General features: G+C 36.3%; 2 protein-coding genes, 2 long non-coding RNA genes and 1 other non-coding gene across 5 annotated transcripts in view; 2 read left to right on the plus strand and 3 right to left on the minus strand.

Moving 5' to 3' along the window:
• LOC135154444 (uncharacterized) overlaps positions 1-1,559 on the plus strand; it is a 6,031-nt gene extending 4,472 nt beyond the window's left edge. The window contains exon 2 of the mRNA XM_064100589.1: positions 1-1,559. This exon is cut by the window's left edge and continues 2,960 nt beyond it. The gene's annotated coding sequence lies outside the window, so the exon portion shown is untranslated.
• Positions 1,560-5,224: 3,665 nt separating this feature from the next.
• Positions 5,225-8,651, minus strand: LOC135154445 (uncharacterized). The gene is made up of 3 exons (XR_010293835.1): positions 8,579-8,651; positions 6,658-6,744; positions 5,225-5,436 (listed from the first exon to the last, which is right to left on the minus strand). It is a non-coding gene; the product is annotated as an uncharacterized LOC135154445 (long non-coding RNA).
• An 11,943-nt stretch (positions 8,652-20,594) lies between these two features.
• TRNAY-GUA (transfer RNA tyrosine (anticodon GUA)) lies at positions 20,595-20,680 on the minus strand. Its single transcript is given in 2 exon segments — positions 20,595-20,630; positions 20,644-20,680. It is a non-coding gene; the product is annotated as a tRNA-Tyr (tRNA).
• A 286-nt stretch (positions 20,681-20,966) lies between these two features.
• On the plus strand, positions 20,967-24,806 carry LOC135154446 (uncharacterized). Its single transcript, XR_010293836.1, has 3 exons — positions 20,967-21,181; positions 23,991-24,093; positions 24,640-24,806. It is a non-coding gene; the product is annotated as an uncharacterized LOC135154446 (long non-coding RNA).
• Positions 24,807-64,050: 39,244 nt separating this feature from the next.
• Positions 64,051-72,089, minus strand: part of LOC135154569 (uncharacterized) — an 8,052-nt gene continuing 13 nt past the window's right edge. Inside the window, exons 1-2 of the mRNA XM_064101278.1 lie at positions 69,300-72,089; positions 64,051-68,709 (exon numbers count right to left, since the gene is read on the minus strand). The exon at positions 69,300-72,089 is cut by the window's right edge and continues 13 nt beyond it. Coding sequence (XP_063957348.1) covers positions 67,118-68,709; positions 69,300-69,576 — 1,869 coding nt within the window. The 5' untranslated portion in view covers positions 69,577-72,089 and the 3' untranslated portion in view covers positions 64,051-67,117. The remainder of the gene's footprint in view (positions 68,710-69,299) is intronic.

Below are 72,089 nucleotides of genomic sequence, written 5' to 3' on the forward strand. Positions count from 1 at the left end.
GCATGTCTATATCTGTTTCTCTCACTTCCTTTATTTGACCTCTCCTCCACCACCCCCCCCCCTCTCTCTCTCTCTCTGTCTATACAACCCAGTCACCCAATAGTATGAGAGAAAATTACTTTAAGATTAGACACTTGCCAAGAAATTCAACAGGTAAAGTAATAAATAAATATCTTAATATGAATGCTTGTTTACAAACGGATTGGAAAACATGTTTTGTATCTCTTGTCTAAAACGATATGTTCAATAATATTCGATATTTAAGACATATATTTCATCCTGATGGAACAAGAGTTTGAACTTTACAACGAGAGGAAAATACACTAGCTCGATTACAATCGGATGATATTGTACAAACGTTTCCGCAACTTAGTAAAATCTGGAGTTACCCTTTTATGGGGTTCTCTGAAATAATTAGATAGACAGGTGGGGTGTTTATATTGCTTGTTTATTTATTTATTTGAATTCTAAGAGCATGGAGCTGTGAAAGTATGATATCGATAACCCATGGTTTAAAAATATTAGTTCATTAAGAAAATAAATGTTTACCATGTTTACATGCATGCCATATGTATATTACTATTACAAAAGGCATATGGTTAATTGAGCAATTCCATCTAATATTACGAATTATTTTACTTCAATTTGCCTGGAGCTAACAGGATAAGTGATGTTAAATCAGACATAAATTTTGGAATACCCAATTGTTTACACAAAATGTACAAAATGATACATTCATATCTTTTGGACCAAATCTACCTTACAACAAAATTGGAGTCACATTCGAATACTATCACAATCATGCATAAACATTAGTCTAAATATAAATGATACAACATCACGCCCCTCTATATACTAGAATATAGTGTTAAAGTGAAAACACTCAATGTGAATGGATAGGCATAGTTCTTTGTATTGTTGGTTGGTCTGTTTGCTTTAGAGATGATGGCGCTATTCCATCGACGTGATCGATATCTACAGTGATATACGCCAGGCTACGTGATTTCACCCTCCCCTGTACAGCTCTCATCATTCGATTCTGCTATTTAATTGCACTCTGTGTTATAGATAAATTCACCTGGAAAAGGCGTAGTGCAATACTTAAATGATTCACCGTTTTCTTGTGATAACATTGGTTGCTAGTTTTGACAGGTAGTATACTTGTATTTGCCCTTTTCCCTTCATTGACCAGAGTGACAGTAATTTTGTTGTAATTATGTGCCTTTCGAATTCAAGCGCTCCTTACTTAAATTATATTCTCCATATCTTCGATTGAACACCTGAGTAAAAAAGGCCAAAGTCTAAGAGAAGTCATTTCGAGAAAATCGGAAAAAGATGATATATTTTTTTTTATTTGGGTAATTGAAGCCAAAATAAGTCAGAGAACATCATTAAACAAATATAAGTGTATTTTCTATGAACATTAATATTCACGTTACTTGTGGGCGGGGGCCTTTTGTCTGTTGGACTTGGGTCGTTTATATAATCATATGGACTTGGGCAGTGGCGTACCTAGGATTTTCCACAGGGGGGGGCAAAACCGTCCGCCCAAAAATTTGACAAGCAAAAAAAAAAAAAAAAAAAAAAAAAAAAGGTCTTCGATCACAAATAAAGGATTTCGTTCCAGAAAAAATTTGACAAGCAAAAAAAAAAAAAAAAAAAAAAAAAAAAAAAAGTCTTCAAGCTCGTCAAGGGGCATTAGAGGACTTAAAGCTCGTCAGGGGGGGCAAAAAAGGTTTTTCAAGCCCGTCAGGGGGGGCAAAGATACGTTTTTGCATGGGTTGTGACTCGTCAGGGGGGGCAGAGTGCCCCCCCTGCCCCCCCCCCCTAGGTACGCTAGTGGACTTGGGTCATTCTTATATTCATATACATGGTAGACTTATGTAGTTAGTACAAGAAATGAGAGAGGGCGCTATGATATAAATGTAAGAAAAACCCAAGTCCTAGACTTGGGCTTTTCTTACACTCATACCAGATATTCCTACTTTATTTAAGGCATTACTGAGATGATTTCAGATTTATCATTTAAACACAACATGAGTCATTGTATAAGGAACAATTTCCCATATTAAACTCAATTTCGCAAAAAAATAAATGGACTTGGGCCGTTTTATATTCAAATACTCAATTAAAAAGAAGAAAGAAGTAAATCATGGTATTTGCAAGAATACCTCCATGGAATCTCCAGAAATATATTTGTTTTATTTACATAATTACATATCATACTACAAGGTATGTATATGCATTACTTGTCCAATATATAGCTAGGCCTGAAAATAAATTCATATGACTACAAATTAATGTAAGTAGCCAGCCGGAGGCAGTAGCGTCAATTTAATGTAACGCGTTGACCGGCGGAATCACGTAATTAGTTCTTCGCGCGTTGAAATCAACCAAGTATGTACGTTATTACACGCAAATCACATAACCCGTTGTTTATTTAGGGCGGCTACTGTCGGGTACGCCCAAAAGGCGGCAAACACTCTCTTCCTTTTTAGCATTGACGAGCTTCAAGTGTTTATTCCGATCAAGTTTACTTTTTGGACCGGTGGCAGACAAACTCTTTAATCCCCCTCCCCCCCCCCCCCCAAAAAAAAAAAAAAAAAAATCCCCAAGAATCGGGGGAAGGGAAACTCCCCCTTGAACATTGAGGCGGACACCCACCCCCCGTGATCGCCGCCTACGGCAGGGCGTGTGATAATCAATGTGTTAAGACGTTTTTTATAGGCGTGATACTTCTATGGTTGCTAAAATGATATCATTGAGCTATGTTTTTCCCTTCCTAGATGGCATTCATGGCATCTGTGGTTGGTCCAGCATGTCCATTAATGGATTCGTTGTCTTGATCATCAACATGATCCAACTCATCTTTCTTGGTGTAGACCTTTCTCATTTCTTCCTGAACGACTGGTAATTTATCATCCTGCGTATGGAAATAGAGATACCACATTCCTTTTAAATGGCAAAAGTGACAAAGAGCATTTGACTTCGTTAAGAGGAAGGGGAGTGGCAGAAGTGACCATTTTATTCATGTAATTGCAGGATGTCGTCCCTAAGGTAACTTTATACAACACACACATATTATGTTAATATGGGTATCCTTAAAAGGCGACCGCACACCTTACGATTGGTCTGCGACCCGATTTCAGAATAAAATGTAGTAGAATTTGATGTTAATATTGAGACTTGGAATATCTTACTGTGTAACGTTTTAAATCATTGTACGAATTCCTATGTTCAAATCTGTGACTATACTATCATCCTTCTTAAAAATAAAAGCGAGTTTAATATATAGTCGTAATGACGTCATAGCACACGTACGATTGGCTACGATTTGAAACTAATTTGGCCTTTACTCCAAAATGAAGGCTTGCAATCTTTTGAAATGGTCATATTAGTAGGCCCTATTCTTTCAATTAATTTAAACCTCAAATAAAATTAAATGGTCCATTCACAAAATCGGATCGCGAACAGTCGTAAGGTGTGCGGTGGCCTTAAGAGCTGATTCCATGACTGTGCGTCACGTGATATTCAGAGGAATCAGCTGTAGCAAGCCAACACATCAACCATGCAATAGACAGACTCGAGTTAAAGAGTCAGCGGTGCAGTAGATCCCAATCTCAATGGCGATACCTGCCCACACGCCAACGTGAATATGCAGCCACCACATACAAACACCCCCCCTAACCTTCAAATCCACACAAGATATCAGCGTGAAGTTATACCCTTGTGCAAAAATAGTGCAAATGGAAAAAAAATGAAGAACTGAAGAAAAAATAAATCATACCTCTTCATAGTTAATCTCGTCAATACCACACCGCATGCGCTGTTTGAGACTTCCGGGGAAACAACAGAAGAGGGCGTCTGTCAAGTGATTCTTCAGGCGATTATCAATCAAATCAGGATCTTGGAAACCTTCCGACATGCCAAAGATTAAATTAATGTTAATTCAGTAAAATATCTGAACATGTAGGTTTTGAGTAATCGGAAATTCATTTGCACGTGGTTTACCATGTGGGTGTCGTGGTCTAGTGGTTACGACTCTTGTCTTTAATTGTGTTGGACGTTAGTTCGATTTCCAACCACGGCGTGCGTTCTTCAGCAGGGGCCGCGTAAGCGGGGGAGGGGGGAGGGGCTTCAGCCCCCCACTTTTTTCCAAAACCGTGTACAAAAACGTAGAAATGACCCTATGATTGTGATTTTTGCATGGTCAGCCCCCCCCCACTTTTGGCTCAGCCCCCCCCCCCACTTTGAAAACCGTTCCGCGGCCCCTGTTCAGAAAGAAATTTATCCACATTGTGCTGCAGTCAACCCAGGCGAGGTGAATGAGTATCCGATAGGAAGAAATTCCTTGAATGCTTGATCGCCTGTATGGCGGCTCTGCGACAGCCGTAGTAATCATGGTAATAATGATTATGATACCAAATGTAAAGCGCAGTAGCTTGATATAGTATATGCGCTTAACAAATGGTCCATATTATAATAAATATCTTTATTCTTCTTATTAGTATTGTCTTTATTATTATTATTATTTCATTATTATTTTTACCTGTTAGATAACTGACGATCATTGCTGTGATTATACACACAATGCTTCCGATAAGTCCATAGTAAAGAAATGAAATATGATACAAGTTGGTAATTGCTGGCCTGGAAATAGAGAGAGAGAGGGATTGTCGAAAGAATTATTGTTTATTGAATATTACAAACGCAATGGACTTAAGCATGTACTCCGCCTAAGATAATACATTCATGGAGGGATGAGAGAAGACTTACTTTTAAAGAAAACAAAAGTCCCCAGTCAACATGCTTAAAAGATGCAAAAGGTGCTAAAGCGGGGAATTTCGTCGTTCATTGGACTAGGTTATAGTTTAACTCCCCCCCCCCCCACGTACAAGGATGTGTACACACACACACACAAACAGACAGTTCTCATACCGGAATTTACTAATGCATAACACATACAGTGACACCTGTCTTTAGTGACCACCAGAGGAAAACACAAAATGAGGCCTTTATAGCAAGGTGGCTGCTATAGACAGGTTCGTACACACACAATCTGCCTCCATGGAATCAGTTTTAGTGGTCACTATAGGCAGGTGGCCACTTACACAAGTTTGACTGTACATTAGTGAAAATTGCATTAAAAAACAAATGAGATGCATTAGTCACAACTCCTTTGGAAGACTTAAAAAAAACAGGAGTTAAAACTCGCCGTACTTACAATTCCTCAGAGATGGTTTCCTGGGTTGAGCCTGGGAGTGTTGCCGTAGTCCATTCTGTGGTTGGGATGGTGTAGGTCGTGTATGTGCCATTGGGTACTGGACAACCTTCAACCGATAAAGGCAGTTGCCCCCTTGATGAGGGGTATATGATTGATCCTACCTTGATCCAGACCATGACAATGAAACTGGCTACGAACCCAGCAACAGCCCCCTGGAAATACGTAAAATAAGTAATGGTTCTTCTCTTAGTTCTTTTAAACCTGGTTATCGGTGGAGCATAGGATCAGTCATAATGGTTATAGTCGCGTGCATTTGAGTGTTCGAAAGTCCACACACACATCTTCAACACAGGGAACAGTCGTTTCCATGAACGTAATATTGCAGATATCCGGTTATGTCTTTATAACTGATAATAATCTCACACCAGATTGATAATAGTGTGAAAATTTTTATCCAGTTCCATTAATTTGATGTAAATATTATTACAATTAATTCACTTGTTACGTCTCGCTGTTCATTTGAAAGTGTCAATGTTCACAACTCTTGCTATGGCAAACGGTCTGAAATCACCCATATTTTCGAGACGCTGGCACCTTTGTTTTCCCACTGGAATATCCCTAAGGGTAAAAAAGGTCGAGATTGATTGTCATCTCAATGCTAAATATATTACCTACAGTTTGATGTTTGATACTTTATGACTGGTATAATGGTTACATCTCATTTTTCTCCCAAACTTTGAGATCGAGCAGCCAGAACATGGCATATTTCTGTGTACAACGTCACGTGACTAACGTATTGGGAATTTTAGGCTAGCATCGTCTGCTACGTAAACCAAATTAGCGAACATGACCGAAACTAACCATTATGAAAAAAAAAACACGTGGCCCCTAAAAAATTAAAGGGGGTCAAATAAGATTAAATAACAACTTTAATTACTCGTTCGATCAAAATAAAATATCACTTGACATGCCCACGACCTATGAACAGAGCCTGCTGACATCAGGGGGGGGGGGGTCATGAAAGGTGAAGTTGTCTTCCTCCGACCATAGCGACAGCCAGAGCTTCTGAGCCAATCCAAACTAAGAATTTCACAAAAATTGTCAGCGATGACCTTTTAATCAGTGCTGAAAACTTTCGTTTTTGAAGTACCAGTAAGTTGTTCTCAGCACAACTCTATACAACTTGCAAGCTTTCGATTCTCATCGATCAATGTAAAAATAAACCAAAAAAAAAATAGATCGGATATGGTTGAAATGTTAAGGGGTTACTAACTCTGGAACCGACGACAAAAGCTCCCACCAAAAGTAACTTCACAGCGCATCCTAAAAACAGTTGTCGCTTTAATTTTTTATCACTTTGTATTGGCTAAAACAAGGAAGGGGAATCCCAAGAAAATAATTTATTTCAACAGAAAAATGTAGCTTATACGAACCTTTGAATTACAACGATGTACGAATACAGCTAAGATAAAGACACCTAGGAACCCGCCAGAGATCACCCCGACAACGCTGACGGTAAACTGAAAAAAAAAAAACACAGACACAAACAAATTCCATGCTTATGGCGGGCGTACGACGGATGTAAATACCTGAATTCGAGAAATGTTATGCGGCGGCCGCAATGTCGACGTACGGCGGATTCATTTTTTACAGGCCGTAGGGGTGGCAGAAAAATTATAACGCGGAGTTCTAACATTTCTTTTATATTTCTATGCTTGCCGTAGTAATTAGACCCAGGGGCGGATCCAGCTTTTTATAAAGGGGGGGGGTTGGGGTGGTATGCGAGGGAGCGTAGCGACCGAGTCCAAGCGAGCGGAGCGAGCGAGGGGGGAGGGTGTGGGAGGGGGGTGTCCCCCCTCCCACAGTAGGGAAAATTTTTGAAAATTGTCACTTCGGCGGTGGCCCGTGTCCTAAAAAAAGCTGATGGGGGGGGGGGGGGGGCCAAGGGACTCTGTGACATTTGTTCGCCCAACCCCCCCCCCCCTCCCCCAAAAAGAAATAATAATAATAATAATAATAATAATAATAATAAATGAAATAAATACATAGAAATAGAATAAAATAAAATTACAAGTTTAAAAAAAAAGATAAGATTTTAAAAAATTGTCCCCGGATTTTTTTTTTGGGGGGGGGGTTGCAACCCCCCCAACCCCCCCTCTAGATCCGCTTCTGATGACCAGCCGTAGCCATGGCGTAGAACAGATCACGGTGGCAGTCCGTCGAGCGCACGGTGACCATTCGGCTGCCCAGGGGAGTGTTTCATCAAGATTTTTGTCCGAAAAGTCGTCAGATCTGACAACTTTCCTTGATTCTGATTGGCTGTGAGGAAGTTTTACTATGGTAACTGTCGTATAAAATAAGATTTGTCGGATAAAACGTCTGACAAGTCCTTCATGAAACAGTCCCCTGGACTTGAATGGTGTACTACTTCCCTCCTTGTTTTTATCAATAATAATTCATGGATGAATCAGAGTGAATAGATTCGAATTACCCTAATCAAGTAAAATACATGAATATCATGTTTAGATATTCTCTAACCCATTTGTAGGTGACTGTAAAACAGTACATCCATTTATTTTGTGCATTATAACTCCCTATGAAATCTTTTACTGCAATTTCACAAGAAAATATGGTAAAATAAACTTTAAAAAACCCATAAAAATCTCACTTCACTCTGAGAGTAGTCCACGTCCTGGACGATTTTTATGAAACGCTATCGGACCGTATCCCCGCGCGCACACATAACCAACACACACACGCCCTCCACTGATTCACTTACCCCCAGTGATTTACCTAACCCAGTGATTCACCTTACCCACTTATTCACTTTCCCGACTATTCAGGGTGTGTGTGTGTGTACATGTATGCGTGTTATGGGGATGTAGTGTGTTATGTGTTTGGTAGTCGTATCGTACCAGGTGGACTTCTCTGAGCTGAGAGGAGCTAGAGTGATTTTGAAATTAGATTAGCTCTTTTGCATTAAGAGAGTACGTCGTAAATTTAAAGGTGTGGCCTATTGTATACGGTTTGTTTACTTTATCACGTCACGGTACGCAATTACGTTTTGTGCACATTCGTAACCCCCCACCCTTTAATCAACGAAGTATTGGGTTATATGACCCAACTAATCGGTTAAATTCTACAAGCAAAATAAGAATCACAATCTAACGTTAACCAGATGAATGTAAATTGGCATTGAGAACAGACTAACACCTTCGCACGAGTCGGTATATTAGACACGTTAGATTAGATCACGCATTTGTGTACGAAAGTACTCAAAACGTGATAGCACACCATGATGTGAAAATGTGAGTAGGCCTAAACGTTGCAAGCCTATTAGTACTTTCTCCAAACCTGTAAGATTCCGGACTGCATGAAACGAATACAAAATGAAAACCCAATCGCCAACATGCCGTACACAAGAGCTGTAATACAAAAGAGAAAAAATATGTATTTTAAAACTTTGTGTCTGGCTGTGCAAGAGTATTTAGCCAACAATTATTTAATGAGAAAGTCTTTAAAATCAATGTTTAAATGCCAACATATTTTCCCCTCTAAACGAGGGATTTATTTTAAGGGCTGTTTAATTCCTGGTTAGAATAATATGCACAGTATATCACTAATGAAAAAAATTGGCACGATATTCATAAGGACAAGCAAATTTAATTTCTAATTGAGTTGGAAACTGCATTACCAGTGGTATTCCTTTTTTGCGCCTTTAATATATATCATCTTTATTCGCCAAATAATATACATGTAACATATATGTGACACTTCAAAAAAAAAAAGAGAAAAAAAATTGTACACAATAAATCACAATTAATGAAATATAGGGAGAAAAGAAAGATTAAATTGAAGCTAAGAAATACATAGGAATTCAATCAACTGACCCACTTCTTCCCTTGTTAACGTGTTGCAGATTCTTTCCTGATTTCTTACTGCTATCAGTTCTTTCAGAACATTCACATCCAGTTCTCTACAAGCCGGGACATCACAGTCCTTACTCTTATTACATTTACTGAGAAAATATTGCACCTCATTTAAATTATCACAAAAAGTTGAAAAAGGGTTCCTTTTGGCATATTTCAAAACCATTCTTTTGAATCTCGCTCCAGTCTTCACAATTATGTTATTCAACTTTTGAAATCTATATCTTAAAGCATTCTCAAGAGGTTGACAATCAGACAGTAAAGCTACCAGATCACAATGAGTCATATTATTAATTCTCCAAAATTTTCTCAGAGCCTTCCTCCAACAGGTGCATTTGTTCAATACAGCTTTACTTCTTAATTGCCACAAGCATGCTCCACAGAAACTACAACAATATTGTTTGAATTATAAACACTGCACTGATTATTTAATATGACCAAAATCAGATCTGAGAATATTGAAACTTTTCCAGAATTTAGCAGTAGCTGATGAAACCAAGCTATTCTTGTCAAAAGTTGAAATATGGTGACCTAAGTGAACCCCACTATTGATATTTGACACATTAGTATCATTAATAACAACAGAATATTCCCTTGAATTGTTGTCGCCACCAGTTGGAAAGACAAGAAATTGACTTTTAGATCCATTTAAAGTATTATCAAAATCTGTGGCAAAGTTCTCACATATTTTTATCATGGTTTGTAAGCCTTTCTTTGTTGGTGACATAAGAGGTGATATCATCAGCATATGCTAAGTATCCCGCAAAATAATTACCAATTCTACAACCAATTATTCCCCAAATTGGCCTTTTTTGTATACAAAAATAAAGTTTACCTTTTCTGTTCATTACTTGTTTTCCTTTCTTTCTTTGCGCCCCCTTTTCCCTTTTTGCGCTCCCATGAAACTGGCGGGGCACGTGCCCCTCCCTAGATACGCCACTGCTCCTCACATAAGAAAAGTACTGTTTGTTCATATCACATTCAATAAAAGCGTGTACAACGTTGTCTTTAAACATGACAGTGCGGACAATATTTTTCGTCAGCAATACCCCCCCCCCCCTATTTAAAAAGATTACTTCTAACGGGTACTAGTGAGTTGTATAAAAGTTTATTATTAAACTCTCGTAGTAAGCGAAGCTCACCTATGCATATCAAATTTCTTTTAAACACAGAAACCAGTAAATATCAGTCTGCAATATATTTTCAAACCAGATAAAAAAAGTTTACTACTAATTGCCACCATATTGATATATGTTTAGATCTAGTACATTGAAATAAACTTAGCTTTGTGAAATCATGAAATCTTAGCTAAATACCAATAATTCTGATGATCACGAACACAAAAATGCATATGTGGGACAGTGTATTATTAATATTTTTGTTTAGATTGTTCTTTGGGCCTGATGTTTCCATCATAAAATGATTAAAAGTGGCACATGACCGCCACGTAAAAAAAAAATGATATAATTAAAAGTACAAGCTTTGATATCAAGCTAATTAAAAATGAATTAACACCTAAATATTTATATGTTGGTAGCTAAATGGTATGTGTTAGAGGGAGTGACTTCCACAGCCGAGCCGTCATTGGAATATATGAAGATTGATGAAGAGAAGTATTTGACTTTGGGACAATGACTCTGTAGGGGTGGGCAGCTTGGAAAATACCCGACATTTTATGGAATTCCGTGCCTTTTATTTCTGGGCAATTACATTTATTCTTACAATTAAACACTTCGGTAGTCATTTTATTGGATTCTGTTTGAAGTCATTTTGAGATCGTTACCACAATTTCCATTTATCTTTAACTGATGAAAACAAATATGAATATCCCATTTGCAATGCGGAATATAAATGTATATATACATGTATACATATATACATATGTATTTGTATACATATATAATATCCTCTTTTAGAGTAGTGCATTATGGGAAGTGACAATCGTATGTACTCTACCTAATATCTTGGCTACTCTGGCGTAGTTTCGCTCACTAATATTCGGCCATATTGCTTTCACGCCATCTTCTGCCGTGATAGCTGCTAGTGCATTTACTCCAGACGATAGCGTGCTGCAGAAAGGGATAAGATCGAAATATTAAATGATTCATCTATGATTCATCTTTCTTCAATATTTATTTTTTGTCTTCAAAATTCTGATTTTTGTTATTCCCTTGTTATCATCCTTCTACGGATAACGGGAGTAAAACAAGAACAATCTGAAATTAGACTATTCATTTTTGAAATATAGTTCCATTTTTTGTATACACAAGAAAATGTTTCAACTGGCGCAATTAATGGTCTCCGAAATAGCGCATTTTTTTTCGTGAGACGAAATGGTTGTCAGGTTGCTTCTCCCCTAACCCTCAATCACTAATTGCCCGAGGGTTACAGGACATGGTATTATGAATAACCGTCAAAGAATACCGGTGCTATGAATTTCAAGAGTTTTTAATTTATCATTTCATTCATCTTTTTGCTTTTTCTTTTCCTTTTTTTCCTTTAACTTGTTTTCTTTTCCCTTTTTTACGTTGAATGTAAAGTGCAAAATATCCTTGTCCTTTTATATACTTGTCCATTTTTATGCAAATAAAGAGAATTGAATTGTGTATCAGTTAGCCTACCTCAGAGATGCACTGACAACTGATGCTAGAAATACACCAGGCAATCCGGGAATTTCGGCAAACATCTCCATCACAAAGAGAGGCATTATCTAAAAAAAAAATATATATATATAACGAAATTCGATTCCGGAAAGTAGTTTATGGGGAAAATGAAATTTCAATATAAGAGGTGGCAATGAACCGAGATGCAGATCAGCTCTAAATGATAGGAACTGAACTTAGACCTACGGATAAAGATGTAAACAAGTGTATCCAGCGGGCATTTTATGTAACGATTTTTGTAAGTGTTAAGGAGATCTTACAGCTTTTTCACCAAAGAGAACCTATCTACCCGATAGTTTATATTAAGCATTATATACCTGGTCACGTGACGAGACGACCTTCGATTTCCATGGGTCGCAGTTTACGTAGTAGGCGTACATAACCAATCCAGAGAAGATGCATAGGGAAAGTATTATCCCCTTTAAGAGGACCGCGAGGAACAAGGCCCTACAGACATGAAAAGAAAATTAAAATTATTTCGAAACAAGAAAACAGATGTTGTTTTGTATGTTAACTATTTACTGTTTTGAGCTTATGCCTGGAAATAATTTCAACAATTTGTTTTTCTATTCGGCATTTATATTGCATAAGATTTTAATATACTCATAAAGCCAAATATTTTAGTAAACAATACAATAATACATTGAGCAGTGATTTATTCTTTATTATGATTTTTATTTATTTGTTGCTGTCTTGTAATTTCATATCTTTTTTATTGATTTTTTATTTATCTATCTTTATATTTATTCATTCATCTATTTTGGTGGGGATTTAAAACATTTCTATGCACGGCGTTGGAAGAAAAAAAAAATGCGCTGGAAATACCACTACCTCACACTTACCGTGTTTACATGTGATCGGCTTTTGGTTCAGAACCGCGAGCCGATGCGAATCGGCTTTTGGGTTTATCTTGCACCGCGTTTACACGCTGCATCGGCTCGCGGTTCAGAATCGGCTCGCGTGTCAAAAACCTGAAATGATCCGCGCACCAACAGTATACGTCATAATAAAGACAACGCTGGATCCATGCGCTTACAAGTACGTCATAATGGTAAAGTAAATGAAATGCGCTTGAATTGCCGAGGCAGAATCGGCTTTCTGTTTACACGTAGAAAAAAAGCCGAATATGCATCGGCTAGCGGTTCTGAACCTGCTACTTTGGTGGTGCAAAATTGCCGATTCTGCACCGAGAGCCGATGCAAGTTAATCGCGTTTACACGCAATGAAAAAGCCGATTCTGCATCGGCTCGCAGTTCTGAACCGCGAGCCGATGTAGCGTGTAAATTGTTACCCATACGCCTTGTCTCACCTGCACAATGTTTGGAAGTTACTTACTGTATGGCCCTGGGCTTGGTTCCACAAGCAATAAGGCGTTGAACCTCTATTTGGTTTGGTCTTGCCTCGGTAATGGTACCTCCTATCAACATAGTCCACAGTGTATATAGGATCCTCGGATCGGGGTTCCCCCTAAACAACAGTTAAACGAAAATTTAGAACGGCAGCCTACAGTGCATATCCTATTTTTTAAGCACAATGTTGGCTAAATAAATTAAAACGATCGTTACAATCGCTTGTTCTGGGGAACAAAAGAGACGGTTGCAATTAGAATAATAGACATTTGAAGTTAACCCATCCCACTGCAACAATAATTGGATATATTTATTTTTATTTATTTATTTTATTGAAATATATTTTTTCAGGAAAAACACAAGATCAGTATAAAAACACTGTTTTACATCAGATTCCTAAAGGGTTAAAAAGTTACATCAAAATTCAAAAGTCAAAACTGATATAAGAATACGACCAGCTGCATATAATAAGCTAAAAATATATGAATGACAATGGCAGTTCGTAATAACGCAATTTATTAATATGAATAGATGGTTAATTCAATACAACATATATATTTGTTGCTGAACACTATACATAAATGATTAATATTAAAAGAAATTCACTCAATAATGAATAAACCAAAAATAATGGTTGACAATGATAATGATAGCTATTAGATGATGATAATAGTAATAATGATAATAATTATCAAAATAATATGTTTAATGGCAACAAATAATCATATCAAATTCATGAGAAAATATGTGATTAGATAAACCTATGGCAATAAATAATCGAATTTAAGGGTAAAAAAGGTGGTTGCTTGATTATATCAATTAATAAATGAACGCAATTAATGGATGTACTTACAGAGATAAATGAATGCAAATGATTAAATAAGTCGATCATGTAATAACACAAATTAATATGTTAATCATTTCAAATGGGGAGTTGGTAAATTTGGCCAAAAAAAATATTTACTCTAGAAACTGGATCCGATCGCCCTGTTCAGCAATTTGCCAAACTTTGTCGAGACCGCCGACCACCATGGTCCCTTTGATGATTAGGGCGACGACACCGACGATCATGATGATTCCTTGGAGGGTGTCTGTCCACACGACTGCCTTCAAACCACCCTGTACACATACAGAATGTATATATATATATATATATATATATATATATATATATATATATATATATATATATATATATATATATATATATATATTGTGAAAGAAATGGATGAAGAGAACAATGGTAGGCGTAGCTTAAATCAAGGTTCCCCGGAGCTATCTGCCCTTTTTTGGAAAAAAATTGGTAATGCCGAAAAAAATGTCTCTGCCGGGAATCAAACCCGGGCCCTGTTACACCCACACATGTAATAATCGCCCACAAATGTAATAACGCCCACAAATGTAATAACACTTTACCCATAAATGTAATAATTTCACCCACAAATGTAATAATGCACTTAACCCACAAATGTAATAATTTTTGATCGCCCACAAACATGACAAATGTAATAATGACTTTACCCACATTTTGAAGGGATTTTTGGCGAATCCGTTTTAAACTAACATCCGATAGTAATGCATTCATATAGCACAAAAGTGCAAAGTCTTTTTTTCCAGACCCGGTTAATGCAAAGATTATAATATAAGTCCAAACTAAGATACGATAATGATATTCCAGTGGAATAAAAATAAGAATCGAGCTCAGTCTTTTCTCCAGACCCAATTAGAACTGGTGGAATAAATGTATTTGTTGTTGTTTTAACTTATACGGCGCGTATTGTGAATATATGCGCTAAGAGTAAATTGAGAATCAAGCGTAGTCTTTTCTCCAGACCCGGTTACTTAAAACTAAAAACTAAAACCCTTTACCCACAAATGTAATAATGCACTTTACCCACAAATGTAATAATTTTTGATCGCCCACAAATCTAATAATGACTTTACCCACAAATGTTATAAACTTGAAGGGATTTTTGGCGAATCTGTTCTAAAGTAAAACCCTATAGTAATGTGTTCATATAGCTCAAAGTCACAGTCTTTTTTCTCCAGACCCGGTTATGTAAAACATCGTAACAGTTTAGCGTAGTCTTTCCTCCAGACCCAAATATTTCAAATAACAAATAAAAAATAATAAACAATAATAAAAAAAAGACCCCACGATCTTATTCATTTTGAACAAAATGTAAAAAGAACAAAAACAGACCCTGCAATCTTTTCAACACTGAATAGCGTGTGTGTGTGTGTGTGTGTATTTGAGTTTTGTCAGACGTGTATCAATCAGATATGATTATTTACGTCTGGGACCGACCTTTAACGTCACCATCCGAAAGACGTGACCAGGATTCGAACATCTGCATCAATTTGTAACTTCCCCACGTAGCTTGGATAACAGGCGCACGCCGCAACGCCCAGCATCGAAATATGGTGTAGTCTTTGTTCCAGCCCCGGTTATTTCAAAATAGCAAATCATAAAGAACAATATCAACAAAGACCCCACAATCTCATTGATGTTGAATAACTTGAAAATATAGCGTAGACTTTCTTCAAGACCCAGTTTTTTTTAAATAACAAATCATAAAAAAGATATATAATAATAATAAAACAAAGGCCCCACAATCTATTGATGTTGAATAACTGTTGTCGTTGTTGTTATCTTTGGTTTTGAGGCGCGTACCATTCAGATATGAATATTCACATGGAAATATAGCGTAGTCTTCCCTCCAGACCCACTTATTTCAAAATTACAAATAATTTTAAAGAGTCAACAAGTAACAAAGACCACCACTATCTTATTAATGTTAAATAACATGGAAATATAGCGTAGTCTTTCATCCAGACCCAGATCTTCAAATAACAAATGATGAATAATAATAATAAATAAATAATAAGAAGAAAAACAAACAAAAGAACCACGATCCTATTTATGTTGAATAACATGGAAATATAGCGTAGTCCTTCATCCAGACCCAGTTATAAAAATCATTAAAAACACAACAACAACAACAAAACAAAGACCCTGCAATGTTATCAACATTGAATAACATGGAAATATGGTGTAATCTTTGCTCCAGACCCAGTTATTTCAAAATAGGAAATTATCAGAAACAATAAAAACAAAAAAAAAACAATATTTACAAAGACCCCCCAATATCATTGATGTAGAATAACGTTGTTGTTGTTGTTATTTTGGGTTTTAAGGCGTGTATCATTCAGATATGAATATTTACGCCTATGATTAATTTGTCGTTTGTGGTATGCGTTATCATAAGGTTTTTATAGTTTGGAAGATGCTGGGGTCTAAGTTTAAAGATTAAAGTTTCGCTCAAATTGTATTTTTAAGAGAACTGGGTGTGGGGTAAAGACAACACTCTTAACCCAAGCATTTTAACTGGGTTTAATTTTGAAGATTGGTCTTAGCTTTCATTTTTTGTTCCATATTTATTTATCTTTTAAAAAACCGGGTCTAGACGAAAGACTAAGCATAATACTCGTGTTATTCCACAGGAATAAGAATTTGACAAAGTCTTATGTTTTTAAGATTGTTTGAATTATTTTTCAAATGACTGGCTCTGGAATAATGACAACGCTCTAAACATGTGCTTTTCTACATAGTCTCAATCTGGAGGATTGTTGGTTCTTAGATTCGTTGTTGGGGGTTGGGTTTTATTGTTTTATTTATTCTTGAAATAAATGTGTCAGGAGGAAAGTCTACAATCGATCTTCATGTTATTCCACAGTAATTAGATTATTGGGTATTCGTTTTAGAATATTTGTAAAAACTATTTTATTTTTTTCAAATAATAACCAAGTCTGGATAAAGGATGTTTGCTTTACCCATGCATTATTACAATGTTTTGTAGGGGTCTTAGTATCATTGAAAAAAAAAACTGGGTGTGGGGTAAAGACATATTTTTTTACTGGGTGTAACTTTTGAAGATTGGTCTTAGATTTGAAGTTTTTTTAATTCATTTTGTAAATAACCGGGTCTGGAGGAAAGAGTACGTTTTAAAACTCGTGTTATTCCACAAGAATTAGAATATGATAGGGTCTTACGTTAGAATATTTTTTTTCGTAAGTTTTTTTTTTATGATTAGGTCTGGAATAAAGACAACGCTCTGAACCTCTTTTTAAAACAGGTTCTTAGGTTGAAAGATTGTTTGGTCTTAGATTTGGAATTTTTTAAGTATTACTATTAGCGTTAAAAAAAAATGGGTTTGGCTGAAAGACTATGCTATATGTCCATGTTATCCAGCATTAATACGATTATGGGGTCTTTGTTTTTTTTTTTTTTTGTATTGTTATTTATAATTTTGGAATAACAGGGTTTGGAGGAAAGACTAAGCTCGATTTTCATTTTTATTCCACTGGAATATCGTTATGGTATCTTAGTTTGGACTTATATTATAATTTTTGAAACAACCGGGTTTGGAAAAAAGACTTTAGACTTATATTATAATTTTTGAAACAACTGGGTCTGGAAAAAGGATTTTGCAGTTTTGTACTATATGAACGCAATACTATAGGGTTTTAGTTTTTAGTTTTAAGTAACCGGGTCTGGAGAAAAGACTACGCTTGATTTTCAATTTACTCTTAGCGCATATATACACAGTACGCGCCGTATAAGTTAAAACAACAACAAAGACATTTATTCCACCAGTTTTAATTAACTGGGTCTGGAGACAAGACTAAGCTCGATTCTCATTTTTATTCCACTGGAATATCATTATCGTATCTTACTTTAGACTTATATAATAATTTTTTAAACAACAGGGTCTGTAAAAAAGACTTTGGACTAATATTATAAGTTTTGAATTAACCGGGTCTGGAAAAAAGACTTTTCACTTTTGTGCTATATGAACGCATTACTTTAGGATTTTAGTTTAGAACGGATTCGCCAAAAATCCCTTCAAATTTATTAAATTTGTGGGTAAAGTCATTATTACATTTGTGGGTGAAATTATTACATTTATGGGTAAAGTGTTATTACATTTGTGGGCGTTATTACATTTGTGGGTAAAGTGTTATTACATTTGTGGGCGTTATTACATTTGTGGGTGCAACAGGCCCCCAGCTTTGAACGCCGGTGCCTTAACCACTAGACCACAGAGACGGGTTAGTGGCTAGGGCGACCCCGATCCGACTGATCGTCAGATAAACAGATTTTCGACACTAATACCAATTATAATTTCCTTTGTCGGATGTAGGTGGGTTTTGAACAATGACAAGCCGCCATTGTTATCTTCATCCATTCCTTTCACAAAATATTTAAAGGACAAGTCCACCCCAAGAAAAAGTTTGAATAAAAAGACAAAAATCCAACTAGCATAACACTGAAAATTTCATCAAATTCGGATGTAATATAAGAAAGTTATGACATTTTAAAGTTTCGCTTAATTTCACAAAACAGTTCTATTCACATCCTGGCTGGTATGCAAATGAAGAAAATATGACGTCATCCACTCACTATTTCTTTTGTATTTCATTATACGAAATATGAAATATTCTAATTTTCTCTTCATTGTCAAGTGATGCAACGAATAATTCCTCCCTGAACATGTGGAATTAGATTGTTTAATACTATATGGTCCAGTCAAGTTGGTCCTTATTGTTAAATGTATACAAAATAAAATATTGTACCATTCAAACAATAAAAAACAAAATAAATAGTGAGTGACGGACATCATCGATTGAGTCACCTAGTTGTACATATCACTGTTTTGTGAAAAATAAGCAAAACTTTAAAATGTCATAATTTTCTTATTTTACATCCGATTTTGATGAAATTTTCTGCACTATGCTAGTTTGATTTTTCTTTATTTATTCAAGTCAGCATTTTCCTGGGGTGGACTTGACCTTTAAATAAAAGAGTTGCCAAAGCTGTTATACATGTCTAATTTTACACATTTATATATATATATTATATATATATATATATATATATATATATATATATGATTGGGAATCATTCTTTAAAGCGTAATACCGATCTGTGTAATATAATAAATTTGGGGCGCCATAGTCTAGTTGCTACGATTTTCGTTTTTCAATCAGAGGGACGTGGGTTCGAATCCCAGCCATGGCGTGTTTTCCTTCAGCAAGAAATTCATCCACACTGTGTTGCACTCAACCCAGGTGAGGTGAATTGGTACCCGGCAGGATTAATTCCTTTAATGCATGCTAGAGCTAAACCCGGGGTAATAAAAATAACAGAGATTAAAATCCTATTTGATATAACATGTACCATGTGTTTGACCTTTACTTTTTCACACAACTTTCTCATTTCCCTCTTTTTCAAGAGCATTCAACACATCCTTTTCATGAGAAAAGTTCAGTTTTCATCATGATGATCATATTGATCTCAATAAACATGGTGATTGTATTCGTGAGCATGCAAATCTGAGGCAGATCACCTAATTCGTCCTCATGACGAATAAAAATTATAGTTAATATATATTTTTTTTTGCAACACTCCGCAAATTACTCTTATTTATTTGTGAAATACTCCTGGATGCTTACCACTGATGTATAAAATATACACACTATTCCAGTCGATAGCATACATGTCCACAGATCAAATCCAGTAACTATGGCAACCAAATGAAAAAATAAAATAAAAGGGAAATTAATGGAAATAACACGTTGGATTTTTTTTTTTTTGTGGGGGGGGGGGGTGGAGTCGTGATATGTGCAAACGCCGGGATATGTGCAAACAACGGTATATGTGCAAAATTTTGCCGGGATTTGTACAAACAACGGAATTTGTGCAAACGCCACGCCGGTAAATGTGCAAATCTGTCAAAATTTATCAACGGCATCTGTGCAAACGTGACGACGGGATATGTGCAAATGAACAATTTTCACGGGAAAATTGCAAACCTCCGGAATATGTGCAAATCACTGCATTTATCCATATAAAGGCTATTTCTCATGAAATGTTTCAGTCATAAAAAAAAATTGTTAAAAATGAGAAACATGCCTGCATAAGGGAGAAGCTACAATGACATCGGCAATGAAACGCTTTTCAGAAAGGCGGCGGGGGGGGGGGGCACCAACCTTAAATTGAAGACCCACTATCGTTTGGAATAACATGGATGTAGAGTGTAGTCTTTTAATGCTCCAGACCCGGTCATTTAATCATTTGAAGATCCTTCTGAACTAAGATCCTGTACTAAAGCATGCATAAGGAGCATAGCCATTCAAAAATAATAAAAAAAACTGCAACACCTCACCGTCTACCAAATTAAGACCTTGTAGAAATGAATATAGAATGTAGTCTTTACCCTAGACCTTGTTGTGTCAATAACAAAAAAAAATCAAATACAATACCTCACCGTCTAATTCCTATCGAATAAGTTGTTGTTGCTGTTGTTGTTTTAGCTTATACGGCGCGCGTCATTCATTAGTGAATATTTGCGCCAAAAAAACCACATCCACCGAGCCGGATTCGAACCAGCGACATAAGGTTAATCATCAATCATCTACAGTCCTCCGCTCTACCAACTGAGCTATCGGTGGTTACTAGGTTTAAAGTGTAGTTTTTGCTCCAGACCGGGTGATTAAAAAAATTCTAAACTATTTAAGCCCCGCCATCTTCCACTACTAAGACTCTGTTATGAAGAACGTGTATATAACGTATTCTCAATTCTCCAGACCCGTTTATTTAAACAAATTTTCAAGACCCCACAGTCTCATTCCTGTGAAAAAGATGGATATAAAGCGTTGTGTTTTCTCCAGACCTTTGATTAAAAAACCTTCAGAATTAAGACCCAAGACTAATGGGGCGTTGCAAGAAATTTACGTTGCAATTGATTGCAAATCGACTGCAACTTTGCAGCCGATTCCGATCGACTGCAACTAGCAATCAATCGCCAATTTGCGTTGCAAGAAAAAGGCTTGCGATTGAACGCAAGTTGCAGCTGATCTGCAGACGATTTGCAGCTGTAAACAGGGTCTGCAGCACAAGACTAGCCGAAAAAGCAAAATAATGGCTTGCAACAATCCTGTTTGTGGAAGAGAGTAAGTAGAAAATATTCATTTTTCAGACAATTCTTTCTCCATTATGTATGTTTTTAGAGAATTTATATATTTTAGACCTATGCCAGTGAAAAAAAATTATTTTGAAAAAAGTGAAACTGTATCTTTATCGCCGGTCGAAATTTCACCTTCAACAAATTTTCTACCGTACAATTTCAATCCCAGTCCCACACTTGACTTTTTGTGTCGGTAATGCACGGTTGTATCAACAACACGGCAGGTCATTGCCGGTGCAGTGCTGTTAAAAATCACCCAGAAGCAAGTAAATGTGTAGGCTCTAATTATGTATGAAACATCGAAAATGACCTTCAAAGATTATTTTTGTGCCTATTTGAAATGATTTTTTAAGTTATATCGGTTTCAACGGAGAATAGCCATCCAGTAAATAGAAATTAAAGACTTCCATTACAATTTACAGTCTAGACATTTCCACAAAAAAAAAATCCTCTCCATTTGTCTCTCTTTTTTTATGAGTCTGTCTAACGTTACCTCGAGCGAAGTTCGTGCAGGCCCTACTTCACTTCACTACCGCTACACTACGCTCCACCTACCCGAACTTCGAGACTGAACTCTATCTGATATTCCGAGTGACAAAGGTGGGATTTTATGGGGGGGGGGGGGAATATAAAATTCATGCAACATCACGATCTTTAAAAACAATTCAAACTAATATTCTTACTTTACACCAAGTTTCACTTTTTCATGCTTCTATCAGTCTCAAAATTGGTGATTTAGAGCCAACATGAAGTTCCTCACACAAATAAATAATTTGCTGCCGTATCGCGCGTGCATGCAATGTTTTGAAATCGGCAGTGAATTATTTATACGTGTGAGGAACTTCATGTTGGCTCTAAATCACCCATTTTTAGACTGATAGAAGCATGGAAAAGAAGTGAAACTTGGTGTAAAGTAAGAATATTAAATATTAGTATTAAGCGTAGTGTAGCGGTAGTGAAGTGGAGTGGAGTGGAGCCTGCACGAACTTCGCTCAAGGTAGTCTACCGTTAACCTCCCTTTTTATGACTTTCCTTGGCTGGCCTGGGATAAAGTGAAAATTTTGCTGTTTCGACTTTGGTCTTTGGAGGATTAAAAAAAAAAATATTTATTATTATTATTATTTTTTTATTTGGGGGGGGGGGGGGGGGGTTCTCCAGACTTCGTATATCTCGCCAGACAAGAAAAAAAAAAAAAAAGGTATAGGGGGTCTACATGTGTTGGGCTACTTTTCAGAATCTATTGGCCACATCTGCCACATTCTTGGGAAAGTTTTAACATTGAATAGGATGTTGCCTGCCCAGGGCCCTTTTAAATTTCTTACGGGCAGATTGCACAAGAGGTTCTTTGCAAGGACAGTCTATTTGTGTCGTTGATTTGTAATGATGTGCCGTCACATTTTTAATATCCATCTCATATAAATATAAAAAGATATACATGTAAATACATTTTATTTTTTAGATTCAATATGTAGATCTACTATGCCGGGGGGGGAGGTACTTAGATTTGGTTTGGACAAAGGTGTGTGGCTGAAAGTTTGAAACCCGTACCCATATTTACAGGTCATTTTGGCTAAAAAGGTACCCATTATTAGGTATTCATTATAGGGGCGGATCCAGGATTTCGTATAAGGGGGGGGGGGCACATTTTCGCCTGGAAAAACTTGACAAGCAAAAAAAAAAGAAAAAAAAGGTTATCACCCAAACTGTAAGGTCATTTTGTATTTGCACCTAAGACATTGGAGTAGAATATGGACCCATGTTTAAGGACATTATCTAAAAATTGGGCCATGCTTAGGGATTTTCCAGCATAAAACCATACGCCATGTTTAGGGATTTCTTCAAAAAAGGCGACCCATTCCTGCGGCATATCCCCATATGCCTTATCTCGTGAGTACCCCCTCCCCCCCCCCCCCGGGCTACTATGTAGCTGACTCTTGATTTTTATGCAAGCACATGAGGTGCTAAATAGATGACATACTTTTTTTCACTTTAAATTGTTTAATAGATGATTACAATGCTCTTCCAGGTGCTTTCAGTTTAAGGGTGTCTCATATGGTGCATCAGTATTAATATTGTATGCATAATCATGATTTTTTACATCCTTTTACATCAAGCACAATACTCGGGGGGGGGGGCATATGGTCCCCCTTGACATTTTTCAGAATAAATCTGCCACTCAAAATTTTATTACCGCACCGCTGACTGACGTTTTACTTTCGAGTCTCACACAACTTTTGGTACTAAATTTGCCATTCCCAGGTACAGGGTCAGGAAATTTTGCAACATTATGTTTGTTTAAGTACATGTCAGACAAAAACATGATTACATGTAAAAAGTCAATATTCATAACTGGGTAATTTGTTTTTTATTGACAATAGTAATTTAATGTCACTGATGAACTTTGTCTTGAAAATAACAATAAAAAGAAAAAATTAAGAAGTTAAGAAAAAAAAAAAACAAACACATGAATTGAAAGGAATTTATTTTGATACCAGATTTTTTAAAGTAAAGTTGTTAGGATTGCTCTAGAAAGGAATATGTACACCAAAGTTTGGCATTCTATTACGAGCTTTTTTTAGTAAATTAAAGCAAAAGGTATGATTTCATAATTTTTCTAATTGCGCCGCCCATGGCTGAGGAACCATAGTGCCCCTCCCCAGGCCAGAAGTGACTTTAATCAAAACACCCTTGGACTACTATAATGATTAACACACTGGCAACTGAGCTTAACTTGTATATTAATTTCATGAATATGTTTTATCTCTTTGCTTTTTGCTTTTAATTGCTTACTACAGTTATGACAAAGAAGTCTGGAACCTCAGAACCACCATAACTGTGTCTGCTACAATGTGTGTTCTTGCAACCAGCTGATTGATTCATTTTATCAACTCTTGAATGGTATAGGTTACATGTAAACTGTATTATTATTAATAATTCACCATGATGCGGATGGGGGTGAAATATGTACACATTGACCCAAGGATAATGCAAAATGAAAAAGGCTAACACAAATCTCTATCTTGACTGGACTTCTCAGCAATGGAGACATCCCATTGATGGTGGGGGGGGGGGGAGGGGAGGGGGTGGCTATGCTCATCCAAGGTGTACTGTATGAAAGTGTGTATTTTGCTTTCATTGATTTAATTTATTGCATATTTTAATTTCCATGATTCTTTTATTTGGGGAAAAACAATCAGTTCACACTTTTTTAGATTACATCATGGCAAATTGCCAATTACTATGGTCTCAGGAGTAAGCCACTATCCCTCTATCATATCATCATTTGGGTGCAAACAACGCCCTTACCAGCAGACATAGGGGCATTTCTGCACAAAAATTGTTTGCTAAGGGCGTTCTTGCACTGAAAGGACAAAATTTGAACTAACCCAAGCTATGTATAGTTATGGGCTTGCATTATTTCCCATATTATTTTTTTATGAACAGGTTGATTATCAGAACTGAATTCAGAGCTGATCCTGTCTGTAGTAACATCATTATAAGAGTGGACTACAGAATGAGGGCGTTGCTTGTTTAAAAACTTCACTCCATGGAGCTCTCCAAATTCATCGCAAATTAGACTGCTTCTGGAAACCAGATTTGTTCGTTCAAGCAGAGATGCTTGTGGCTTTCCTGACTGGACTTCCATGGATTCTTCATGCCAACCTTAAGAACTGTGGTCTTCTGCATGATACACATCAATTTCAAACAAGACATTCTGTGGTGAAACACTTGATGCAGATGATATGAAATTTTATTACTGAATCTCAGAAGTGATTCCTTGGGAGCAAGAAATAATGAAAAATAAAAATAAAAGGTCCATCAATAATGAATGTCTTGAGCAGTGTTCTTTTTTTTGTGCACAGATCAATGGATCTTTTCAACTCCAAGCAGGGATGTAGTCAATGCTGACCTCGAGGCAACATTTTGCTGACCTTGGTCCGAGTCACTGTACAGAATCTATGGGAAGTTCTCTCAAGCTGCCTCATGACTCCGGAAGAATCAGCCTCGACCTCATCCCTGTATGCAAGTGTGATATATATCTACGATGCAATCTCATGATTAAAGAGAGAGAAACAAGAGAGGTTCAGATTTTGAAGTGTAGCAATCTCCTGAAATGTATGTTTTATTTGAAAAACTTAATTGGGCATGTTATTCATTATGATATGTATGAATGAAAGCATTTAAGCAATTTAGTGCTCTTGCAAAACATATTCTGAGTTGTATTTACTGCAAACGCTCAGAAATATTGATAAGCATTTGCCAGTGCATGAAGTGTTTTAATAAAGAGTGGCTTTTGTGCCTATGGAGAGTCATTATTTCCTCAACATTTCTTCATACAAATAATTTCAGAAATCACAATTTGAATATTCCATGACCTCTGATAACAAGAGCAGAATATTTTTGGTGATTGACACACTTTAAAATGATATTAGGAGAGAATGTACTGAAATTGTGTGAAAATAATGGCATAATTGCTGAAGAGGCCTATAAAGATTGAAAATAACATTATTTCAAGTTTTTCTTGAAAAAAACCCATGGAAAATTGAAAATGGCATAATTTACACAAGTTTTCAAAACAAAATACAAAAAAAAAAAAATTGCAGAATGTTTAGTACACAAGCCTATGGACAATCAATTGAACGTAAATCGAACGCAAATTTTGCGCATCCTCCAAAATCTTACATAAGTTACGTTCGATTTGCAATCAATTGCAAAGCTTGCGCTTGATCTAAGTTCAATTGATCAAACACAACTTCTTCTTGCAACAGGATTGAACGTAACTTGCGTTCAATTGCAGATTTGCGTTTAATCGGAGGACTTACGCTCAATTTTGGGAGTTGCGTTCGATTTGCGTTCAATCGCAAGTTTCTTGCAACACCCCATAAGACTCCGTTATAAAGCAAGGGTACATATCGTAGTCTTTACTCCAGACCCGTTTAAAAAAATTATGTTATAATCTTAGAAAATAAGACCCTGTAAGAAAGCATGGATATAAGAGCACAGTCTTTACCCCAGACGCTGTTATTAAAAATATTAGGAGATCTTCAATTTGACGACCCCACCGTCTCATATCTGTGGGAAAAAATGGATATAGAGTATAGTCTTTACTCCAAACCTGGTGATTAAAAAAAAACTTAAATAGTAAGACCCCATCATCTTCCAAACTAATAGTCTATAAGTATAACAAAGCACGGGTACCTATAGCATAGCCTTTACTCCATATCCATTTATTAAAAAAACTACACTGTACACCCACTGTATAATTACGCTGTATACCCATGTGCTACATTACAGGTTCTTAGTATTGAAGATGACGGGATTGAAGTTTCGAAGATTCTTGATTTTTTTTTTCAAATGACTGGGTCTGGAGAAAATGATAACTCTATATCCATATGCTTGATGACATGGCAATGGTTTAGAAGATGGTGAGGTTTAAATTGTAAAGTTTATTTCTCTTTTTAACCACCGGGTTTTGAGTAAAGACTAGGCTTAGCTAGTCCAGGTATAGCGTTAATCCTGTTGTTTGGAAGAATATATGGCCAAGACTGAGTATTATAGAGTAGACTAATAACCTTCATCTTGTAGGGTAAGGTCGCATTGGGTCTGGAAAAGGAGACTACCAGCATGGGTCGGCAGAGCAAAATTGATAGGGGAGGGGAGGGCACAGCGAAAAAGGGCACTTCCTCTTTTGAAAAGGGCACTTGAAACAAAAAAACTTTTTTAAAAACAAAATAGCATAATGTACCCAAGTAGGGTAATGAGTAAAATGATTGAGTGGGGCAAACATGGCGTGTGGGGCAAAAATTCTTTAAAGCTGCGAGCGAGCGAGCAAAATTTTGAAACTTTTAATGCAAAAAAAAACATTTTTGATAGATTTTGACATAGAGAACACTATCATATTTCACCACTTTTCTTTCCTTTTCTTCTTTTCTTTTTCTTGGTATTGAAAAATTTTGGGGTCCATGGAACGAGGTCCATTTATTAAGGGGGCAAGTGCCCCCCCCCCCCCTCTCCCTCTGCTCAGATGCCCCTGCATAAAAGAAAGGACGCTAATTGCAAATACATATACCTTATATTAGCAAATTGGACATTTGAACAAACCAGAAGAGAAGGGGCATTTATCAGAATATTCATATGGGGCACTTGATCAAAGGTGAAAATGTACACACTACAAAATAAGAATTTCACTCTAAAAAGGGGCAACTTAACCCTATCTAGGTCGGGGTATTTTTGGAATTCATATGGCCGGGGGAGGGGGGCCTCCCAGGCCCCCCCCCCCCCCTTGAGATCTCGGCCGTCGACCGCGCAATCGCACCGAAAATTGGCACGCATGTTGTCTGGGATATAATCTACAAAATTGTATAGTAATTTCTTTCATGCAAATTGTTATTACGTAATTATGCTAATTTATGCGTAATTAGTATGCAAAATCATACTTTTTCCACTAACTCCGTAAATAAAGCTCAAAATGTTCTAATTTTTGGCATAGAAACCCTTTGTGATGTTCTTAGCAAGTGTACATGAAAAAATTGTGATATCAGATCAATTTCTTATGTATGATATTGTTTTTGCAATTTCTTATATGTATTTCTTTGTTTTTTGGACCTTTTGTTTTTCATTGTTTTTTCAATGAAATTCGTTGGGGACTCTTCTAAGATCATAAACAGCATAAAATACATACATTTAGGCGTGCAAAACTAAAAATAATCATACATTTATGATTTTTGGTTGAAAACACAATTTACATTGACTTTGTACACGAAATCACGTTTTTGAGCACTTACGTAACATTGCGTAACTTCGGAACCGCGTACCCGGGTGACGCAAAATCGGTCTCAAAAGGTGCGGAAGACTTGAAAGTAAAAAGTCAGCGAGCAGCGCGGTCAAAAAATTTTGCGCGACGAAAATATCGCGCGACTCTTTGAGGGGGGAGGGGGGCCTCCGAGCCCCCCCCCCCCCCCGGCCTAGATAGGGTTAAAGGGGCGAGAGGAACATTTTTAAAGGATTTTTATTATTTAAATATGCACTTTTAGAAGGGATAAGAACACGAAATAAGGAAAACGGGCAATGACAGGGCATGAAAAGAGCGGTTTTAAGGAATGGAAACTTATCTGATACGAGATAGGGCACTTATATTTATAAAAAGATAAAGGGGCACACTTTAACACATAAAACAGGTCCTTCTAAGATGAAAGGGGCAAAGTTATTGGGTTATAGTTGTTGTAAAATCGAGGTGTATGAATTGCAACCTAAAAATATTTCATTTAGAGAGTAAAGTGCATCGCATTTGTGGGTATATAGTTCAAAATTAATGCCTCTTGTTGGTAAAGTGCGCTAGTATGACATGATTGTGTGGGAAAATATTTTTATATACGTTAGTGGGTACAGTTTTTTTACACATGTGGCTGATATTACACAAGCTTGCGTCACTTTGGGTGTGTTTAAAGAGATAGGAAACAATGTCTTGTTTGAATGTTCATAGATTCATAAAAAAGTAATATCAAATGGCATAGTAATCAAGACATTTTGGGTTTATAATTAAATTTTAAAGAAATTCGACAACTTCTGATGAAATCTGGAAATGAAATCAACAGATAAAGTTCAATGTGTGTATCAGTGGAAATAATGCTTGCCTCTCCCACCCCCTTTAATAATTGCCCCATGCAGTGTTCGAAACAGTACTAAATGTCCCTTTAAGGTGACACGACATATACTGCTGCGAAAATTGCGACAATTAATATCTCAGAAGGCATAGGATTAGTGTTAGGATTGTGATAGAGTTTTTGTTTCAGAATATTGTCATGATTACGATTAGGGTGTATTTAGTTTTTGAGGTTAGCTTTTATGTTTCGCTTAATGTTTAGAATTTCCATCGGAGCAATTGTCGCCAGAGCAAATGTCCACTAAGCCTGGTGCCCCCCCCCCCCCCCTCCACTGCCTCTCTAAAAAGCGTTTCATTACCGATGACACTAGCTGTAGCTTCTCCCTTATGCAGGCATGTTTCTCATTTTAACAGTAATGTTATGAAACATTTCATGATAAATGGATAAAAACAGTAATTTGCACATACCCCGGAGGTTTGCACTTTTCCCGTGAAAATTGTTCATTTGCACATATCCCGTCGTCACGTTTGAACAGATGCCGTTGATAAATTTTGACAGATTTGCACATTTCCCGGCGTGGCGTTTGCACAAATTCCGTTGTTTGCACAAATCCCGGCAAAATTTTGCACATATACCGTCGTTTGCACATATCACGGCGTTTGCACATATCACGGCTCCACAGGGGGCTAATTATTATTTGCTATATATTTTTCCCCTTTTTACATTGAAACTAAAATGTTTTGAGGGGGTAATTATTTATTTAGCTAGATGTTTGGCAACATATACATTGCGCCATCCAAATAATTGCATTAGTAAATTGGGTCTTAATCACACGACTATACTACAAACATTAATGCATTATGGGTAAGGCACCTGGCAAGTTTTCAGGAGTTGATTATTGTTTATTTTGAGTAGTGATGTACAAGGCCTTCAGTTGGAATTTGCTTTAAATTGAGAGGTGTGCAGTTTAAGACATAAGCCCACCAAGAAATGAAGAAGACATACCTGCATTCAACGCTATTGCAGGTGTGTAGACCACAGATCCCAAATAGAACAGCTGTACCGTGACAAGTATGGTAAGGCGAAAATCAAAATGAGCGTATGATTACACAATAGTATTGATGATCTTACCAACAAAGTGAAATATAAAGAGGGAAATTGAAAAATAATAACTCTTCACTACTACTACTACTACTACTACTACTACTACTACTACTACTAATAATAATAATAATAATAACGATAATGATAACAATAATGATAATAGCAAAAAAATGATAATAATAATAATAATAATAGCAAAAATAATGATAGTAATGATAAAACAATAATAATTACAGTATAAACAATAGTGATTATAATAGTAATAATAATGAAAATAATAATACTGACAGTAATATTAACAATGGTGATGATAATAGTGGCAAATTGTTGAGCGCACACTGATCGCCAGAGATCCCGATGGGTGCTAGTTCCAATGGCGTATGCTGGGGAAACGTGCCACCTCCCGCTGTGGCAGAGGAGTTCCGACACTAGCAAACACAACAAAATTTGTATCAATTTTTCTGTTTTCAACAGCTGATTTTCCAAACTTTAGTTTCATCCCCCTATAAAGATGGGTCTCCCCTCACCATACTACTTTAGATACACCTCGGCATGATGTGCACCTCTCCATGCTCAAACAAGCCTACGCCCTTGAACCCAGGAACGATGTTCTCTCGTTCACATACCTTCCGAAAACAATTAATGTGTAAAACATAAATATGTTACACTTCGTCAGCAAACCCAAGCAAAAGGCGAACTAAGAAAAAAAAATAATACAAAAAAATAGCATAAAGCATTTCTTACCCGTATTCTGCACTTTTCACATTTTTAAAGGCATGAACCTTGTATTAATGTAGCTATTGCTTTCCAAATTATTGACCCATAATCATTGTTTCTATATGCTTTGCATGTTCGATGATGTTGTAAATATTTATTGTAGCCTAAATTAATTGTAAATATCATGTGTAAACTCATACACCTAGAGCTGGTCGATATAGAAGATAAAATTGTACGTTATCTTATCTCATAAACGAGCTTCAGATATAGAACAAAGTCATATAATTTTCAAAAATTGGGCTTGCAACGTTTACTCACGTCACGACGCGCTACCACGTTCGATTACCTTCATAAAAACGCGTCGTCTATTGCACAGGAGGAAGGGTCTACACTTTGATATTTTGCACGCCGGTTAATCACGAAATATATAGCTTGTTAGTAAAAGACTATCACGACGCCACTCACCAAAATACACCCGCAGAAAGCTCGCAATGTATGTTGGCAACCAAACATGCAACTTTGGCCTATGTCATCATCCTTTAAATAAACTTTCATAATTTTATTCTTATTTCACATACTGGTAACCTATGAAGCAGTTCAATCTCAGATCATAATGTGCCTTGCATGTGTTGGTAACTGTTTATGGTTTACAGAATCGAATCCGAAAAGAACCTGTGCAGGGCGGTCGGTCGGATACAGCGCCGAGGGTGTTGGACTGTTCTCAATGACAATAAACTTGTATTGTGCTAACGAAACGTGATGTTTACGTGAGGATGATGCATATCCTAACGCTTCGTAGATTAGAGGGATTTTAAAAAACAAATTTACGCAGCGAGCTGCGGCGTGATTACGTGAGTAAACGTTGAAAGCCTAACGTGTGAGGCTTGGGACGTGCGAACAATCTTCGCCGGGCTGATGCTATACGGTCTGTGCTACTCTACTGCCAATCAAGGTTAACTAAACTTTTATGAAGTGTACACATACCGTAAAAGATGAAAAAGCTATGTTTGTTATCAGTCGTAAGGCTTTGTTGAAACGCATTTCAAAAAACTGTGAGAAAGAAAGATATTAACATGAATAATTGTTTCTTTTACTACCTTTATTTTCTGAGGGAAATATAAAATAAACGTACAACCATAACACTGCATTTGTCTTGTCAATTAAGACAATTTAGATTGAGAAGAACCTAAATTAAAACCATTTACAAAAAAAGTCTTTGAAAATACCAGTTTCTTAATTGTAAGCGCTCTATGAATAGGGACTGACGATAAAGTATTTTTCTCCTCTCATTTTCGTCTTTGTATCGGTATTATTTTATTTATTTTTTTTTTTTTTTTTGGGGGGGTGGGTTCTTCACTTTCTTCTTCTTCGTCGTCGTTATCATCTTCTTCTTCTCCTCCTTTTTCATCATCTTTTTTTTTTCTTCTTCTTCTCCTCCTCCTCCTTTTTCTTCTTTCAATCTCCCCCCCCCCCTCCTCTCCGTCACTATACAATTTCAACACCATAAGAAAGATAACAATTTATCGATCGTGTCGATGGTTGCTCACCTCATAAATACTAATGACGTTTATTCTAAGGAAAGTAGGCAGGAAAAGGCGACAAAACAAGACATCTCCTAGGGCATCTGTCACCATTATCCAGGAAAACATAGTCCCGTATACATAGATCTCACCAGGCATTGATATTACAGCTATTGCAGATATATAGCTCACCGCCAGGGACATCGCAACAGGGAAAATACCCATTTTTCGATTACCCACTAGGAATTCGTCGGCCGTCTTTTGCTTGCCGCCGGAGCAAGCGGAGTACACACCGATAGACGCGGAAACAAAAAGCATCGCGCCGAAGACGACGTAGTCCCACATGCTGAAATAGCGGGGGCCTGAATCGAGTCCTTGTTGGTCCATGATGATGACTGTGGATGTAATGATTAAAATGAGCTATGGGAATGTTTCTTTAAACAAACTTAGGCAGTTCTAAACATTAATGATAATACTATAAATTGCATGTCTGAATAAATTGTCACTGTTTTACCCTCCTTTGGATGACTGAGAGAAAAGGGGAAATATAGTTAAAAAGTGTGGCCAAATATGAGTGTGAAACGGGCCTTATTTTCTTGTTGGCATTCATGCCCAAAATATCATAAGCCATAGTCAAGGGTTATAATGATTAAGCTGTTCCATTGCGTTTCTGGTATACTTTCGACCATATTTGGACATGATAACTATAATATGCAAAGCTTCCATTGGCATAGTAGCATTACATTTACTTCAGAGAGTTTGATTCTTTTCTATTGAAAAAAAGTGTGGAAAAACTAGAAAAATGCTGTTAACAATCACGCATTGAAAATACATCATTTTTTGCAATATCCGCAGCATAATCACATATCATAATGAGTTACATCGGAATCAGAACAATATAATTGAGCCAACATCTAAGCCAAGACCCCCCCCCCCAACTCTTGCCTCTGAGATAGTAAAAACGGCAGGAAATATAGCAGGAGCAAATGTCTTGTCGCACCAGAAAGTCCAATACTGCACCTTTCTTTCGCTCTTTACACCCGAAATTACCCATTGCTGCTATGGTCGCATCCTCTTTTTCACTATCTTAGTTGGATTTTGCTTTTCGTTAATGATGCAAATTTGTAATTCTCTTAAAAGATACAACGATGAATGCACCCCAAAATGGTGTAGTGAAGTTTTAGCTATGGATGTACAACGACCCCACTGTATAACAGTGGAAGGGTGTCAATCTAACCTTTATTTATTTAATAGTACACAGGCCCTTTTATATTTTAAGTCTAAACTGATGTGGGTTAATTATGGCTAAAACACAATGAAACGCATTTCTAATTAGGTCTGTTGACCTGGATATCACAAGCATACTGAAAAAGAAACACAAAAAATAAGACCGAAGATGCATTTCTTTTTTCATTCTAAAACATGAAAATTAATGATCCTCTTTCAGTTTAAAACAATGATTAAGACTAACCTGAAATTAGAGGGGAAATTCAAGACAAAAAAAGATTAGAAATCATTATGTATTTTTCTCTGTAGGCGTATCCCGCCACAAGCCTAAGCTTTTAGGGTATACGCCTTCTTCTTTAAACCCAACATATACAGTGCGTCCCACAAAAAACAAAACCGAGATTTATCGATGATTTATCATAACTTAATCATAAATACAATAGACAAATGACCTACCATTTTAAAGCTCAGAATCTCTTCTTTCATTTGAAATTAGTTATATTATTTCTCATTCACGCATAAGTGAGTAAAAACAATTTGAAGAGGGGATACCAAAAAGTCATTTGGCGAGCTGTATCTGGGTTTCAAATAGAAAACCACATTTTTTAAAAGTTCAATATCTGCTCTTTAATTTGATACCTCAATTACAGAAAATGGTAAAAAAATAACAAAGTTCTGGTTATTTGAAATAAGGCTTGAATTTCAATAATTTCATAAAATGAAGAGGTTTTACAGGCTAGCGTTCAAACTCACTCGACGCTCCGTTTTGTTTACGATCAGCCATGCATTAAGTCTTTTGTTAACCATGCGATAGCTTCTGTGGGAAACCGGTGAAAAAACGTTATTTAATAAAATTATGGAAATACAAGCATTGTTTCGAGGGACCATAACTTTTTTACTTCTTGACCATTTTTTGTGATTAAGGTATCAAATAAAAGAACAGATATTGAACTTCTTAGGCATGTGATTTTCTTTTTGAAATTCAGATACCCCCCGCCAAATGAGTTTTTGGTATCCTTTCTTCAAATTGTTTTTGAATGAATGAGGAATAATCTTCGTGATATCAGCTGAAAGAGGAGATTCTGAGCTTTAAAATGGTAGGTCATTTGTCTATTGTATTTGTGATTAAGTTATGATAAATCATCGTTTAATCTCGGTTTCGTTTTTTCTGGGACGCACTGTATATATACTGTATATTTTTTTCATAACAAATTGATTTTTGTAGCTTTTATTGATGCTTACGAAAAATGTAATGAAATGGAAGAAAATAAATGTTTATTTGAAATGAATTGAATTCAATTGAATTCAATATACATATATATATATATATATATATATATATATATATATATATATATACATATATATATATATATCACAGCGCATTATGTCACTGTGGAAACGAATAGAAGATACGCATCAACGCAAATCAAATCGAATCTTCTTACTCTTTTATAAAAACAACTGAAGATAAGTATTCTCAATTTGATGTTCTTCTTACCTTATTGCGGTTGTCGTTGCATAGAGAGTGATGGATTTATTATGCATCCAAATCCACTGTGTCGAGGGTTTTTTAAGGACTTATTCATGTTATTGTTATCATATACCACGTGACCGCTTACGTGATATGATAACACGTTTGTCCCATATGTATCATAGCATCTGCAAAGTGATCAAAAATTTGATATAAAAAATTATACTATGTATACATAAACTTAAGTTCAACCTTCTTATATTTGCATTCATGGGGCGTGGATGATATAAACATAACATAAAACGTGTTTATGATGTATTACTTTGTAATTTCGATACATAATTACAATAGATAGTTTTTGCAAATCCAACCCTAGCACGCAGCAAATGCACTGACAATCTAAGTCAAATCACAATGAAAAGGTTGGAGGTCTTTGTCAAACATTTAAGAATCGGAACAACAATTTCGTCCTACGTTTCCGAGCTGACAAAAAAAACGCAATGCCGTTTGTCCAAAGTCACGGACGAAACCGTTGTATCAATTCACAAACCTTCGACAAAGACATCATTGTCATGAATGGCATTTTATATCACATTCTCTATGTTTCAGAAGGTGTCCTACTTAGTATTTACGAGAATGTCCTAATGTATTATACTGTAGAAGCCTACGTTGCAAACTCAGAGCCCTGAGAACGATTGTTTTTTTTACTGGGGGTGCTGATGTAATTTTGACAAGCAAAAAAAAGGAGGTTTTACTGCAAAATATAAGTCATTTTCCTTTCATTTATCCAATTTGAACACCTGCCATATTTGAGTGGGTACTGCCAGTGGAGAATAATACGAAGGAAATCTTGGGGGTGCTTCATCTCCCCAGCACCCCCGCTTCCCAGGGTCATGCGCAAAGCCTTGGTCTGGCTTTACTGTATGGCAAACAAAATTAATGCGAGGAAGCAACGAGAGTGACAGATCATGACAAAATTCTCCTTCTGGTACCTGGTGTGGTTAAGTCTTATTTACCGTATGAAAATTACAAAACAAAATGAAAGTGTACAAAAGTGGATGATTGCTACAAAATGTGAACATAATGCCTATTCTTAAAGCCCCCATCACACTTATTCCGAATCAAGCAGAATTGGCCTGAATGAAAGGACTATTGTTTGACCACCAGTTGGTCATTTCAATCTACTTCGAACACCGTTCGAAAATATCCCTCGAATGTTTTGAACATGACCAAAACCTTCAGGACGGCCAAAAGAAATGACAAAAAATATTTCGAATGAACTCAGAATGCAGTCAGGATATTTAAAATGCCCCTAGAATGTCCAAGAACGTAGCACGAATTATCAATCTGACTCCATTGCGGTTCATTTTGACTAGTGTATGATGATACACCTGGTCAATTTACTGAATTTCAACTCCAGTTTGGTAAATTCATAAGTTCCTCCCAAAAATGTCTAGATTTTTTGAATATTTTTGCTTTCCAGCTTCTGCTTGATTCCTGCTGATTCCGAATAAGTGTGATGGGGGCTAAAACAAAAACAATACTGAACGATGACGCTTCTCTGCGCCATTGATTTCATGGTTCTGTTCTTCCTATAGAGGTTCTTTCAATATAACAGAATAAATAACATACGGATACAATTCTCAATTTTAAATAAACCTGACAATGGTGCCGTGACCTGGAGACCTTGCTGTACAGTCCTATAGACGAAACCGACTCCAGAAAAAGGCCTTGGGAAGCAGGGTTACAGGGGGTGCTGAAGCACCAGAATTTCCTTTGGGATGCTGCGTGCATTATTTTTCATAGGCAGCATCCCCGAGTATTCTGGAAGATGTGTCGAATTTGGAAAGGGTAATCAAAATGAAGTTCACTTTGCAGTGAAACTTCTTTTTTTTTTTTGGGGGGGGGGGGTTGATATTACTCTGAACCGATTTGACCTCAATTTTGTAGTGAGAACCCTTTTCCCCCAATTTCTTTATGAACCAATTTGAAATCCATGTAGTAGTAAGAAACCTTTTTTTATTCTTTTTTTTCTACAGCATCCCGAGTTAAAATATTATTCCCAGCATGGGTGTCGATCACGGGGGGGATGGGGGGGATATATCCCCCCCCCAATATTTCAAGTGGGGGGGATGGCCTGTATTATCATCCCCAGTGAGCAGAAGGATGCCACTGCCAGACTTGAGAGGTGTGTCCGAGATGTAATTAATTGGTCAACTGATAATGGACTGAAACTTAATTGTAATAAAACTGCAGTGCTTCATCTCACTAGTAAATTTAGAAATAGTAGACAGATAGAAGGAATAGAACTTGATAATACCTATGTTAAATGTGTAGAAACTGTAAGAAATCTTGGTGTACAACTGGATAGAAAACTTAGTATGAAAGCTCAAATAAACAATGTATGTAAAACTAGTTCATTTGCCTTGTATAACATTGGGAAAATTCGCAAGTTTTTAACAACAGAAGCCACAAAGAAATTGGTTCACGCTCTTGTAATATCACGCATTGATTTTTGTAATAGCATTTTGTATCGCCTCCCTGATAATCAAATTCATAAACTTCAAAGGATCCAAAACTCGGCAGCGAGACTCATAACAAGAACGAGGCGCAGCGAACACATAACACCCATACTACAAGAATTACACTGGCTTCCTGTAAAATCCCGTATTGAATACAAGATATTACTCCTAACATACCAATGCTTACAAGGTCAATCGTCATTCTATCTCAAAGAACTCATTGAACTGTATGTACCCCAAAGAAAATTAAGGTCAAACAACAAATCTCTCCTTGTAGTTCCCAAAATTAACACTCAATTCTACGGCGCTCGTTCATTTAAAATGTCCTCTGCTGAACTTTGGAATAAATTACCTGATATTGTTAAACAAGCTAATACTGTAGAATCCTTTAAGTCCCTTTTGAAGACATTCCTTTTTGTAAAATAAGATATACATGTACCTATTAATTGATATTATATATTTGCTCCTCTGTGAACAGGCTTTTTTTTCTTCTCCATTCTTTCTATTCTTCTTTCTAAAGCGCATAGAGACATGATTTTATCGTCGTTATATGCGCTATATAAGCAATGTTTTATTATTATTATTATTATTATTATCCCCCCAATAATTTAGGGTAGAAAAATTATAATAATGATGATGAAAAAATGAAAAGTTTGATCATGATGATTATAGTGATGATTATAGTATGCCATCAATCAGTTTGTTTCCCTCGCAATTTGTGTATATTGTTATTAAATGAAAACATTCTTTTTCAGGACTATTAAACAGATGGGTGGAAGTTCAAGATGAAAAAGAATGAAATGTTTATGTATATGATATTTTTTAACACATGACATAAAAGGACCCCAACGAAAAACAACTTTTGTTGATAGGGTGTTCCATCCCTCCAGTGGTGAATGAATTAATTTTAATAAATCAATGATTTCAAAAGGGTGGAAAAACAAACGGGAGTAAAAGGGTGGCAAGATAAATCGTCTAAGGAATGACCATATAGCTATTAGAGTAATAGCCCCACCAATGAAAATATTTGGGGGGAACATATCGTTTTGCCCCCCTCCCAATAATTCTGCATGTGCAACTAAAAATAAAATAAGATTGTAATGCTACACTGAAACCAGCAAGCGAGATTAAGATACCAACTCGATTTTGATCTAAAATCGTGCTCAAAATGTCTGCTTTTCAGATCGGAATATAAAAATTTTCAGCTCGCGCTTCGCGCTCGCATCATTTCTTTACCAAAACCCCATACTTTTCATGATTAAATAGGTGAATAGAATGTCTCGTTTTCAGTTCTATACCTCAAAAGAACTCCCGCTTCGATTTGCAATAATCTTTTGTTGGATATATATCTTGTTCTTTATTAAAAGCGTCCATTAAATTGTCTTTTTGTCCAGATCGAAATATTAAAATTTTCAGCTGACGCTTTGCGCTCGCATCTATTGTTCTTCTAGATACCCATCTTAATCATTGGTACCAAAAGTGCTTAGAATATCAAGCTTTCACGTCAGAATATAAAGAAATTTTAGCTCGCTCTCTAGTGAGATACATGTATCTATGCTCCTCATGAGTTACTACAAGCAAACCTAAACAGGTACATTTTTCCTGTTTTCATGTCATACTAAAAATTTTCAGCTCGCGCTTTGCGCTCGCATTGTTGGTGAGGTTGAGATATGTGTCTCTTTCTCATGATTCATATATATATATATATAAAATATAGGCCTATGTGTGGGGGTGTAGGGGTGTGTGGGTGAGTTTGTTCGTTTTATATGATCGAGCGTCTTTGGAACGTTGATTCATGATTTTGCCCCCCCCCCCCAATCTGAAAAATGGATCGATGCCCCTGTGTATACATCATGCTCAATCAACAGATCACTATGTACATGTTCCAGATAATTTTTGTCATTTTTTCTTTCGTATGAGTTTAGAATAGGCTTACTTGTAACACAAATTGAATTAAAAAAAAAATTATATAAGTACAGTACACTACAACAATGAAGGAATTTCCAAGAACACCATGCATATCAATCACTCGAAAATGTCCTAACTTGTGATTTTAGTGGGGGTAATGTTGAAAGATCCCCATCCACAAGAACTTTTGGGTCATCATCCCCCCCAACCAAGAATACTGATCGACACCCATGATTCCCAGGGCCTTGCTTCAGACCGACCGAAATTCTTTACGTAACATTTCCAAAGAGGAGACATTGGTCGGTGTCGGTTTGGAGTCCGTGTTGTCAATATTGGGATTGTTTGTAACATTTTTATTAGTATCTTCTTTTAGTTTCAGGGTATCAATGAAGCGTGATGTAGTTAGTCTGGTGTAATGCACTGAATTTAAGGGGGTCTGAATGTAGTATAGAGCCTACAAAGCATTGCGAAAAGAAGCTCATCTCGCTGTCGCTAGAACTGAAACAGAAAAATTGTATTTGAGCTGTGCTTGTCTGGCGTCTACTTGCTGATTAAAGTTTTAATCAGGGTCTGCGCTCGCAGACTATTAAGCGCAAGTGATCGTGTAAACATTATTGTTATTTATTACCATTTGATTGGTGATACTTTCAACAAAGAATTTGAAAGTAGTAAACATAAATAAAACCATACATCTGGTCATTGAACAAGCTATGCGTATCATCATGACAGCTATTAATTTTATCTTTACACTTTGATTAGTATTTGATATGTAATCTTGCAATTTATTGCCCTCAACGATGACATCCAAATCAACCCATGACAAACCTTGTTCCTAATAAAATGCATACATATATATATGTACATGTAAGTCTTTGAAGAAAGTCTGTTGCCAGGGGTGCTTGGGACAGCCTCCGCTTTCCTTCTTCCATCAGGTTACCAGGATATTGCATTTTTAAGAACATAATAATTCTTGAGACATGTAATGCAAATCTCCTCCTCCTCTCTGTTAGTCTGGCTAAGAGGTTTAGTATCTAACTGCATATAGTTTTATTACTGTCATTTTCAATATTTGTGATTTTCAGGCAGGGAAATAAATAAAGAAATTAAAGAGGGAAGTAAGGAAATGGAGGAGAAGGAGAAGAAGAACAAGAAGAAGAAGGAGGAGAAGAAGAACAAGAACAAGAAGAAGAGGGAGGAGGAGAAGGAAGGATGGAAGGAAATGAAGAAAGAAGGAAAGAAAGAAAGGATAGATGAAAAAAAAATAAAGAAAGAAAGAAAGAAAGAAAGAAAGAAAGAAAGAAAGAAAGAAAGAAAGAAAGAAAGAAAGAAAGAAAGAAAGAAAGAAAGAAAGAAAGAAAGAAAGAAAGAAAGAAAGAAAGAAAGAAAGAAAGAAAGAAAGAAAGAAAGAAAGAAAGAAAGAAAGAAAAAAGAAACGGACAAGAAAGTAGGTCTAGATTCTATAAATATCTTATTCATTAAAGATAAAGATATGTCACGTTTAACTCATTTTGCCCCACCCTTCTCAAGATATCTTCTTTGCTACCCTGGTGATCCTTTATTGTGGTAAATGATATATTGGAGATGGTTTAGCACGTAAGAAAGGATCTCCACGTAAGAAAGGATCTCCACGCAAGCGTCCGTATCGTGGGTGAAGAACAATAGAAAACAAGAGTAAACATCGGGCAAGTCTCTTCCGTCTATTCATGATATTTTCCTCAATTTTTTGATGAATTCTTGTCTAGAAATAAAATCCATGGCGTAGAAATGTCGGAAATGAAGTTGTATCCCATGTACATGATTTAGGGCTAATCTTTTAGAAAGAAAGTAGAAATCTCGGGGGCGAAAGTTTCAGGTTTTTTGGTGGTACACGCAAAAGTATAGGAAGGAAGACCTGGCTTCGTATGAGAGTAACCTTACGTTAGTAAATGATTTTTACTCTCTAGAAGCCTCCTGGCTAGGGAGCTCCAGGCCGGAGCTCCCTTGGTTAGCTCAGCTCTGGAGAAGCGATGCATGACAAAGCCGCCAAAGTAGTCAGACTTTCAACCACAATTGTGCAAAATTCAAGAAAATTTTATTCTTTATTTATACCTTAGTTTGATATGATTTTTTTAGTATAAATTAAAGTAACTCAACTGCACAAACAGCATCACTTAATAATGGGCATGTTGCCTTTGAGGCTGTGTTGTTATTGCCTTGTTGGGTAAATTTAGTGAATGGGAAAACACTTCCTATAAACTGTGTCTAGTCATTGTTAATTGTTTGTAGATCCTGTCTATAATAATAGTGTTCGCATTTTTTTTTTTCAAAATTTATTTATTCAGATCCAACTGGAGAAATGTTGGAACTAGATCTAGCCTCGGCTCGAGGACGAGGACTCTGTGATGATATTTTTAAAATTTTGAGTTGACAGTGTCTTATCATTATGGAGCCGGAGCACGCGCTAGGCTAGGGCAGGCCTGCGTAGGGTTGTGTCAGTGTGTGTCGAAGAAGTTGGTAAAATTGTCAATGATGAATGATGGAATCCCCTTCAATATCCACATCACTGCCAATTGGTTAGAATACACTGAATGGAATTAATTTAAATTGTATACCTTTTTACCACCTAAACTAAAGCATATAAAAGGAATAACAAATATTATGTAGGGCCTAAATATAATAAAAACATGAAAAATTAGAGGTTTCTTACCAGACCGATCTAGTGACTAGTGGCCATTGCAAAATTTTGCCATCCCTTGCTCACCCTGCGTAATACATAGGCTTGACTCAGTTTGTTTATATGATGTAGCTACAATACGATGATCTACGTTATGAAGCGCCATTCTATAAAACAATTCATTGAATTAATTATTTTAGCAAATGATATTATGAATTTACATTTTGGTTGGAAATACTATCATTTAATCTAGCAGATTTGAGAGATGTTGAATTATGTCCATTATATTAAAAAAAAAGTAATTTCATGTAGATCTACAGGTCTGTACTTTTTTTATTTCCGCAGTAAATTTTCGAATGGATGAAAACATCTTACAACATGTGCAGGCTGTCCTGAAGAATGAAGGAGGATTGTTAGAGAGGTATGTTTATTTTTTTCTATATGGACTATTGTCTATTTTCTTTTTTTTTTCTTTGTCACCATCTAAAAAAAATAATCATAAAATTGGTTTCATGATAAAGAAGCATGTATTTTGATCAATTTCAAACTTGGTTGACGTACACATCTGACAGTTACTGAACTAATCTTAATTCTGTGTCACATGATCAATGGTCATAGAGTACTAGACCAAAGGCTTCAGTCTCTGTATTTTGGTTGTTCCGCTGAACTGCGTAAAGGATTATAGTGAAATGTCAGAAATTGTTAAGGAAATCCCCAGAAACGACGGTTATTCCTGTCTAATAGAGTACATGCCTAAATGTCAAAAATTTTGTAGATCCAGTTGATCAATTTAAATTTATGAGAATGACAATGTGATTAGGTTGGCAAAATAAGGAATTCATAAGTCAACTGACCAAATATGCAGATTTCTCAAAAGGTAGGCCAATAAATTTCGACAATATGCAGTAAAGGTAGTTAATACATAGTTGTTGTTTATTCAATGTTGTTTAAATATTTTCTTTTGCTTCTTACTCTATTCTAACTCACTAGGAATATGCCAACCAGAACTGCAATTAGGAGTCATTGACAGGAGGAACCTTTGTGACTTGTACGAGGATGAAGCTTTCAAGCACCACACGCTACCTTATCAACATGCTTGAAGATGATCTGAGCCTGAGGAGGGACAAAGGGCCTAGTGATCGACTACCTTTGTATCTGCAAATATCGACAATTCTGCGTTTGTATGCGGTAAGTATTTCTTTTATAAGAAAGTTATGACATAAACATCTCAAGACAAGCCTAGTGTATGCAAATATTAGTGATGTTGCTGTAAAAAGAACTCAATGTAAAAAGTGATAATAAATTTTGGCAACTGCCTGTTTTTAATTCACAATGAACTGAGCCTATGATTATTATTTTATATTTTTGAAAAAAATAGAAAATACAATCAGAAATGTAAATTCGAACTAAGAGTTTTGTCATCCATTGTCGACAGATTCTTCCAAAATCCATACTTTACATTTAGGTTGTATAATTATCTTGGTTATTTTAAAAAAGTATTGTATCTGCTTTGCTCAATGTATGTTTGTCACACAATTGTTTATGGGGTTGGGAAAAGTTTAGCCTTAAGACCAGTAAAGTAATGTTAAACTGAGTTCTATGATATTTAAAGGATTCCATATGGGATCAAAAATGATTTTTTTTTAATCTTTAAATGTAAAGACAATGAAATAGTTATTTCTTGTTTTCTCTTTGTCATCTGAAAAAATAAAATCACAGAGTAATGTGCAACTTCTGGCAATAAATCTTCATTTACAGGATAATTTCAGGGAATACATGGTGATGAGACATCAGCTGTTGAGTGATCAAAGATGTTTCGCAAGCCATAGCAAGAAGAAAGGTTTTGTGAGAACTTCAACAACCAGAGGAGATTGAGGCTACCCAACAACAACTGTATGGCCCAGTGGATTAGTCTCCTGGACCTTGAAACAGAGGGTCGTGGGTTCGAATCCCAGCCATGGCGTAATTTCCTTCAACAAGAAACTGATCCACACGGTGCTGCACTCAACCTAGGTGAGGTAAAAGGGCACCGGTGGGAAGTAATTCCTCAAGAAGCTATGAACGCCTAGCTTAGCCGGGTAATATAGGAGCGCCTTGAGCACCCAATAAGGTGGATATGTGCGCAATATAAATACCCTATATTATTATTTTGAGTACCAGTACTACAGGAATTCAATAGTCATAGGTGTGATCGATGGGACCCATGTCTATATAAGATAATAAGAATTCCTGGAGGAACACAAGCTTTGTACTTTTTTGAAGGGCAAGTCCACCCCAACAAAGAGTTTCTTTGATATAATAGAGAAAAGTCCAATGAGCATAACACTGAAACTTTCATTAAAATTTGATAAAATGAGAAAGTTCTGACATTTTGAAGTTTTGCTTATAAGTTATTTTCACAAAACATCTGTGCACATCCTGGTCATTATGCAAATGAGCGACCAAGTGACGTTCGCCATTCACCGTTTCTTTTGAAATATATCATTAAATATGATTTTTTTTTCGCCTCATAATGTGTAATACAGGTGTACCGGTATGCTTTGATTTCTCCCTGAAATTTGTGTAAAAAGCCATTGTGGCAACCTGAACTCAATTCAATGAAGACTTATAATTGTGAATTCTGTAAAAATTCAAGTTTTATAATATATTTCATATCTTGATATGCAAAAGAAAGACTGTGACATAGACTTAATTGCATATCACCTGTTTTGTGCATATAAGTGATTTGTGTGAATCTTTGATATGTCATTACTTATTTTACATCATATTTTGATGTTGTCAGTGTCATGCATGTTTTATTTTTATCTATCCATTCAAATAAACTTTTTGTTGTACAGTGGATTTGCTCTAGAACAGGTATTTTTGTATGTACATGTAAGAATTTCATTATTTATTTGTGTCTTTTCTTTTAACGCTTTTTTACTGGGGGTTGAAGCAACTTCCCTTGAGATCTTGGCCAATGATCACGTAAACGCCTTGAAAATTGGTATGATAATAGTGGGGGATGTAATGTGCAATGAAATATGGTTATTTTTTCCGAAATTGTCAGATCTTTTATATGAATTATGCTAATTTATGTGTAAATTATACTTTTATACCATAATATTGCTATAAAATGCTAACAATCAAATATATAAAAAAAAAACCTAGTTTGAAAATGAATTTCTTTTGTATTGTATTGTTTTATGAATTTCCTATGTATATCTTTGTTTTTCAACCTTTTGGTTTTCTTTATTAAGAAGATGAGAAAACTCAACATTGACCTTTTACACAAAATCCCATTTTGGAGCAATTTTGGGTCTGACATGCACTTATGTAATGTTGAGTAATTTTCCAACCGCATACCAGGCATCGTAAATTTGGTCTCAAAAGATGTGCAAGACTTCAAAATAAAATGTTGGCGAGCGGCACGGTCGTATAATTTATCACAGTGGAATGGTCGTGGAAAATGTCGAGGGGGGGTTGATTCAACCCCCCCCCCCCGCGGTTTTAGGGTTGAAATAGCACATGATTTTTGAGAATTTCACATGAATACAAAGGAAATTATCTAATCTATTTCTTTTTTAAGTATTTGAAATTAACTTTTATCAGATTTAGTTTCTTTCACAGACTACATGTATCTTCAATGATTTTTAAATTTAAACAGTTTGTTAAAAAAAAACACTATCTAATCACGAAGCATTAAATGTAAATTCCTCATTTACTTTTTCATGTAAAATATTCTCACATATTTCAAATTGTATTTTTCAAATGTTTAGAACTTTGATAGCTCCCAGAAAGTTTATTGCATGCTCCAAAATATGCATATGTGTCCATGAGGATGATGAGGTCAAGGGTCATCAATTTAGATTGCTCTAATTTCTTTGTTTTTGCATTAGTTGTGTTCACATTTTGCACAGATAACCATTGGGTATTAAATACCACATGTACATGTATGTCCAAGAGGATGATAAGGTCAAAAGATCATATTGCATAGTTTATTGATCGTGATATCAGGCGAGACACGTGGTTCACCATGTTTTTTTGTTGAAATGTATTATTTTCATGTGTCCACAGGGCAACAGCCTATCTGAGCCTTATGAATAGAGCTCGACTCGGGCAACTGGGATAACACTAGCTTGGCCTGGCACATGCACATTTAGGGGGCATGAATGAAACAAAAGGGCAATTGATGTATTTTCTTGGAAAAAATATAATTTCAATTGACCCCCCAAGGATAACCTGATGGCCTAGTTGAGGAAACCAGGCAGCCTAACGAGTAGAGCTTGACTCGGTCAACCAGAAAAACACCAGCTAATAATGAACACTAATGATTATTCATATAGGCCATTATTGTATTGTAATACAAGAATGTGGTAAGACATCAAAACCTGGAATAAGTATTTATTTATTTCACAAATATTTGTAATTTTACAATATGTTATAAAATGCCAATTGAGTATTAGATTTTCAGTGTGTTATATTTTTATGTAATTTCCTGATGTGATTTTCCAAGGTACCAGGTGACTTCATGCAAATTAAAGATATACAGAAAAGATACAAGAGTAGTCTTAATTCCCTTTTCCTGATTTGGACGAAATAATCATGAAGATGATCAAGATGACTTTGGTGGTGATGAGGATTTTAATGGTGTTGTTGCTGCTGATGGTGTGATGATGAAGTTAGTGGTGACGAGTGGTGGTGGTGATGATGGTAATGGTCATACATGTGATGGTAATGGTGATGTTGGTGGTGATGATTGGTTGGTGATGATGATGAGGTTGGTGATGACGATAAGATGATAGCAATGGTGATGTTAGTGTTGATGGTAATGATGTTGACGATAGTAATGATCATCCCCCTTTCATCTCCATCCGCCTTTTATCTCCAGCACTCTTATCTATATATATCCCTCTCATCGACATCCCTCCTCTGATCATCTCCCTTCCTCCTCACCATCTCCATCCCTCCTCTCACCATCTCCATCACTCTATCCTCTCATCTCCATCCTCCGATCCCCTCCATCCCTCATCTCCACCCCCGTCTCAATCACCCTCATCACCTCCATCCCTCCCATTATCTCCATCACCATCTCTTTCCTCTCAACATTTCCATCCCTCTCAGCATCTCCATTTTTCTTATCTCCATTTGTCTCAGGAAAATGCCTATACACAAGATAGAATTCAACAGTCAAAATATTTCTTTTGAAATATAATATCCCTTAGTAAAGTGGGTTTTATTATTTACCATATAAATTTGATTAATTACATAGTAAACACTGTATACTTAACCGAATTTGCATTTTTGAAAGTGAAAGTGAATTTTTTCATGCACACTTTCAGTGGATATGAAAATCTTAAGTAAAATTGAATTATTAAAAATTCCAGGGGGGGGGGCAACTGCTGCGTACCAAGCCGGCCCCATGTATATTTTCCCTTAATACTCAAACAGCCACGTAATAAGCATATAACTCATTCTAAGGCTAAGCTGTACACCAGGGGAAAAAAATATAAAAAAGCAATATATTATTCATTAAGCTGCAAGAAAAGTTAAAGAAAATAAATCAGGGGAAAACAAAGAATTGAAAGGGGCAAAATTAGATCAATTTATCCATGTTATTTTAAATTCTGTAAAAGAATGCTAAGTCCCCTATTTTTTTATTTTATTGATCGCTTCCTAATTCGGCCCGGCATGGCCACACCATATTTCGGGGGCCGGGGCGAAAACGCCCCCCCCCCCCCTGCAGCCTCGGCATGCGTACGTTATTAAATATTAGTACTACATTTCATCATCATCATAGGAAGAAGGCGGTGGCCTGTAATTCCCGGTCACTCCATCTATGGTTTTAGTCTGGTGAATTTATTACTGTACGCATGCTGAGGAGTGGGGATTTAATTTTAGCCTGAATCGAACATCCACAAGTCAAAGAAATTGAAGCCTATTATTACTTAAACTAAGCTATACACCATTGAAAATAAATATACATAAACAAATTCATTTATTTAAAAATTTAGAAGGGCAGAGCCTACGATGTCAAATTAAGCTTCACTCAGCTCAGCTCGGCTCTTTACACGCCCACTTCCGTTGAAGATATTCGGGGCGGAAGCGCCCCGGCAGCTACGGGGGCCGAGCTACGCAGTATTGCGATGAAAAGCACCGAATCGTTCATCCGATTTTCGCTACTCACGATCAGAGAGAAAAGATGACAAACCTCAACAATCGTGCATCTACAGTGAATGTTACTCTCTCTAAGAAGAAATTGAGTTAAGGGAATACAAGAAAGTCTATCTTCTGCGACAAAAGTGAAGAAAATGAATTATGATCACAAAATTAAGTCAGTTCTTGAGCCGGGGCCGAGTCAAGTACCAATACGGTACAGCAGCTAAATAAACGCGGGCCGGCAACATGGGAATCGCGAGATAGCTAGAAGCGCATACAATTACACTTTTTTTTATATTTCACCGAAAAGTTGTAGTAAGTGAAGAATCAGACCATATTACCAGTGCTATTTGTTGAATGCGCGATCAATTAAAAAAAAAGTTACTCTAATTCCATGCCCTTGTGTATACATTTGAACTTTTACTGGCAAAAAAACACATATAGCTGAGGTGGAAAAAACAGGTTTAAGAAAGGGTGGGGGAAACAATGGAGAACTGCAATATTGTCATTTAACCGCGCGCAGCGCGGAAGCAAAATTCATATATAAATTTAGAGCAAGAGTGAAGGAGTTTCTCTTTTGAGAAAAAAAAATAAAGAATAAAAAGAAAAAACCCACAAAGCTACCCTTCTTCCCTTTCCTCCCTTCGCTTTTTCTTTTCTCCTCTCTTTTTTTTTCTTTTTGGGGACGTTTTTTTTTTTTTTTTTTTTTTTTTTTTGGGGGGGGGCAACCGCCCCCACCGCCCCCACCGCCCCCCCCCCTGGCTACGCGCCTGCCTAAACGGAGATCGATCTATGGTCTGTATTAGCTTAAGGTGGTTCTCCCTGATAAACTAAAATCAAATCCCTATTAAACCCTATCGTAACTAGGAAAGCACTCATAAAAATGTTAATATATGAGTGCATAAAGCATATGAAGTAAAATATTCCTGTTACAAAAGAGAACTTCCTGTGTATTTGCAATAGACTGATATTTCCAACACTTGTATAAAATATGGCATTCACCTGACTGGGATGTAAGTAATATTCCTAACACATGTACAAACCATAACCGGGGTCGAAATATTTCCAACACATGAACTATCTTTAACCGTAAAAAGACTGGGCCATTTCGAAGCCTAAGAAGACAGAGGGGGTAGGGGGGGGGGGCTGATTCAGCCCCCCCCCCCCATATGATCTCGGCCGTCAATCACGCTATCGCAACGAAAATTGGCACGCACGTTACCCATGGCATAATCTACAAAATTATGAGATCAACTTCTGAGAAAAATCTCATTGCTAATTAATTGTGCTAATGTATGCGTAAAATCAACAGTTTGCTCTAATTAACTAAATAATGACCCTAAAATGCTAAATATTGTTTCACAGACTCGTTATATGAATCTGATCACATTTATTGTAAAAAATCAACATCACATTTATTTTCGTATATATTTTATTATTATTCTAAATTTAAATGTATTTCTTAGTTTTTCGACTTTTTGTTTTTTATTGTTACCATAGACAATATGAAATTAATTGATTTAAGCAGTGAAAGGAAATATAATGATACATTCATGAATTTCGGCTCAAAACACTATTTGCATTGGATTTGTACACACATTCATGTTTTCGAGCAATTTTGTGTCTGCATGCACTGAGAAAATGTTGCGTAATTTTGGAACCGCGCATCCGGGGGTTGCAATTTTGGTGTCAAAAGTTGCACGAGACTTGAAAGTAAAAAAAATCAGCGAACGACGCGGTCAAAAAATTTTGCGCGGCAGATTTATCACAAAAAATGTCAAGGAGGGACCCCAGTTTTATTAGGGCTAAGTCAGAACATGTGTCTAATCAAAGGAATTAAATTTCTTCCCAGCATTCATTTGGCGCACAATCTGTTTTGGTTTATTTTTTTTTATTCCGTCTTTCAAATCGGAAGAGACCAATTCTTTTGTACTGCAATATAATTCCTAGATATTTTATGTACAAATACAAAGAATAATTGATTTTAAAATTGATATAATGATTTTGTGGTTATAACAATGATTGGGACGAAATAGATGAAAATGATGTATAAAACAAGAAATCAGAAAAACTACAGAGAATTTTCATTTCGAAGATGCTTTTATTTCAAGTAAATTTGTTCAATATAGTACAACTACAAAAAGTAAGTTGCCCACAATACACATTCAAAGTAACAAGTAAAACGTCCCGTTTTCAACGGCCAGGCAATATCAGCACATTCAGTAAAAAGGGTATAACAATTTCATGGGAAGGGTAGAAGCTTCACATTTTCATTACGATACAACATTTGAGACATCATTTAGTTTAGGGAATAAACATTATAGAATATTTATTTAGGGTACTGTAAGATGGGCAAATTAAGAGGGAAATTCTGGGGAAGTCTGTGCTCGAGCATGATGTCTAACTGCTAATAACAGTGACCCCAACACATTTTCTCGTGTTTTCTGACACCCCTGGCCTTTCATACAAATAACCATCATTTCATCTAATAAGAGTTTAGAGCCTAGTAGATTCTCCATTACTCCATGGATACTAAGACTGATCTGATGGTCCGTGATCCTATTTTGAGTTCTCTTTGCTCATATCATAAACTTCTAGGATTCTTTCTCGTATATTCTGACACTCCTCGCCTTCCATACAAATAACCATCATGACATCTAACAGTTCAGATCCTAGGAGATACTCCATGGATACTATGACTGATCCAATTGTCCATGATCTTATCATAAATTATCTTTGTTTGTACCATAAATAATTATAATTCTTTATCCCATATTTTTTCACTGGTTGCCATTAAAAACTCTCTGAATTTATCTACTCCATTGGCCGATCATGGAAAATATATATATGAATGTATACTAATTTCAACTGTCCCCAACCCCTCGATTCCTACGCTCCCTCTGGCGTAAATTATTGTTTCACTCCTATTGCAGGAGAGGGGGGGGGGGGATTAGGAATATTGTTATATCGAAAACTTGCAAACAGTGTACCGGACATGTAAAAACATAGCAGACGACGTTTGCAGACCTCGCGATCATCGTATGACTAGTGGTGCAAAATGTTCCATTGCGGCTTTATGGGGGAAATAGCATTACGGAGGGATAAAATGTATAAACAAATAATGTTTCAGCGTAGTTTTTTGTGTCAATTTCATAAATTATCGTTGTTTGAACATTTAAAACGTCATTATAAAGTAAAAGGAATAAGCAAAACTTAATTTCCAGACTTACCTATGCAGTGGTAAGCTAGGATGCACCCCTCGTATACATAATTGACCCGTCACAATATCCAGAGACATATCCAACTTTCACAGAATAAAATTGATTTTTGTTGGCAAAAATAATGGTATCTGATATATTCATATCCATAGTTCGGACTGACAAGGTATATATATTTATATATTCCTAATAAAATGTTCAGCACTGCAATGGAAAGAGCTAGAAAACCGCTGTGACTCGAACAACACACCGACGAACACAAAAGCTCTGTCCAGCCCTATATGTTAAATGAACGTCGAGTGTAGGTTTGCTCTTCAGACATCACTATCACAAAGAAAATATCCTCTGATTTGATGATAAAAGTGCCCTATTTCCTTATTAACTAATCTCCATGGCTTATTCATGAGTATTTGCCTTACAATGTGCCCTTTATTATGATCTGGGCGAAAATTCTTGATATTATCACCTACCGATGTGACGACGGATGTAATCCACCCGGGTACTATAAAAATGTCCCCCTAACCATTATTCCAATACATATTCCTGACTATGGATGGTTTTGAGTGACTTTAATGTAATATTTCCCACCAACTGAATGTAAAAAAAATTATGGTCATATGATAGAAGAAGTTGTTAACATTCATTTTAGGGGGGCGGAAATTCTATCTGAATCAAAGATTGTCCTTGATACACATATGTTTGTGAAAAAAAGGGTATGATGCAAGGGAATTATGCGTGTTATAAGGGTGTGCGCGTGCAGCGAGGACCTTCTGTCCGCTAGTTTTCCATATGGCGGCCATCATTTCGACCTGAAGAGCATGCCGTCATGAATTCACGCCCGTGAAAAGAGATTAAAAGGTTTCCTACATACGTATATTCAGTGGTTAGGTATGATACTTAAACATTTATATTTATTTGTTTTAACTACCGCCCTCATCTTATCAGTTGAGAAAATATAGACACTGAATCGCGCGAGCAAGTATTAATTTGTTAATTAATCACATATACATTTACCTCAGGTGCCAATAAAAAGAAGAAAAAAAGTTGGTATGATAGCATCTATTTGCTGGACTATCACCTTTTATTGGCAGAACTAATTGAAAAAACTTAATTTTCAATGTTATCATGGTATTTGAAATTCCGGCAACAGTTGCTTACATCATGAACATAACAATTATTTATTAAATTGGGGGCCTGCTTTCTACCGCCCACCCCCTTCCCGACAGTGGCAAACCTAGGGGGGGAGTGAGATCCACCCCCCTCCCCCCCCCCCAAAAAAAAAAAAAAAAAAAAAAAAATAGAGAGAAGGGGGATCAAAGTACAACATTCCCTTCCCTGCTGCCGAGGGTAGGTCAATCAGAGGAGGATCCAAGAGGGGAGGGGGTTCCTAGCTCAAATTGGCCAGACCAACTGGTCAAATCACCGTCTTAAAGGGGAATCCAACCCAAATGGAACCTTTTTTTTTATAAGGAAAAGAAAAATCAGGCAAGTTGATAGGCGAAAGTTTGAACAATATTGGACAAACAACTAGAAATTTATGAATTTTTAAAATGAATATTGGTTATCACTTTACCCATGAAGACTTCAAATTGGCCGCATATGGAATCATACTGATGTAAGGCAAGGACTGCTCTTCCATGTACTTCAATACATATTTGATTTAATTTGATACAAATTGATATAATGATTTTGTGGTTATAACAATGATTGGGACGAAATAGATGAAAATGATGTATAAAACAAGAAATCAGAAAAACTACAGAGAATTTTCATTTCGAAGATGCTTTTATTTCAAGTAAATTTGTTCAATATAGTACAACTACAAAAAGTAAGTTGCCCACAATACACATTCAAAGTAACAAGTAAAACGTCCCGTTTTCAACGGCCAGGCAATATCAGCACATTCAGTAAAAAGGGTATAACAATTTCATGGGAAGGGTAGAAGCTTCACATTTTCATTACGATACAACATTTGAGACATCATTTAGTTTAGGGAATAAACATTATAGAATATATAATGAAGACTTCAAATTGGCCGCATATGGAATCATACTGATGTAAGGCAAGGACTGCTCTTCCATGTACTTCAATACATATTATGGCTAAAATTGCATTTTCCCCCAAAGTTTTATATCAAATTATATTTTTCTTTCATGAGGACATAAAACAATACACTACATGTACCTGGGTTATATTTAGATTACTGCCCTAGGGGAATGGGTACTTAGGAGAAACCCACAAATCCCTGATTATTAGGTACATGGCCTATGGGAAAGTTGTCTATGCCCCTCGTCATAATTTGCTTATTAAATTTGAAATGTACATAGTGATCTCAATTTTTAAGCAGTTATTGCTTGTCCGATATTTTTTTCAAACTTTCACCAGTCTGTTTAATTTATTTTTCTCCTTCCCAACACAACATTTTATGGCCAAGGGTGGATTCCCCTTTACTAGTAAAAAAAAAAAAAAAAAAAAAAAAAAAACAGTCAAGCCCCCCCCCCCCTCCTCCCTCCCATTCCCTTTTCTCTCTCCTCCATTCTCTCGTGTACACAAATACACAATCATGACCATCTTGATGTCCTGTTGTTTGTGTTAATCTTTCTCCCTTTCTTTCCTTTCTCTCCTTCTTCTACTTTTTCTTCTACTTCTTCTCCCCCTTTGTCGTCTTATTCTTCTTCTCCTCCTCCTACTTCATCGTCTTCTCTATGTTCAACTCCTCCTCCTCCTTCTTCTTCGTTTCCATCTCTTTCTTTTAATATCAACTTTCTTCTCCTTATTGCCATCTTTCTTTATTTTTTTTCATCTTTATTCCATTCGTCGACCATAGCTTAACTGAAGTTCAAACTGAATGACTTGCTGATTAAAAAATTGAAGCTACATATAAATCTTTGTTGTATTTTTTTTATTGTTAGATGCTGAGGATGCTATGGGATGAACATTTCATACATTATAGCAATTTGTAAATCTTCTACACCAGAATGAGTTACTTGTTAAACTATGCTACGAAAAAAAATCTACGATCGATCCAGGTTCGTTAATAATCAGTGATAATAGGGACACTGTCAATGAATGGGCATGCATGCCGATATAATAATAGTCTAATAACATATCCGTTTTTTTGTTTGACATTTAATTTCGTTTATGCTGACAAAATTTCTTGATTATAAAAATACATGATTATTTGTGCATTAAAAATCACCCTCCTTATCACCACGATGATGACCTCAAAATACATCCTGCAAAGATTCCGATTAATTGATAACATTTTATTTGGTGTTAATATTAGTGTGTATTCGTGTGTATTCATATGATTGACAAACTTATCTCGATAAGTAAATGTACTTAATTACCATAATCAGTGTAATAACGTTCCCTTTCTACTTACACATGACTATTTTCTGCTCGCAAGTTAAAATCATTTCGTCATGATTAAAGTTCATACATCCCCTAACTTTTTTCTATTCAACAGCAAGTGTTAGTAATATACAACAAAACATAATGAAAATATATTTTATTAATCACAAAACGTATACTTTCTACTCATTTTGCAATATACGCTTAAAATTATATGCCATTACATCATAATAATTTTTTACATTAAGTCATAATAGAAATGTGCACTATTTACATGAGTTTTTCTAGTTTTATGAAGCGAATTGTAATCAGCTGTATAAAAGCAAACAACAAATATTGAGCAAAAAAAAAAAAACAATATCGGATTGTCAAGAGTTTCATTTGACAGTTCGCATAGTAACATCGCTTCTCAGGCAATCACAAACAAGAAAAGTCGTTAGATCTGACACATCGCCGAAAGAAAATGTTGATATATAGCACTTTCTCCCGTTCCATTTTTTATGTTTTTAGGAACAAATTTCGAATAACCTATGTGAATCCCTTATGATCAGAAGAAAACAATCGTTTTCATCTTTAGAAAATTCACTTTAGCTAATGCCTCTGGCATAGTCTTCCTGTTTACACACTAAACACAATTTAAAATGGAAACGAAATAAACAAATGAATTGAATTGAATTAAATATTATATCAACATGAAACCTCGAGCAAAAGCTACATTATGTGCAGTTATTTGACACATTTTCTAGTTCTGTCTGATATATATTCTTGTTATATTTATTTACAGCACATTACGATCAACCAGTATCGGATGTTTTTATTTTTATGTTTATAATGAAATTAATTTGACTTGATTTCATGATGTTGATAAACATCACTGAACGTAGTAGGCGCAAACACATTATTACAGTACGTCAATACAAATAATTAAAAAATTATAAAAATAAAAATGTTTCAACTCCATATGATACTTTAGATTCACGTAGCCAATGTGTAAGATGAATAACCCGATCAATGTTAGGAGAATAACATCGAATGAAATTGAATGAAATGTCGTTTAGTAAATTATCGGGTTAAGTTCAGACAAGTAAATTATTAACACGTTCAATGCTGAATTCAGCCATTCTAAAAGACTTTCTGCAATAACCATCTGGTTAAAGTAAGAAATTCGTGAACACATTTGTATTTATTTTGTTCAGGTTACGAGTAAACTATTCATTTTGGATCGGAAGACATTCACTACAGACCTAAATCGAGACGGATGAATATTAGCAACAACTTCCTATATGGATTGATACAACATTACACACCATGACCATGTGTATATGAATGAAGTCACGTACATACTAGCTAGAAGGATGTAAATTTTAAATGGAAGCAAAAGTGAAAACAAATCTCTGGTCTTTATTTCTCTTAAAAATCCGATTTCATTCCTTTGAAAGTCTAGATGATTTACAAGATAAATTTCTTCTTGTAAATAAGAAGTTTGTCTTTATCACATCCTACAATGTTACCAGAAGGAGTAACGAGACAAGGGCTGATGTAGCGAGGGCTATCTGATTTCACGTATTCCACGATCCTCCTTGCCTGGATTATACCATCACGTGACACCTGGTCAACTGCGTAGGTCTTACGCGCTCTATCCCGGTGCGTGACATAGAGTGTGTCTGTCAGTTTGTCAACTCGACACTCGGACCAGTCCCACTCATCACAATGTATGACAGCCTTCTCTTCTCCTGATCGTGAGATGACAGTGTATTTATTATCATCTGTACTCACAACGATATCACCTGATGACAAGGCTTGTATCTCACCCACCACCTTCTTACCCTGCATCGTAATAGTGTTTACTCTCTTACCATTAGCAGGATTGATGACGTAGATATTAGACTGAGCTAACTGAGCAGCGATGATCATCCCATCCCTGTCAACATCAACACACACACTCTCCTCTCCAATCATCGGTTTGCTGATGTCTCTAATCACCTTCCATTGTCTGTCATAGAGAGTCACGATTCCATAAAACGTGGAACTCTCGTCATGATACCTCTGAATACCACATACTATTCTGTTACTGTCTATCGGCGCACATGATGCAATGCACGTGTTACTATTTCCAACCATTACTTTATTTGTATCATGAGTACTGATGTTTGCAACATACCAGTCATTGCTATCTTCGTCTTGCACACATATCTCATTATCACTGACCAAATCACACACAGATTGGGGATTAACAACCAATGAACCAATTTCGATTGACTTGGCAAGTTCCCATTCACCGACATATCCACCAATTCTACCATAGTATTCTCCACCTACTTCCCCCTCTACAAACTTCACTCTCTATTCGGTCAAGACAGTCGCTAACATCTTGATGAACATTAAAACTTAAATTTTCATCAATAGATGCAAGTACTTGAGGAGCTTCATTCACCAATGCTTCATCATGTTGGTTTATACGTGTGATGGTTGATTCAATATCCTTCATTGCATGCTGAATCTTACTATTAAGATCGCTTATCTTCTCGGAAACTATTTTGCTGATTTTATCTGTGTCTGATAAGCATGATGACAATTTTGTTGTTTTGTCTTGTAAAAATGTCCGTTCCAATTCCATCTTGACATTATGATGTTCAATCTGTTTTTGTCGCATTTCATTTATACCTTGTATTTTCTTATCTGCCTCCTCGTTTATATCACGAATACATTTCTTATGTTCCAGTGTTATTAAATTTAACTGTAATTGTGTACCTTCCAATGCGTATTTTATACTATCTTTAATCGTTTCAAGATGCTTACTTGATGAATTTGAAACGGCATCTATCTTGCGTCTTTGTTTTGTGTCCTCTAACATGACCCGTTTCTCCTTCAGCTTCTTCCTTATCTCATCTAGCTCAGGTTGTTTGTGGTCGTTGCCTTCGGTAGTGTTCGGGCTATTAGAAGACATTTTGACATTGCGTTGCTCCCCTGTTACATCTGTTTCAGGTTGGGACACAGAGCAACCTATATCGTAAATAATGATTAAAAATTTTTCAATTATGAATGGTTAAGTTTTTGTAGTGTTATATTTGATGATAATGATAATAATGACCCTTTTACCCATACTGGGCTGCACTCAACCCAGGTGAGGTAAGTGGGTACCAACAGGAAGTAATTCCTCAAAAAGCTGACAGCACCGAAATCGTTGGACTAGCTTAGCAGAGTGTAGGAGGAGAGCTTGAGCACCTAATAAGGTTGATACGCGCTCTATACCATGTATACAGTGCGTCCCAGGAAAAAAACTGGAATTCATTTTAATTTTTGCCATCATCATTATATATTTTCTTCTTGAGATGAACATCATTAAAAAGATACGCTATCCCTCTTTCATTTTAAAGCTCATATCAACGTTATAGTGCTAGCTTGACTGAGTTAGAACAAAGTGGTGCTAGCAAATTTCATTATGCACGAGCAAATTACGAATTGAGATGACCTTTGCTGGCTTTTACTGCTATGTAATTGGAAAAATAAAAGTTCTCATCGTTTATATTAATCTTTCATCTTTCATATGAGACCCTGTGCATGAAATATGATCGACGCATTGTCGAAAAGAAGATGCATGAAAACATGTTTGATTTTTACCATTTCATCAATTAGGAAAACGAGCATTTTCAACAAGCGACAGACAACGCAACGGGCTACGGGTAAATGCACGGTGAATGTGATTTTATTGCTAGCTTGAAAGTGATGTTTGAATTCTTTTTGTAAAACTTGTAAAAATATGCTTCATATGACAAGACGAGTTAGGGTGGTGTGGAATATTGGAAAGGGGGGCGGGGGAAGGGGTGACTCACTTAAAGGAAACCAAGAAAATTAGTTACTCCCCTTCAATTGTAAAAAGTGATGTACCCCTTTTCTGCTGCGCCCCACCCCGTTCAAACATATTCTGCCGCCCATGTGATGTGGAGCAACGAATGAGACGAATGAGAAAAGTTTGAGATAAAACTTATCGTAATTATTACAATTGTAACATTGAATTATCGTAACCATATACTCCAGTCCGCAACAATAACAGGGGCCGCGGAACGGTTTTCAAGGGGGGGGGGGGGGTAGGGCTGAGTGGCTGACCATGCAACAAATCACAATCATATGGTCATTTTTACGTTTTTTGTGCACTTATTATTGAAATAGATAGCAGTTAAAACCAGCAAAAACTCACTCAAAAATCATAATTTTGTCGTGCCAATGGAAATGTGGTACCACGACGTTTCGGTTTACTGACGGATGGACTATTGTCACTTGGTCTAATCATCAGATGGGCTAACAACATTCGGGTTAAACCAACTTAGTCATATTCTCTTTTGGTCTAATGACCCCTTGGTCTAATAGCCAATTAGTCTAATGACCACGCGGTCTATTAGCCACTTGGTCTAATGACCATTTGGTCTAATAGCCAATTGGTCTAATGACCACTTGGTCGAATAGCCGCTTGGTCTCTTGCCCAGTTGGGCTAATCGTCACTTGGTCTAATACTAGTTGGTCTAATCCTCACTTGGTCCATTATTCATTTGGTCTATATCGCAGTTAGTCTAATGTGCAGTTGGTCTAATCCTCACTTGGTCCATTATTCAGTTGGTCTAGTTTCCATTTCGGCCAATTTCCACTTGGTCTAATTTCCAGATAGTCTAACATTAATTTCGTCTACATGCCATTTGGTCTAATTTGTAAAGTCTGCATGGTGACTTGTTTTCATTTTTTTTGTGTGAAATTTTTAAAGTTACTTTCCGCGCGCCGGCTTCGAATCTTCACACGCGCGCCCCTCGAAATTGGAGTACAGTTAGAGTGACGTATATTTCGTCCTCAGCTGGATTTTGAAAATATGGGGATTTTCGAAAGCCTGTGGGGACGAAAAAAATATGGGGATTAAACAAACTTTGGGAATTTTTTTTGGTCTGTTTCAGGGGATTTTTGAAGGTTTTGGTGAAAAACAATCAAATTTGCTATTTTTCTGTAAAATAACGCTAATATAGCGGTGGACAAAAAATATGATATTTATTTATCCTCCTCTATGTATACGATCTACTGTAGATAGTTAACGCTGGCTTAACCCAATCATGGTTCCCAACTTTTCAAGCAAACAAAAATCCCTGATTTTTCTCTGATGAAGTTTAAAAATTCCCGAATTATTTAAACCCAATTCCAGTTTATCATGTCTTCTAAATTGTTGCAGTGAAATACAGGTATTATTATTTTTTTAATTATGCATCTATAATGTACCAGTAGGCCTATTGTAGTAAGAGAGGCTACACGAAAAAAAAAACATAACATGTCATTCAATGAATGCTGTTTTAATATACAACAAAATATAACAGAGTCTGAATGACTATCGTGCTTTCGACTTTTGGGCCGATCAAAATTACCTGATTTTGCCCTCAAATGAGGCATTTTCCCCGGATTGAGGCAATATCTGATTGTAGGAACGTTTAAAAAATCATAAATTTCCTTGATTTCCCTGATGGGGTGGGAACCTTGCCAATCCATTTTAAGGAGGAGGCGAAGAAGAAGAACACAAAACAGAATGAGAAGATACATAAGATAAAATACTACTGATAAAGGTGTGCAAGCGTAGACTATACTGTGTTATTACACGTCAGAATGAAGTGGCTGCTACCAAAATGGTCGCAGTGATGTTGTTGCATATAACCCGATAGACCTGTATAGTGTTATCAAACTTTATTTAACTGGTCTGTTATTTGCCTCCAAACTAACTATTGAAATAACTAAACAAAATATTCATAACGAAATTACATAAACTAATGGCTTTGCAGTTTTGGAATCCCCCAAACTGCATAACTAGGCCATCAAGTTCAAGTATCGTCCATAATGATGCATCACAATTATTTAAAAGAGGCATAAACATGTTTACCAAATACGTATCCACACAATCAATTACATCATTTTTGTTCCTTTCTTCATAATAGTTTTATTCTGATGAAACCCCGCCATTTGACCATTATAAGCTACAAGGTCCCCAACTTATTGTTCTGTAAATGTGCATGCGGCGATGTAATGATTATGAGTATGATTTAATTTTCATCATCATCTTATAATCGATATACAGGCCTAATTATAAGATTTATTTGATTAGAATAATTCATTTGATGAGCGACAATCTCATCATCGATAGTCCTTCACGGTGAGGTTTTGCGCCCACCATGCAGCCCTACTAGGCAAAGAGCATTAGGTTTAACATGGAAATTTCTGGTAACAAGCTGATTTTTTTTAGGATAGGTCCTGCAATGTGTCTAGAATAACATACTAAAAGTCCCCATAAATCCTCCGTGGGGGTTTTCCGCAATCCAAGATGGCGTCCAAAATGGCCGCCATCCACAGAAAATGCGCATAACTCACTCATTATTCACACTAGACATTACATTTCAGTGCATATTTCATGGTTAAAAGAGGTAAAAAATATATAGTGATATAGGTTAGAGTGGAAATAAGCATACCAGGGTACCTAAAAATCCAATATGGCGTCCAAAATGGCTGCCAAAGCCTAAAAATCCACTATTTATCTATTACTTACTATAACGTCTTTAATTTGGTCTCTATTTAATGGTTTTAAGTAATGGTTTTTCAAGTAATAAATTAGGACAAGTTACAAGGACAGTCAGTGGTCAAGTATGTCTGAAAATGCAAGATGGCTTCCAAAAATGGAGTCCAAAATTGCCGTTTTTACTTGCAAATGGATTTGAGTTTGGTGTCTAAACCATGGTTAGAAAGGTAAAATAATACATTTAAAAACGCTAAAAGGCCATTCAGTGGTCCAGTTTGTCCAAAAATCCAAGATGGCTTCCAAAAATGGACTCTAAATTGACTGCTGTTACTAAAAAATTGGCATACTTCATTAAAAAATCCACCTGAGATATATAATATTGGTGTCTAAACCATGGTTTGAAAAGTCAAATAATACATTTGGACAAGTTAAAGGGACATTCAGCGGTCAGGTATGTCCCAAAATCAAAGATGGCTTCCAAAAACGGAGTGTAAGTTGACTGCTGTTACTGATTTTTTTTTAAATTGCTGTATATTTGCTACGGATGGTTAAGTGCAGTGCATACATGTAGATTGTTTAGAGTAACACCCATATGTTACCACAATGTGCCACAAAATATACCTTTTATAGGGAAAATAAATCTATCAAATCACCTGTGACATTTAGTCTTCAATAAGAGTTATATAAATATCTAATCATCCAACATTATATTACATCCATATTAACTATAAATTCGTTCGAATTTACAATCTCGATTTACAATTTCGCGATGTTTAGGCCCCTACAGTCAATGAAAACTTTTGCACTGTTACTTTACAATTACATGTATTACCAATTCTCACCTTAGCTTTAAACAATATTAAAACGTCTCTATTAGGTCAGTATACCTGGCAACTGGGCGCGCTTCGAGCGCTCACTAAGTGACTCAAATTTTTTGCTGGTGCCCCCCCCCCCCCCCCCCCCACTGGCAGCAATGATCATCCCATCACTGTCAACATAAACATACACACTACTAACATGAGTAATCCGGAAACCAGTCATTGGTATGCTGATGTTTCTAATCACCTGTCATTGTCTGTCATAGAGATAGATGCATCCATTCAACATGCGTCTCTTACCACATACTATTACATTACTGTCTATGGGCGCATACGATGTAATCAACTTACCTCCGCCAATGAGTTTCTCTTTGTGTTGAGTATTGATGTTTGTAACTTACCTGTCTTTGTTACGTACGTCTTGCACACATATCTATGAGGCGCCGATTGTACCAATATTATATAGAACAATTATTTGTTATATAATCATTATTTATTGAATAATAACTATTATTTATATATAATTTACATTTTATTTGTAAATAATTACTATTATATAAAATAACATTTCTAATTATTTATATATAATTCCAAGTAATACTTCATTATTTGTAAATAATAATAGTTCGACATTCCATTATTTATAAATAATGATTATTTGTCTTTCATTATTTATAAATAATGATTATTTGATTTTCATTATTTATAAATGATGATTATTTGTTTTTCATTATTTATGAATAATGATTATTTGATTTTCATTATTTATAAATAAACAAGATTTTTACACTTTTTCTTCTTACTTGAAGGAAAGAGTTCATCAGCCAGTCGAATTTGACCAGCTTTCTTCAGAGCAGTCTTCAGACCTTCTCTCTCTTTAGCAATTTTCTGACCTTTACGCCATTCCTGGAGCATTTGAAGAGTTCCATCCCAAGTAATGATATGTGTTTTGTGATTAGTTGCTTTATAACTCTTTTCTCCAGACCCGGTTATTTAAAAAAAATGAATTAAAAAAACTTCAACAGTTCAAATCTAAGACCAATCTTCAAAAGTTACACCCTTACTGGGTGTAAAAATATGTATTTACTCCGCACCCAGGCCATTTTTTTTAAAATAATACTAAGACCCCTACAAAACATTGTAATAACGCATGGGTAAAGCAAACATCCTTTCTCCAGACTTGGTTATTATTTGAAAAAAAAGATAGTTTTTACAAATATTGCTTTGTTTAAAGGGAGTCGGTATTTAGCTTATTGAAGTTATCAAATGAAGGTAATGTAGACTTCCCACGGCTTCTAATTTTAAATGATTTAATGTCTGAAACCACATCTTCATCAAGTGCTTCAATGTGAGTGTAATACAGGATTGAGGGAGCGCCATCTTTCGACGTAGAATGAATAAGAATAAGAAAGCAGTTTCCCAAAAGAGAGAAATTAAATAAATTTTCCGTCCATCTAGCTTGTAACTGTGCTGATATTGTCTGGTTATACACAAAGCGTAAGGGCGTTTAGATCTACCCCCCCCCCTCTCCCTCTCTTTCTACTTCTTTTACTCTTGCTTGCTATCTCCATCCTCTTTCTCTCTTATCCCCATGTTTCCATCTCCTTAATCTAATCTTTCCTGGCAAGCCTAGTTATGTCTTCTTTAACTTAATTTTCACGAAACCAGTTCAATATACGGAGTTCAAATTCATCTGTTTTTTCACTTTTGTTATGAATTCCCATGATTGACAGGCTTTGTGATATATTTCACTTTACAATGATTATTAGATTACTTTGTTTTGAGAACAGAAAACAATGCTATACCCGTCTATTATATCATTCTTTATCACCATTTTCTCTCGATATCATTTTAATACTTCCTCTCCCCCTCTATCTCTCTCTCTCCCTTTATCTTAAGTTCTATTTCTCTTTCTCCGCCTTTAATCTCGTTGTCTCTCTTTATCCTTTCTTTCTTTCTCTATCTTTCTCTTTTCTCTACTTCCCCTTCGTCTGTCAACATCATTTTATTACTTTCGACCATTCATGCATGTCCTATATACTCATTTCCAGATCAAAAAAATTAACTGAATATACAGCTTTTTATTAATCAACACTTTTTTTTCAAATTTACTTCATTTATGCTGACAAAATTACTTGATTACAAAATTACATGATTATTTGTGCATTAAAGACACCCTCCTCATCAACATGATGATGACACCCTGCAAAGTTTCCGATCAATTTACAATCTTAGATATTTTATTCAGAACGGTTGATAGTTGGGTTTTTAGATCAGTAATGTGCATACAACTGGTTGTGGATTGGCTAACCTTTCTCGAAATGTACTAAATTACCATAATCTATATAGTAAAGATATTTACTTTCTATTTCTACATGACTATTTTCATCTCACAAGTAGGTTAAAATAATTTCGTCTTGATTAAAGTCTACACATCCCAAAACATTGGCGTTTTTAACTTTTCAAAAGTGCCAGTAATTCACAACAAAGTATAATGAACATATTTATAATAAAAACTAAACGTATACTCCCCACTCATATTGTAATATACACTTGAAAATAACAGATCATGATCATAGTAAATCATCACATTGTATCATAATAGAAATGTTCATTATGTACATTAATTTTCCTAGTTTATAGAGCGAATTGTAATCAGCTGTATAAGAGCAATAATATTGAGCATATCAAACAAAGATTGGATTTTCAGGTGTTTCGATGGATAGTTAACATAGTAACAACGCTTCTCAGCCAATCAAAATCAATAATAGTCGTAAGATCTGACTAATTGTCAGGAGAAATTTATTTATAGAACTCTCTCCCGCTCTCTCTTTGGGAGCGAATTTTTAATAAGCAATGATATAGATAATAACAAGCTATTGAATTGATACTTTAAATAAAACATAAACCCTTTATCATTACAATTTTAATTATTATTATTGATCATTACAAATTTGATTATTGTAAGAATACATTCGGTAGGATTCCTTTGTATAAATGACACATTTCTACATTAACACAACACACCTTAGACAATACAAATTTATAAACAACGCATTGGAGCAACATATGCCATATACAGTACAAACTGTTTACAAACTTGACGCAGTATTAAATGATAATGAAAAAAAAATTAATTGAATATTATACAGCCTCCTTAATATGAAACCACGAACATAAGCTATGATATGTACAGTTGTTTGTCAAATTATCTTACTCTGTGTGTTACACAGCAAATATATTCCTGTTTTATTTATTTACAGCATGGTACGTTCGACTACCAGATGTTTATATGTCCATGTGGAAGTTACTGAACGTAGCGGGCGTCAATACATCATTACAGTCGTTAACAAAAAAAACAACTAAAAAATCTGTCAACAATCCAAAGGCTTGCTACTTGAGATTCCATAGCCAGGTAGTAAGTGTAATATGATATAATAGATTAAACATGTGGTACAAGAAATCTTAATTAATCTTTGTTGAAAATATAAAGCCGATATATGAGGATAAAGTAAACGGTGTAGAGACGAAAGTAAATGAACTGATTGAAATAAGCGATATGATGTAATACTTTTATGAATATATTAAATATGGAGTGTGCTGAGTCATTTTGAGATGGACGTCAGATGTTTCTACAGAGTGAGAATATTCAATTGGTGTAAAGAGAATTATGGGGGAACCATATTCATTTCTGTCTATCTTCATCATATCCATTGTGATATGTATGTTGACTGAACAAGGATTCTATTACACAAAATGAGTTTTTCTCTTATTTTCTGTTAACATTCATGAGAGGGATTACGTACACTAAAAAATTTAATGATAATAATAATAGTTCGCTTTTATATAGCTCTTAATACATCTGAACGACGTGTCAAAGCGCTTTGCATATCATTACCCCAGTGGATGTTTCATGAAAGTTTTCAGCACGGATTAATTTGTAAGCACTGACAATTTCAGTGAGATCCTTGGTTTTGATTGGCTCAGAGGCTCAGGTTCTGACTGCTGCTATGGTAATTGTCGAAAAAGACAACTTGTCAATGCTGACAAGTTTCATGAAACGGTCGCCAGGTCACCGGATTTAATCAGTCATTCCCGCTCACAAATTCATGCATCCTCGATTCCCCAATAATCTGAATGCTCAGCGCCAGCTGAAATATGATTCATAACTGAGTATTTCATTTGATACCACTAATAATGATGATAATCCGCTTTTATATAACGCTTAATACATCGGAACGGTGTGTCTGAGCAATTTACATGTATACTACTACCCCGGTCATCGCATTCAATCAGTCATTCCCGCACACAATGTGAGCACATCATCCACACCCTGGGGAGTATTCCAGTCAGTCGCCGATGAGGCGCATACAGTACTGGACAAGCTGCAATGCCTTTCCCATCCTACCGGGTACCCATTTAGCACCTGGCTCGAGAGTGGCAAAGTGTGGATTAACACCTTGCCAAAGGACGCCAGGCCTCGTTGAAATTCGATCACACGACCCTTTGTTTACAAGGTGATAGTCAGAAACATTATACCACGGTTCCTACACTTGTACTTCACATCACTTTTTTCCCTCTCATTTTAATACAATTTTATTTTACCTCACCTTGCTTGCAACAGAATAAAACATGAAATCAACCTGATGGATAGATTTGATTCAAAGAACCGATAAAGTTAAGAGCAAATTTAATCCAAGGGGTAAAGCCATCACTGTTAGGAGAATAATACCGAATAACATTGAACGAAATAGGGTTTGGTAAATGATCGGGTTCCGCTTACATGCACAACTTAGTAATTAATTCGTCATATGTCATGCATGCTGGGTTCAGCCATTCCTATAGACGTTCTACAGGGAACATGACAAGTAGGCGATTGATTAACCAATTTATATTAGTTTTATTTGTTTATGAGTAAACTATACATTTCAAAGCGTAAATCTAGACGGGTGAATCTTAGACACTGCATTTTGTAAGACATACATTGCACCTGTATACTGGTACAACATTCACATCGTGCATTGTGAATGTAGTTATGTTGGAGGACATGAATTAAAATGAAAATGAAGCTGAAAATAAGTATCTCGTCTATAATTCTTTTAAAAATCATTCCTTGAAATACTTGATGATTTACAAGATGAATGTCTTCTTGTAGATATGAAGTTTGTGTCCATCACATCCTACGAGGTTACCAGAAGAAGTAACAAGAAAAGGGTTGACGTCTTTGGGAGAGTAATTTGATCGCACGTATTCCACGATCCTCCTTGCTTGGACGATACCATCAGGTGACACCTGATCAGCTGTGATGATCTTATGCGCTCTATCCCAGTATTTGACGTAGAGTGTGTCTGTCAGTTTGTCAACGCGACACTCTGACAATGCCCACCACCCCTTACGGTATATGAGAGCCTTCTCTTCACCTGATCGTGAGATGACATGGTGTACGCTAGAAGCTCCATAACCTGCAATCACGATATCACCTGATGACAAGGTTTGTATCGCACCCCACACCGCCTGATCCCCATTAATAGTGTTTACTATCTCACCATCAGCAGGATTGATGACGTAGATATTATACTGACAGTACTGAGCAGCGATGATCATCCCATCCTTGTCAACATCAAAGTACACCTCATCATGCTCTCCAATCCTTGGTATGCTGATGTCTCTAATCACCTTCCATTGTCTGTCAAAGAGAGTGATGCATCTACCTACAAAGTCGTCCGAGTAGTCAATTCCCCTAATACCACTTACTATTACGGTACTGCCTATGGGCACACATGATGTAATCAACCCAGTACCATCAATGACTTTCTCTGTGTGTTGCGTTTTGAAGTTTGTAACATACACGGCAAAGTTATTTCGATCCTGAACACATATTTCATCATCACTGACCAAACCTCCCACATGCGGTTCTTTAACAACCGATGAAATGTTGATTGACTTGACAAGTTCCCATTTACCGATATACCCATCAATTCTACCATAGTATTTTCCATCTACTTCCCCCTCTACAAACTTCACTCTCTCAACTTCATTCTGTATTTGGTCAAGGCAGTCGCTAACATCTTGATGAACATTCAAACTTAAATTTTCATCAATGGATGCAAGTACTTGAGGAGCTTCATTCACCAATGTTTCATCATGTTGGTTATCCTTTATAGCATCCGGAATCTTACCAGTAAGATCCATTATCTTGTCGGAAACTATTTCGCTGATTTTATCTGTGTCTGACAAGCATGGTAACAATTTAGCTTGTTTGTCTTCGCTTATTTTTTGTTCCCGTGCTATCTCACCTTTATAGGCTTCGATCTGTTTTTGTCGCCTTTCTTTTATTGCTCGTATTTCCTTATCTGCCTCCTTGTCAATATCCCTAATCAATTTATTTTTTTCCCGTTTTATATCATTAAAATTACCTTTAATATCTTCCAATGTCTCTTGTATATCACCCTTAATTGTATCGAGATGCTTACTTGATGAATTCGAAAGGTCCGTAAGTTTCGATTCAACTATCTTGCGCGGTTGTTTAATTTTCTCTAACATGGCCCGTTTCTCATCATGGTCCATGTTCTCATCGACTTGCTTCCTCATGTCGTCTCCAGTGTCGTCTCGGTCACGTTGTTTTTGGTCGTCTTCTTTGACACTCGGAGAAGGAATTTCGACTTTGCGTCGCTTTGCTTTGACATCTCTGTCATGTATTTTAGTCTGAGATACAGAGTAACCTACATCGGAAAAAATAACAAGAATATTAAATTTAATACTTAAATGTGATTGTTTTAGCCTCTGATTTCCCAGCGGTCGCCAATTAGGGGATGTGCTTTTATCTTCTCAAAGACGTTACTCTCTTGATAAGAAGAAAGAAGGGCCATTTTTTTTAAACACTCAATCTATTTTGACTTCTAACAGTCTAAGGCGGGTGCTCGACAACTACACCTCTCTAACCGGATGTCTTAAGATTAAATCATTACAAAAAAATCGAATTATTCGAAAAGTTAGAAAATGATAATTTTTATTGAGAATTAAACAGAATTACGAAGGGAAGTTAGGAAAATAAATTATTTTCTTTCTTCAAGGATCAATAGTAGAAGAGGCCCGTCGTTGGCGGAGCAAAGAAAAGGGGAACGAAGAGAAAAAAGGGTGAAGAAAAGAAGGGACTGAGAAGAAGAAGAAGAGAAGGAGGAAGAAGAAGAAGGAGAACAATAAATTAGCACGGTGTACTAATACCAAAATACCAGGAAATGAATTTTTAAAAGCGGCCTGAAACTTTTTATCAGAATAAATAAGATTTGTACACTTTATTTTTTTTTCTTACTTAGAGGAAAGAGTTCATCAGCCAGATGAATTTGACCTGCTTTCTTCAGAGCAGTCTTCAGACCTTCTCTCTCTGTTGCAATTTCTTGACTTTTACGCCAATCCCGGAGCATGTTAAGAGTTCCATCCCAAGTAACGTTCTGTGTTTTGTGATTAGTTGCTATATGACGTTGAACATCGGTAGGAGTAAATCCAAGCTCTCTTCCCAATGTGTCGATTTCCGAGTTTAGGAAGACTTGTTTAGCCACTTTAATCAGGAGATTATCAAATTCCGTCATGGCTTCTGCCTACTTTGGGGTTACCTGTAGAAGGAACAATTAAAAATCAAACTTAATGCCATTAGTAATAATCATGGGTGTCGATCCTGAGCGGATGGGGGAGGGGGGATAAATCCTTAAAAAAAAAATCAAGTGGGGATGACCTTTACAGTCACCCCCCCCCCTCCCCTAAATAAGGGCATGGACAAAAGAAACGGTATATCTCCAGAAAATAATCGATACATTTATTCAAATACATTATCAATAAAAAATGACAACACAGATTAACAAAAAAAAAAATAAAATAAAACAATTCTCAAAATCAGTTAATCCTTTTTTTCTAAAGTTGACAAGTCTGTTTTGAAAGCAGTTAACTCACTCATCTCTCATGTCTGTAGGTGAATTTGAATATATCGGGTTATTTTATGAGCCATGAATAAATTCATCTGTATAGGCCTCTCTATAAAAGCAAGGTTTCGTTTTATACCCGTTCTTATTAATTTAACATAAGTTACAGAGGTTGGATATATATAGCTATTACGTTTAAAACTTTGAATGAACATGCGGATTGAAGGGCAATCCGCATGTACAATGTACATGTACAATGTACAATGGGCGCTGTTTTTGCTGCTGCTGCCTTCATTTTTGCTCTCCAAAATCTCACATTTTTCAACTGTTTTGTCAGTGCATTGGGATATCATTTCTATGTCAACTGTTTCAAGTGGAATCACTGATTCTGGTGAACTACTTTGCATTCTGGATTGGTACCTACTTTTCTCAGAATTTTGAGAGAAAATTTCTGCTCAACTGCTTGGTTTTGAGAAACCTAAGTGTAGCTGGATATAGCTCTTATGCACAGAGTCAATGTGGACTTTCAGCCCTTTGTTATTGTGAAACCAGCCCAGATGGGAACAATGGAAAGTGATCCTGCCTGTGGACTGTGTCTATTGTGAAAGGATTATAATCAATGGTAGAAGAGATTATCATTGACTTTCACAGTGTTAATGATGCCCAGGTCAGCCTTTCAATATAGCAGTGCTGAGCTTCATTCACTGAGACATGCATGTGGTACCAAACATGTTGATGCACATGTGTTTCAGACTTTAAAAGAACTTAACTTGCTTCATCTTCGTAGTCGACGGGCTGGATCTCACTTACATAAACATCATCGGGAGAGGCCCCACGTATCAGCAAGAACACATAGGTCTACATCTCGACCTGTGAACCAAAGGAATATCTGCCCAACAGTGTATCCTTTTAAAACTCAAGCAAAGTTCTGCTCTATCAATTCTCAGTCACTGCGAAATAAAACAACAGAATTTATTGAATTTGTGTTAGACAATAAACTTGATATCGTGGCCATTTGTGAAACCTGGCTCAAGACTGGAGACGATATTGTCATCGGAGACATCACGCCAACGGGTTATACGTTCAAGCATTTTCCACGCACAAACAACAAACGAGGTGGAGGCCTTGCTCTCTTATACAAATCTACTCTGAATGTGCGTTTTCCTGAATCTATCGCTAACCCCAAGGCTTTTGAGGTTTTCTCAGCTGAAATTGTCAGTTCAACATTATCACTCCTACTTGTTGTAGTGTACCGCCCACCAACTAGATCAACAGGTTCTTCCTTCGATGCGTTCACTGCAGAGTTTGAGTCACTTATTGAAGATGTATGTTTGAATCAAATGCCTATTATCATCACAGGTGATTTTAATGTTCATGTCGACTCAGCGTCAAATGCAAATGCTTGTGCCTTCAAGAATCTCCTCTCTAGCCACAACCTTAGACAAAGTGTTACCTGTCCTACGCATAGAAAAGGTCACACTCTGGACTTACTGATCACCAGGGAATCAGACCCAACCTTTTTTGATGATCTGCATGTCATCGACGGGATAGCTGATCATTCAGCAATAACCATCAAGCTGTATCTTGAGCGCCCTCAGAACCAGAAGGTTGAAGTAAAAACAAGGAATGTATCAGCCATCAGTAAGGAGGCTCTCTGTGATGATATAAAGTCTTCCAAGCTTTCCAGTACAGAGTTGAAACTTAACTCATTGTCATCACAAGCTGAGCAGTATAACACCATCCTTGAAAATATTTTTGATAGTCATGCTCCAATGAAGACACGTACAGTGGTTCTGAGACCCCATTCTCCATGGTTCAAGAGCAGCTTTCATACTGAAAAGCGGGAAAGACGTCGCCTAGAGACCTTGTGGAGAAACTCTGGACTTGAGATTCATCGGCAGATGTATACATCGCAGAAGCAGAAGGTCAATCGACTCATTCGTCAATCAAAGTCAACATACTACAATGACCTGTTCACAGAGAATGCAAAAGACCAGAGACGACTCTTCAGTATTGCTGATAAAGTCCTTCATCGCAAGAGCAAGTCTCCTCTCCCACAGCACCAGTCAAAGGAACAGCTATCCAAAGAATTGTGTAAGTTCTTTGATGAAAAGATCTCAAACATCCGCCAAGGATGCCAGATTGCTGATGACCTAAGCCTTCCTTCTGCTGGAATATTGTCATCA

Source organism: Lytechinus pictus, chromosome 6 (genome assembly GCF_037042905.1).
Source record: "Lytechinus pictus isolate F3 Inbred chromosome 6, Lp3.0, whole genome shotgun sequence".
NCBI lineage: Eukaryota > Metazoa > Echinodermata > Echinoidea > Temnopleuroida > Toxopneustidae > Lytechinus > Lytechinus pictus.